Source organism: Helianthus annuus, chromosome 8, assembly GCF_002127325.2.
Source record: "Helianthus annuus cultivar XRQ/B chromosome 8, HanXRQr2.0-SUNRISE, whole genome shotgun sequence".
In the NCBI taxonomy this organism is placed as follows: Eukaryota; Viridiplantae; Streptophyta; class Magnoliopsida; order Asterales; family Asteraceae; genus Helianthus; species Helianthus annuus.
In genome coordinates, this window is record NC_035440.2 from 61924492 (window position 1) to 61996580 (window position 72089).

A 72089-nucleotide genomic window follows, 5' to 3' on the forward strand; every position below is an offset into this window, starting at 1 on the left:
GAACTTAGAGAACTCGGCCTTACAAAGGTTTTTTTGATTTTTTTACAGGTGGTGTGAATGAGCGGTTAGAGACTCAGGGCGTTAAACTTTTTTATTTTGGATTCAAGTGGTTAAAACCACTAAAACATAGAGACTCAAAAAGTAATTTACTATTAATTAATTTGAAATTATACGTTTGATCTCTAACTATATTATTAAATAATATTATACTTATTATATTATTTGATACATTTATATTTGTTATAGATAATTATTAATTAAATTTGAATTTATACGTTTATCTCTAACTATATTAATTAATATTATATTATATTTTGTGTATAAAAATTAATATGTAATACTATTATTAAAAGGGAGGAGGCATCAGAGAGTGACACGTGTAAAAAAAAAATTTTGTTTATTAGTATAGAAAGATTTGTTTAATTTGATTGTTGTTTGTTGAAGTGTTTTTTTTTTTTTTTTTTTTTTTTTTTTGATTTTAAAGTAAACAAATTTTAAGGACATATATATGTATTTTGATTAAATTATATGGATAGGGATCAAGAATCATGAATGCACTTATATTCCTGTTTTTTTTTAAATAAAACCGTATGTTAAACCAAAGAAATTCTTTGTATAAACGATTTGCCCTATATTTGACTTTTATTTTCTTGTTGATTCAAAAAAGTGAAGATCCTTATATTTCTACTTTTGAATATAAGAGTGTAAGGCTATTGGGTGTGGTCATGACCCTTATGATCATCATGACCCTCCACATCAGCGTCATGTCATCTACTTCTAATCCATCATTCAAAACCACTACACTAAGAGTGTGGTCATGACTTAAACCACTATTATCTTACTTTAATTTATTTTTGTGAAAAGAAAAGAAAAGAAAATATTAAATATGGAAAGTAGGCTCATGGTTGCCATGGTTTAATCCATGAGAATCATGGTGGATGAGACAAGGGGGTGGTGTAGCAATCCATTAATGGTCCTACGTGTCGACTAATGACCCAACCATGCCCCTCACACCCTATAGCCTAAGGAGTGGTTAAACACTTGAGAGCGGCAAACTAAAAAATAAACCAATGAGAGTGTGCCATGTTAAAGTGGTAAACTATGCTCAAAAGTATTGGTATTGGTTTAGACACTTGGTGAAGTGGTAAACTATTTTTTTTAAAGGAAAAATGTGTGATTGAAATTGAGATTGGAATGGACCCAACCCCACACTACCCTCTCTCTCTCGTACACTCCCTCTCTCTCCTACAATCATCTTCCCCGCGTCGGCAATGTCTCCCCGCTCCATTCATGATACCGCGTCGGCAAAAGATTGGCGATGGTGTTTGCCGCACGGCAACACCCTTTACCACACCCTTTGCGGACACCACACCAAACACCCTAAAACCCCAATGACCAACCAAATAAAATTCTCTGTGTACCTTGACTTTTTTATATTAATTCAAAATTTAAGATTATTATATTTCCATTTATGACATGAAACCTTACTTTTAAACCAATATATTTAAAGGATTTGCCATATATTTGAATTTTTATCTTTTTTTTATTAGGTCAAATTTATGTGCTATTCCTGTTATCTAAATAAAACGTCTGGGCTAAATATAGAAAAGAAAACTCGATAAATGTACAATTTTCCTTTTATTTTCTTGAGTAAATTACAATTTTACCCTCTGGAGTTTAGGTCAATTGTCACTTTGACCCCCCTAACGAAATAATTACAATTTTACCCCCCAACGTTGGTGTTATGTCGCGATTTTACCCCCCGGCGTCAATTTGCTTAACAGATCTGTTAACTATAACTTGAAATGACTATATTACCCTTCAATTTTACCCCCCAACATTCCTGTTATGTCACACAATTACCCCCACTGGTAAATTACTAATTTGTCCTTTGTTATTACCCCCTGTACTTTGTGTTAAGAAACAACATTACCCCCTGCAACTTCCAAAACCCTTCCCGCCAAAATCAGAAACCTGTTCTATGTTTCTATACTCAAAAATCAGAACCTGTTCTATGTTTCTATACTCAAAAATCAGAAACCTATAAGTATACTCAAAAATCAAACCTGTTCAAACCTGACCATGTATCAAACCTTCAATGTTTGGCTGTTCAATGTGTTCTATACTCAAAAAATCAAACATGTTCAAAAATCAAGCATACCTGCTAAGTTTACTATCAGTCCAAAAAGGCACATACCTGCTGCACTATCACCACTATCAGTTTACCAAAAAGGCTGATCAGCCAAACATGTTTATAGGTTTCATGTGCTTAAACTTCAAGCAGGTATGGTTGATCACCACTATCAGTTTAAGCATAAAATAACACATTAGCACAAAAGAACACATTAGCTGTAAACACACTAGCTAAACAAGTTCCAGGTATAACCACCTATAACAACTTCCAGGTATTCAAACCTGTTCAACACTTGTATGATCATGTAACTGTCATCAACTACACATTTTGATCCTAACCTGTATGATCATCAACTGTATGATCATGTAACTGTATGATCATCAACTGCACATCTAACCTGTATGATCATCAACTGTATGATCATGTAACTGACATCAAACAAGTGTGGACTGCACATATTCAACAACTAACATGCTGCTATTGTAACTGTTGCACATCTCAATATAACCTGTTGCACATTTCAACATAACCTGCTGCAAATTTCAATAAAAACATAACACCCACCCTATAACCCGCTGCACATTTCAACATTTCAACAACTAACCTGCTCCACATTTGAACAACCTATAACAACATTTTCATCAAAACATCAAACATTAAACTTGTGGGATTAAACAGCATTTTCATCAACATACAAAATGATGGATTAAACATCATTTTCATCAACATACAAAATGATGATTGTCTAACTTGGTAAGCTGCTGCAAATGTTATCCTACTTCAAAGTTAAGTTAACCTACAAAATACACATTACTATTCCTACATAATTACTAACTTATCATCCGCTCAACTCTCCGGTGGATAATGAATGTTGAGGACAGGCCTCCCAAACACGGAGACCACCAGGTGGACCACCAATGATGAGCTTGATAAGCTCATCGTCAGGTCAATTGTAAAAAAACCAACAAACATCACAAAATTAACATGGAAATCAGATTCAATCAAACTAATTGCTAATACCCTGTTTAACATGAGACTCAATCACACAAATCTGACCCTAACCTTGTTTATAACATGATAATAACTAACAGTGAACCAAATCTGACCCTAATTAACTAACATTGGGCGATTATACCTGCGGTGCGGCGGATGACATAGCGGATCAGCCAACAAACAACTGACATTTTGTAAGGTCTGTAGAGGTGTCAACGGAGGAGGTGGTGTCGCCGGAGGACCTGATGTCGCCGGAGAAGCCTGATCGCATGAGAAGGTGTCGTCGGAGAAGCCTGATGTCGCCGGAGAAGCCTGATCGCAGGATCGAAGGAGGATGGTGGGAAGGTGGGGGGGGGTAATTATGCTTTCATATGTTACTTATAGGGGTGTTGTAATGAAGAAGCTTCACAATAATTGCAAAATGACCTATTTACCCTTTGACTCTCACCTTGTTATGTTGACTGTTAAGCAAATTTGACGTCGGGGGGTAAAATCGCGACATAACACCAACGTTGGGGGGTAAAATTACAATTATTTCATTAAAGGGGGTCAGAGTGCCAATTAACTTAAACCCTAGAAGGTAAAATTGCAGTTTACTCTCTATTCCTTTTATTGGGAAATATACCTTCCACGTTTACCAAAGAAACTTTTATGTACAATTTTTCTAATACTTGACTTTATTTTTCTTATCATTATTTTAATATATCTATTCCTTTTATTGGGAAATATACCTTCCACGTTTACCAAAGAAACTTTTATGTACAATTTTTCTAATACTTGACTTTATTTTTCTTATCATTATTTTAAATTATAATTAAATACCGACCAAAGAAACTTTTATGTATATTTTTCTCAATAGTTAACCATTTTTTCTTATCATTATTTTAAATTATAATTAAACACCGAGTAAATTGTCAAAATCGTTCCTGAGGTTTGGTCATATTTGCCAGTTTCATCCAAAATAACTTTTTATACCCTATTACCGTTCACTTTTGAGATTTTTTGCCATTATCATCAAAACGTCTAACTTTTTTGTCAAATTCGTCCAGGTAAAACTGTAAATTGATTTTTTTAGTGATGCGCTTTGTTAAGTATTTTATTACAATCCCCATTTGACATGTTGGTTGTGTTGTGATGTGTAGGTGACTCTAATATCATCAAGTCTATCCATGTTTTTTAGAGAGCTACTAAATGAGGATACACTTGTTCAACTACTGAGATTTTGGTATTTTATATATATATTTTTTTTGGTGTATTACAGAGATTCCGATCCTTTTGTATGTATGTTCATTGTGTTGGTGGTGCTTATTTATAAGGGGTTTGAAATTTTGGTGATTCACATTTGTTAACCAAGTTGAAATGTTTGAGATTTTGGTGATTACATTTGTTAAAAATAGAAATGACCTAGTGACCTATGAAAGGTGGTATATGCAAATTTTTTTAATTGAGAAATGACTAATTTATGTGTGTAAAAGAAAGTATGTTAGTTTTTTTCAGTACAACTGCCTAAGTCACTTAGATGAATCATCCATCATGTATCATCGACCTATGTCAAAAGAGCATGGGGCATGCACTGTGATGATCATCTACCATGTATCACCTACAATATATGAACCGAGACCCAACCGGTTAATCAACCTTGGGGTTCGTACCAGTTCGATCACATTATTTTTTTGAAAGACAAATTTCTCAACTAAATTACATCGCAAATCTTCCGTGCCTAGAATTGAACCTAGAACTTATCCCTTTAAGAGACTTTTGTCTCTACCACTGGGCTACAACCCAAGTGGCACCAGTTCGATCACATATATTTTTAGCTTTGAATATAGCTAAAAAAAGAGTTAAATGCCATTTTAGTCCCTGTGGTTTGGATCATTTTGCAAGTTTGGTGCAAATGTTTCATTTTTCGTATGTGGGTCCAAAAAGGTTTCACCGTTGCCATTTTAGTCCACTGGGTTAACTTCATCCATTTTTTCTGTTAACGAGAAGGGGAATTCGGTCATTTTATATGTAATTTTGTTAACTAGAAGGATCATTCGGACATATAAAATGACCGAATTATCCTTCTCGTTAACAGAAAAAATGGATGAAGTTAACCCAATGGACTAAAATGGCAACAGTGAAAACCTTTTCGGACCTACAAGCAAAAAATGAAACATCTAGACTAAACTGACAAAATGATCCAAAACAAATCACTAAAATAACATTTAACTCTAAAAAAATTTAAAAGTATTTTTTCTCTTTCAGTTTGTTTTAAGAGGTATTGCTTTAGAGCATTCACATCCAATCCATCAAATTATACATACATTCCACTAAAAAACAACTCCTATATCAACATATTTCCACTAAAAACAAATAATTTTTCTCTCTTCTTTTCAATTAAATAATATTATCATTACATTTTTCTCTCTTCTTCACTCACAATCACTTTCAATATATATTAAAAAAAAATATAGTGGGTGAACAGTGTCCCCTCAAATATCCAGATGAACAGTAACATTTTCTCTCACCTCCACTCACAACCACTTTTTATACCCTTTATAATATAAAAACTCCCCCTCGCATATTTTGATGGATAAAATGTGAATGCTCTTAGTACCTTGTAGTGTAGAGCCATCCACTAAAGTCACATTTCATCTCAAACAAATAAAATTAAAAAAATAAAATACACAAAACAGATTTGAGCGTGTGGCAGCAAGTGTAAGTTATCCAGTTATGATGCTGACCAATCACGTCCACACACACACTCCTTACACTTTCCCTTATCAACCACCAATCTGTCTTGTGCCACCCACATCAACATGTCCACCACCACCGCAGGTGCAGCTCCGGCCACCGCCTTCTCAACCCGAAACTCATACCCATTATCATCACCCCCTCCTCAGGTTACCTTATATCTAACAAACTTTTTATTTTTTATTTTTTGAAGTTTAACTGTTGTACTTAAACATATATTACTTAGATTTCCATAGCATAAAAAAAGTGTAGGTAAACGGGTAACAAGCTACGCCGCAACCCCTGAAACTAAACATAAAACCATAACAACTTTACTTTGTATTTATTGTGCAGAAAACCATATTTCAAGGTGTGTCAATTCAAGATGCCAAAAGAAGTCTCTCTGTTTCGTTCAATAAAACCACTGACAAAACGTCAGCGATTTCGAAACGAAACAGAGGACTCGAAATCAATGCAAGAAAAACCGCAGGGGCTTCGAAGCAGATCGAAGTGGAAGTTGACAAGCCTTTGGGTCTCACTTTGGGTCCAAAGCCCGGTTCGGGTGGTGGTGTTGTTATAACGGTTGGTTTTTGTTTAAATTCTTAAATTTTGCTTGTTTTGGCGCCTTTTTTGTTATATATTGTGTGAATTGGATGTGATGTTTGTGAATTTAGGGAGTTGATGGTGGTGGGAACGCTGCGAAAGCCGGGTTGAAAGTTGGAGATCAAGTGATATATACTAGTAGCTTTTTTGGTGATGAGCTTTGGCCTGCTGACAGGCTTGGGTTCACCAAAACTGCGATTCAGGCTGTGCCCGATTCGGTTTACTTTGTGGTTAGCAGGTTGTGGCCCGTTTAAGATTAACGATTACCGTTTGATATTGCGTGTAAAATGATTTTGAAATCTTGCTTTGTAAAAAAGGGTTGGCTAAATGTACACCAGTATGCTACACGCATCTCTCTACACTCCCATTGAGTAAAAGTAGAGAGATGAAATGACTGATTTAATAGGAGGGTGTAGATTAAGTAAGAATAATGGGATGTGGTACGTTTAGCAAAATTTTATAAAAAAATTGAATGTAAAAAGTTGATGGTTTGATGCAGGGGTGTTGATGTAGATGTTAAACGACTGCCAAAACGACCTGCTCCCCCTCGTTTTGGACGCAAATTAACCGATGCTCAAAAGGTATGTCATCTTTGCACTTTGTTTGGCCTCATTTGAACACAACTTCATTGATAGTATTCTGTTTAACCCGTTTAATTTTATATTTTGCTGTGTTCCAGGAGCGAGCAACTCATATTTGTTTGGATTGTGGATACATATACACGCTATCAAAGCCTTTCGATGATCAGGCAAGCTTTCGACACCTGTTTTTGTAATCTTTAAATGGATAGATTTAATTAAGAAAACAATGGTGATTTTGGTTTGGAAATTTGCAGCCGGATGGCTACTTGTGTCCCCAATGTAGAGCACCAAAGAAGAGGTTCACTAGGTATGATCCGGCCACCGGAAAACCGATCGGCGGGACACTGCCACCCATTGGTGTGATTATTGGACTTGTAGCTGGTCTTGCTGGAGTTGGAGCATTGCTTGTTTATGGTCTTCAGTGAACAACATTCATTTTCAATAATATGTTTCCTTTCTCTTGTATTTGGTGACCAACATGAGTAGTGTATCAAAAAACCCTATATTTATAAATTATATTTACGTATACACATAATGAACGCGTAGGCACAGATCTACATGTGTCACGTGACCTCGGTAACTTTTTTTTATGTGTTATGTATTAGTATCACATTCGAATAACATTGTAAATTTTCAAATACCATATGTGTTTTTGTTTTTAATGGATTTTATGTAGCTAATCCTTTCAACAAATTTCAAATGGAAATTACATTGGAGATAGAAGGTAAACTGAACATGCTTATAACAAATAATGACACAAACTTACAAATTTCAACAGATTATATTGTTCTAAAAATAAAATGTCCCTCTAACAATAAACTATTATGCACGTGTAATTCTGTGACTCCAGCTTATAACAAATAATGACACAAACTTAGAAAGTAATCTCATATTTATCTGATAAATTATGCAAACATAAAAAAAAAAAAAAAAAAAAAGGAACCTGTTAGAATATAAAACGACAACAAGACAAATTGGTAGACTACCCTTATGTCCCATTAGAATTAGGGGCTGTTTGGCAACTTCTAAATGAGTAAGTGCTAAATCAATAAGAGGTCTGAACCATTAGTTGCTGAACCAGTAAGATCATAGGCGGATTTATAGCCAATAAGGGGATTCCTAGGAACCCGTTCGGTTCGTAATTTATAGTGTAAAATCATATATAAAATATTGAAGGAACCCTTTAATATTTTGTTGGGGAACCCAAAACAAATGTGTGTATTGGTCTACTGGTAAACCGTGTGGCTGTTAAGATTAAGGTTCCGAGTTCAATTAATATGGTTGTTGTTGTAATAGAATATTGACCAATATTAAATCAGTGGCATCATGGTAAATAATCCTCCAACAAAAATCTCATTATTTAAACATTGCCATCCAATATCCAGTCAGTCTCTATAGAACATTATGAAATTTGGTGAAAAGGAGTAGCGGAGAGGGAAGGAGGGCCGGCCCTTCCACTCGCCGGCGACGATGACGGACGGCAGTGGTTGGTTCGAGCTTCGGGTTGTTTCGATTCGAGTTTCAATTCTGTTCTAATTCAGTTCTGTCAGTTCAGGTATGCTGGTTCGGGGTGCTCGGTTGGGTGGGTCTCGGCCGACAGGAACGACAGTCAACGGGTTAGCCTCGGGTTCGGGTCAACACCAGTCAAACCGGTCAGTTTCTATCTCGTTTCAGTCTCGGGTCAGTTCTAGTTCGGGTGTTTGTTTTGTATAAATTTCGATTCGAGTCCCGTTGATTTTGTCGTTTCAGGTGGCTCGAGACTTAGCTAGTGTTTCGGCTTACTTCAGTTTGGTATTCGACTCGGTCAACATTAGTCAATTAGTCAAACTCAGTCAACACACGACTCAGTATAATGGCGTGTATATTAATTAGATTGTTTCACGTTTATGTATTGTTTTAATCGCGGAACCGAGCTTTACATAATTTGTAAACATGTTAGAAATATATATATATATATATATATATATATATATATATATATATATAGAGAGAGAGAGAGAGGGTAATGCTAGATAAAAAACCCTAAAAATTTTAGGAAACTCTGGAAACTCAAAGCTCCCGACTTTTTTTTTTGAAAAAAATAACACATGTAATATACATGTTTTTAAGAGTTTTGGGCCAAAAAAAAAAACAAAAAAGCATCGAGTATTTTTTTTTTTAAAAATAAACAAGTTCCAAAAACTTCGTTGACTAACATGTGTTAGACAAAAAATGCTGAAAGTTGCTGAAATTTGTTTTTTTTTTAAAACCCTTCGGCGCTTTTTTGATTTTTTTGGCCCAAAACTCTTAAAAACATGTATATTACATGTGTTATTTTTCAAGAAAAAAAAAGTCGGGAGCTTTGAGTTTCCTGGTTTTCCTAAATATTTAGGGTTTTCTATATAGCCCAACCCTATATATATATATATATATATATATATAGGGGACCGCTAAAATGAAAACCACCTCCAGTTGTAAGAACCATGAGAACTTTTTGATCCGAGGCGAGTTGGACCAAAATTTTTTTTCATAAACGTAGATGCGTGTATTATAAACACATTTGTAAAAAAAAATTCAAAAAAAAATGTCGTGTGTGTAGTTTTGAGCACCACAAGTTTGTGTTTACGGGTTATGGTACCCGTAAACACAAACTTGTGGTGCTCAAAACTACACACACGACATTTTTTTTTACAAATGTGTTTATAATACATGCATCTACGTTTATGAAAAAAAATTGTGGTCCAACTCGCCCCGTACGGTGTAGTTCTCGTGGTTCTTACAACTGGAAGTGGTTTTCATTTTAGCGGTCCCCTATATATATATATATATATATATATATATATATAGGTTAAGGTTATTGTAAAAAAGGTTAAAAGTGTGAGAAATGTGAGAAATATTGTGGAGATGACATGTGTCCTAAATCTAAATTAATTCAAAAGGGTAAACAAGCAATTTTATCATTAATTCAATTAATTAAAAACTTCCCATAACTGCCACCTTAATTATAGGAACTGGATTTTTTTTAAAAGATCTCTATAAACATCATTCAGCAAGTATAACATCATTCAGCAAGTATATAACACCATTCATGGACTAAACATCTGATCGAAACATATTTTTTCGCTATATAAGTATAGCAATATGGTACTCATATTAAAGATAAAAAAAACGCTCGTTATTATGGTGTAATCTTTTTTTTAAAAAAAAAAGTTACGTATAAAAAGTTATTGACGTTTAAAAAAGACGGGGGGAAGTTACATGTGCATTAATGTTAGTTTCTTAATTTAAAAAATGTTAAATTTACCTATATACCCTTAATCTATAAAATTAATCTATACTATCTATTAAGGAAGCTTAGATGATGACATAGAAATGCCTACGTGTCAAGCTCTCAGGTATGCCACGTAGTCCAAGCTGATGTCATAATTACGAATTATTTATTATATATACAAATATTAAAATCTGAGCTTATTAATATATAGAAAGTAAATTTTTTAGGAGGCAAATTTGAATTGCATGGGGAGTTGTATGGCCATTTAATGCACATCAGAACTAATCAAATCAACTCTCTCTTTCTTCTCAATTCAAATTCACAGCCCCATTTCTCTCTTTCTTCTCTCTTCAAAGTTACTTCTCCTCTCTTCTAAGTTTAGGCGATTTCTAGGGTTTGTGTTTCTTCTCGATTCAAAAAGCTTCAAGACGAATAATGTCATCGGCAAAGAAATCCGATGGTGAATCAGCATCTTTGTCACTCAGTTTCATAGAGTATTTGAATCCCTCTCACTGAATCTTTCAGATATGGATCTGCTCTAACCTACCGATTATCATAAGTTCAGATCTGAATCTCCTCTTTTCATTTGCAGATCGAAGTTTGAAAAAGAAAGAAAAAAAGATTACAGGTTCGTTAGGGTTTACCGGTTCATTCTCAACTCTTTTGATTCGTTTTTTTTTTGTGTGAACGTAGATGATATGTTGTTTACAGGTTTGTTAGGGTTTATGAATTTGTGTATATGATTCGATGTTAGATTTGTATTGATTTACGCGGTTTTTGTTAGTCGTGACTTTATTGAAGATGTACGTTTCACAAAGTTGAAATAGTTCTGAGTTTGACTTGAATTTTGAAAGAGTTGAGAAACTCGAAGCTAGCTTAAACTGATAGGAAGCTCATATACATGATATAACGATGTTGTGTTTTGTAATCATGTTGGATTTGAATATCGATTAACTTATTCCTTTTTTTCTTAGGGTTTTAAAAGCTGATATCATGTTGTTTATATGATTTTGATTTTCACCTTCGGATGATGAATAGAAAAGGGTATGGCCTACAGCTGAGATGATACGGACACGATTACTGTGGTTTGATTACCCTTGTGTCCTTCCTTCTTTGTTTCTTCTGTTCCCCCCTTTTGCTATATTAGAGTTTTCGATAAGGCAATGATGAGTTCGAAGTTCTGATTAAATATTGTTGAATATGGCACCTTGGCTTGGCAGGGTTAAAGGATGGTAGATCTTCATCTGCAACCTCCCTTGTAGCCATGGTGCTTTCGTTTTTGTGTAAACTCTGAGCCTGATTGTAGCATCTTTCCGACGAGCGAAGGGAATTCCGATAGCCTTAGGTAACTCTACACACTTAGAAATTTTCTCTTGCACAATTACTTAGTTATGAGGTACCCATTGTCTTGCAGAGTCTTGTGGATCTTGCTGGTAGTGAGCGTGCATCTCAAACGTATGCTGCAGGTGCCCAATTGAAGGAAGGCAACCATATAAACATAAGCCTACTCACATTGGTGTTTCAACTTTTGATTTGGTTAAGTCTTTTGTTAAAGGCAGTGTTTGTTGCTAAATTAAGTTGATATGTTAATGTAATTAGTGAACTTTTAGTGTTTCTAGGGTTAGTAAGGTTTAATATCTAGAAATTAGTGTTTTAGTTTTTGATTTGTTAATTAGTGCTTTTGTTTAAGGGAGAGTTTGTTGATTAATTGTTGTTTCTGTGCTTTTTATTTTTGTTGTACCTGTACAAGGGCCTTTTAGCAGCTTGCTAAAGGCTTTTTCTTTGTTTGGTTTAGTTTAATGAAGTCTCCTTTGGCCAGTAAAAAAAACGTATTAATCCCAGCCAATTAGTGAAATAAGGTTATCTTACCAACAAATTAACAGCATATGCCATGTTTCAATGTTTATGATTGAATTTGTCTTTTCAATGTTTCTACTTCTATATCTTAATTAAATGCCAAAGTTATACAGTAACTCTACATTTTCAGCAATTTCATATTCTTTTTTTAAATAAAGCACAATTACATGGCAGTTTCTTAATGTGTACAGTTTCTTTAATTTTGTTGTATAAATAACATATTGACTTGACCTTCGTAGTAGGTTAGAAGTCAGTTTGGATTTTAGTAGGTGAAATGTTCAGGTACACAGTGTTTTTAAGAGTTATTAAGTTGGTGTATGTTGCAAGGTAGATGTTTGAAAGAATTATCTTTCTAGATTTGTTTTGTTTATTCATGTTGCAAGCTATATTATTTTGGCAAGGATATCTGAAGGAAACTATTATGGAACTGTTAGGTTTATAAAGTAAATAAAACAACCAACGTACTATTGATGTAAATAAAAATTATACGGATTTGACTATTCGGACCAATGTTAACAAACGATCTCTCTTTTTTTAGGTTGTGGCTGCTCTTGGAACAGAGTATTTTGAGAACCTTCTTCCTGACATTATACGTAATTGCTCTCATCTAAAGGCACCTGTGCGTGATGGTAAGTATCTTTTTCTGTTGACATTTTGAGATAAAACACATCATAATGGACTCATTTATAAGTGGGTCAAACTTTCTAATTATAATCCTTTTTTTGTTGTAACCTTGGTTTTAAATTGCGTGATGCGCTCCGATGCGTTTCGTCTAAAAATCTGATGCGTGATGCGCTCTTTATAAAAAAATATCAAAAAATTATTTTTGATTGGATTATTTTAAATTATTTTTTAGTATATACATCAAAGTTGGTATAGCAATATAAAGTATAAACAGTTAAAATTGGTACAAAGAGTTCATCGACAATGACAGATCTTGGATTTCAAAATAAGAATGTGTTATTTTTATTTTATTTTATTTTTATACAAATCATGGTTTATGATGCGTGTCAGTGTATATATATTTTAGATGTATATTTTAAGCCCTTTTTACACTTTTTAGCCAAGTTTTAAATTTATAAACATGACATTTACTAACACTAAACACACATATGGGCAAGTGCACCCATCGTGGACGTAGTATAGTGTTGGTAAGATACCGAGGTCGTCCAAGGATACAAGAGCTTTTAGTACCGGTTTATCCTCAACGTCTAATCAAATCAAAATGTTAGAAAAAGATTTTTTAAACTAGAAAAATAAAACTAACTAAAATGCTGAAAAAGAAAATAAAAGTAAAAACAGATAGACAAGATGAATCACTTGGATCCGACTCGTGTGTAGTATAACCTTTGATTATTTTCGCACTTTTGCACTTGTTTCAGAGATTATCTTAGTTATTGTAGTAGGCCCCTCTTTTGAAGGTGACGTTACCCTCAACCCAGTAGTTTGAGTCAGCAAGGATACAATCCTAAAGGGCCGGATTATTGAAAGATAATTAATTAAGTTATTAATGCATAATGTGGTAGGCCCCTCTTTTGAAGGCGATGTTACCCTCGGCTAAGTAGTCTGAGTCAGCAGGGATACAGTCCTAAATAGTCGGGTTAAAGTTTTAATAGTAGTTTAACTTATGAGGGGATCAAAGAGTTTGGACCCCCGCCATCCAATACCGTTGGGTATTGAAGGAGGTCCTACTAAATTTGACCCAGGTCCTTTGCAGGATCTATACACTGAACAATGGAAAGACTCTTACCAAACCGTTGCCTTAACCCCCGACCAGGTAGCCAACATACCTCCATATAGACCGTGGAGATATGAATGGTGAAAATCTTTTATTTTATATAGACAGTAAAATAATGCCAAGACACCATGGATAAACGATAAGGAAGAATCACCTTCAACACAAGAAACTAGTAATTAAATTCATTAATACAAAACCAATTAAAAAGTGCAAAAGATTAAAAATAAAAAGTATTATACTAAACACTTGTCTTCACCAAGTGATGTAAGAGACTTAGGCAAACATGGCCTTTGATTGTCAAGAACTCTTACGATCAATCTTGGATCCCGAGACGACTCACACACTCTATGATGGACAATGGATGATGGTGTTGTGATGGTGGTGGGTGAAGTGTGAGAGAGGTGGTGTGCCAAGGGATGAGTTGTAAGAGCTCCAAGCACTCCTATTTATAGGCTGAACAGAAGCCTGGGCACGGCCCCGTCTCCATTCGACTCTCTCTCTCTCTTCATTAATTGCAATTCGCAATATCATTAAATGCGTTTGCAACAGTTGACCACGCCCCCGTGTCCGCTGAGCACGGCCCCGTGGTGGGCAGTAGAAGCTTCTATCACTTTGTCTTTTCTGCTGACACTTGGGCATGCCCCCGTGCTCACTGGGCACGGGGCGTGTTCAGTCTTCTGTTTTCTTGTTTTGCTTTGGGAAGATGCTGTCGGAAGGTCGGGCATGCCACGTTTGTTCCTTTTCTTGTATTTATGTTAGATTTTGCTGTATTTTTGCTTCTTTTGTTCATTTGAGCTCATTTAATCCTGAAAATACAAAAGGAAGACAAAAGCACACTTTTTCCAACATTAGTACTAAAAAAGGGTTAGTTTTATGCCACAATTGATGTAATTTATATGTTGTATTTTGTACACATCAAATACCCCCACACTTGAATCTTTGCTTGTCCTCAAGCAAAACTCTTTATAATGTGGCTTTTTCACTCCCAAATGGAATGGGTAGAAGAGAAGGTTTTTGGACTTGTCATAGAGTGTCGGGATTTCCAAGATTCTTTATTTAAGTTTTATTTTTATTTATTTACAATCCTATTCGTCATGATTTATTAAAAACGTTTCATAAGATAAATTACTTATTAGGGCATAACATGCCTTTTTTTAAAATTCCATTTATATACAAGTTCACATACCTCACGGGGGATCACTCAACACTCGGTCGAAGGTGTATTTTTAGTGAATCACTCGAGAGCGGCATGGAACTTACTCCTACCATAAGCTTGCCAAGCAATCAATCCTCCTCCTTTTTAACTATATACCTTTGTAAATATCAAGAGGACTTTTTGGGTGAAGGGTTAGGCTTGGGCTAAAGATGGGTGGTTGGGTTAGTGGTTAGTAAAAGGGCGAAAAGCGTAAAAGGCATCGGTTTTTTAAAGACTTTTTATTTTTCACAATTTTATTTTTATTTTGATGAACCATTTCTTTCAAACAAGGTTAATTTTGAACGTGTTTGTTTATTTGGTTTCATCAACTATATATATATATATATATATATATATATATATATATATATATATATATATATTTGAAAAGTCATAAGAAAAACCGAGCTTTGTTACTAAAAGAAATGGTTAAAATAAAAAAGTTTAGGTGGGTAAAAAGGGTGATTGTTTTGGGTTAAGAAATGAAAAGGTTTAGGCTCAAAGGGGTTAACTAGGGGGATTTTGGGTAGGTGGTAAAAAAAATTGAAAAATAATGGTGTAGAAAGAAAAAAGGGTTAGTCCTAATGCCTCCATCATTTACTTACTCGGGTTTAAGTTGGTAAGAATCGGGAATGCATTGTCTTGGCAAGTTCTAGAGTCGTACGAACCAAGCGGCTATTCACACAAGAAACAAAAAATGAGCATTTAGTGTAAAGATATGTATTTGTATGCTCAATAAAGGCTCAAAACTCATTTTTGTGGGAATGGGTTTTTATGTGATCAAGTATATATATTCAAATTTTAACTAAGCTTGTCATGCCGTTTCATAATTTTCTTATGTTGGTTCTTTTTATCACGACGCTATCGGTTGTAAACTTGTAAAAATATAACCTTGTTAGAACTTGAAATTCCCAACTTAAACTTAGACAAGTAAAAAAAATGAATTTTTTTTTTTGAAAAAATATTGGGTGATTAGCAGTTCCAATAGAGTTTTGTGTAAGGCTTGTTAATTAGGACTTGCAAGATTCAAAGTTTTAGCATCCCCCCACACTTAAATTACACATTGTCCTCAATGTGTCCCAAAAATAAGTTTTTAGGTTGATTGAATGGTAAAAGGGTGTTAAAAGCAAAATTTTATGTTACTGGCACTCTGGACACGACCCCGTGGTGACCGGGCACGGCCCCGTGTTCAGGTGCCAGTGACAAAATTTAATAAAGAGGAACAGAAGCCTGGACACGGGGGCGTGTTCAGTGAACACGGCCCGTGTCCAGTTACCTGAACTGGGCGATTTCTGTAGATTGTGCAGCACGGGGCCGTGTTGGGCGGACACGGCCCGTGCTGAACTTGCTGTAATGAAGAAAATTGTGTCGGATGGCCCTGTTTTCGTGCATGGGGTGATGTTTCTCATTTCCCTTGTTATCCTTGACTATCCCGGGTGTGTTTTATTCATTACAACACCATTCAAACATTAAAACCATCATTTCATTGAAGTCATAGAGAGAAATACATAATCCTAGGAAGTTAATAATTTAGATAAGCAAGCACAAGAAGCTTAAACCAAGGAGTTCTAGCCTAAAAGTTATTCTAGTTAGCAAAATTTCCGAAGAGATAATTCTCTCAGTTAGATGTGGCTTCAAAGAACTCCTTCCTCCGGGCATAGGTTCCTCATACGTCGGTGAGCCATTCCTCTATCTCCCTTGGGAGGAGGAAGGAGGGCTCGTTGGCGTCGGTTTGAGGAGGTACAACTTCCACCGGGACTTCTTGTAGATCTTCAAGGGGAGGCTCCGCTGGAATGTCATCCCATCCGGTAAGGTTGTTGACTCCAAGTGCTAGGTTCCAACCCTCTTGAGGGAGGATTGGTTCCATTGGAGGTGTTACAAGAATATTCAACCTCTGGTGCAAGAGGTTAATTTCTTGAAAACTATTTTCCAGCCCCACCGTAAGATAATTTATACGGTCTATTAGGACCTCCTCCACCGAAGTCATTTCATCGAGAGCTTCCCGTAGTGCCATGACGTAGTGTACAAGGGTAACTTTAATGGAAGGTCGTCTCCCTCTTCGACTGTTTCTTGAATGTACAGAAGATGTTCCACTGTTTTCACTTGACATTCTACGAAAACAAACCAGAAATAGCTTATTTTAATGAAACAATACTTTGGACACGGCCCCGTGCTCAACGAGCACGGCCCCGTGTTCACCTTTCTGCAGAATTTTGGATCAAGGAACCTTGAAGTTTTAAGTTATTTTTCCCATTTGTGAAGCCTTTTTGAGTAATAATAACTTAAAACAATGTTATGCAACTTATTTTTAACAAGATTCCTTGAACAAAACTTCAACAATCCTTACAATAAAGCTTGAAATCTCAAGCTTTAATGGAGGTTTTGGAGAAAGATGAAGAAGAAGGAAATGGATAAAAGAGGAAAGGACAAGATGGTTGTTGGAACCTTATTTTAGAACATACCTAGGATGGTAGGAGAGAAGATCCCTTCAAATCTCTGTCCCTAGATGGTCCAAATGTGCAGGATTCTTGGCTGCATTTATAGAAAACGACAACATGCTGGACACGGCCCCGTGTGCAGGCAAGATCCTGACACATTTTGTCCGTATTCTGACGTAAAGTCAGAAGGGAATCTTTTGGTGGACACGGGGGCGTGTTGGCCCGGCACGGCCTCGTGTCGAAAGGCTGATTATGAAGATTGTCTATTTTCAAGGAACTTATCCGGATCGGACGGTTCCTTACTGGATGGGACAACCCCAAAGTGCCTAAGATACCTTAATTGCTCTAGATTAAGACGAGAACGCAAGAGGTTGTCGGTGAGGGTGATTCCTATGCTAAATGTAAGTGGACAAGTCAAACCCTTTTTCGGGCTCTTGTTAAAGAAGGTGTATGCCGAATCGCTCAGGTCTATGTATGCATCGAACGAAGTCGATGGGGAGTCCTTCACGGCACAATCGGCACAGGGACGACTATCGTCCAAGTCCTCGCTAGAGTGGAAGGTATTGTTGGAAGCAACGAGGTTGTTTTTATTTGAATGCGAACCCAACAATTCTTGTTGGTCATCGTCTTGAGATGAATTAAGGAAATCCATCTTAAGTTCTTTTAACCAATTAAGAACTAGATCCTCTAGTTGAAATAGTTCGTCGAGGAGCACTTCTCCTAGAATATCTGGTTGAGCGCATTCGAGGGAGAGATAAGGATTATTTTTACTTTCGCCCCTCTTAAGGCTACAGGAAAACGATGGGTCTATATAGTGGGGCTTATAGTTTAGAAAATAACATTCTAATTCTTTATGACCGCCACCACATAATTGACACCACGTACAATAAGAGTGCCGAAAGTAAAAAATATCATTATCACTCATGTTTGTGTCAGAAATTACCAACCGTGGGGATCTTACGGTTCTGTTTTCAGAAATTGAATCTTGGGCATGGGGGCGTGTTTAGTGGGCACGGCCCCGTGTTCAGCTTACTGTCTGACTTAAAACAAGATTGCTAGTTCCAATGATTGGGCACGGGGCATGTTCAGCGGGCACGGCCCGTGCTGAGTTCTGCAGAAGCTGAAAAATTAAGAAAATCCTAAAAAAATAAAAATAAAATAGAAAAAATGATTAGGCCGCCGATTCTTAACTTTCTTAAAATCCTTGTGTCCCCAGCAACGGCGCCAAAAACTTGATGCGTGTCAGTGTATATATATTTTAGATGTATATTTTAAGCCCTTTTCACTTTTTAGCCAAGTTTTAAATTTATAAACACGATATTTACTAACACTAAACACACATATGGGCAAGTGCACCCATCGTGGACGTAGTATAGTGTTGGTAAGATACCGAGGTCGTCCAAGGACACAAGAGCTTTTAGTACCGGTTTATCCTCAACGTCTAATCAAATCAAAATTTTAGAAAAAGATTTTTTAAACTAGAAAAATAAAACTAACTAAAATGCTGAAAAAGAAAATAAAAGTAAAAACAGATAGACAAGATGAATCACTTGGATCCGACTCGTGTGTAGTATAACCTTTGATTATTTTCGCACTTTTGCACATGTTTAAGAGATTATCTTAGTTATTGTAGTAGGCCCCTCTTTTGAAGGTGACGTTACCCTCAACCCAGTAGTTTGAGTCAGCAAGGATACAATCCTAAAGGGTCGGATTATTGAAAGATAATTAATTAAGTTATTAATGCATAATGTGGTAGGCCCCTCTTTTGAAGGCGACGTTACCCTCGGCTAAGTAGTTTGAGTCAGCAGGGATACAGTCCTAAATAATCGGGTTAAAGTTTTAATAGTATTTTAACTTATGAGGGGATCAAAGAGTTTGGACCCCCGCCATCCAATACCGTTGGGTATTGAAGGAGGTCCTACTAAATTTGACCCAGGTCCTTTGCAGGATCTATACACTGAACAATGGCAAGACTCTTACCAAACCGTTCCCTTAACCCAAGACCAGGTAGCCAACATACCTTCATATAGACCGTGGAGATATGAATGGTGAAAATCTTTTATTTTATATAGACAGTAAAACAATGCCAAGACACCACGGACAAACGATAAGGAAGAATCACCTTCAACATAAGAAACTAGTAATTAAAGTCATTAATACAAAACCAATTAAAAAGTGCAAAAGATTAAAAATAAAAAGTATTATACTAAACACTTGTCTTTACCAAGTGATGTAAGAGACTTAGGTAAACGTGGCTTTTGATTGTCAAGAACTCTTACGATCAATCTTGGATCCCGAGACGACTCACACACTCTATGATGGACAATGGATGATGGTGGTGGATGATGGTGTTGTGATGGTGGTGGTGGTGGGTGAAGTGTGAGAGAGGTGGTATGCCAAGGGATGAGTTGCAAGAGCTCCAAGCACTCCTATTTATAGGCTGAACAGAAGCCTGGGCACGGCCCCGTGTCCATTCGACTCTCTCTTTTCATTAATTGCAATTTGCAATTTCATTAAATGCGTCTGCAACAGTTGACCACGCCCCCGTGTCCGCTAAGCACGGCCTCGTGGTGGGGAGTAGAAGCTTCTATCACTTTGTCTTTTCCGCTGACACTTGGGCACGCCCCCGTGCTCACTGAGCACGGGGCGTGTTCAGTCTTCTGTTTTCTTGTTTTGCTTTGGGAAGATGCTGTCAGGAGGTCGGGCATGCCACGTTTGTTCCTTTTCTTGTATTTATGTTAGATTTAGCTGTATTTTTGCTTTTTTGTTCATTTGAGCTCATTTAATCCTGAAAATAGAAAAGGAAGACAAAAGCACACTTTTTCCAACATTAGTACTAAAAAGGGGTTAGTTTTATGCCACAATTGATGTAATTTATATGTTGCATTTTGTGCACATCAGTTTAAAAGTGCTTTTCTCTTGCTTTTCTCTTTGTATGCCATTGTATCACATGTATGCTTATATAAATAACTTTATTTTTGTGAGTACAAGCAAATAACATACTTATGTGGCTACTAGCTGCTTGGATTTATTTTGCTTGGAATGGAGCACATCGTTCCACAGGTTTGTCTCATTATTTTGAAATTCCAGTTATCAATTTTTCCTATTCTGTTTTGTTTTTTTTTTTGTAATTAGATTTCTTAATATTTGCATCACTTATGTTGGTTGCGTAGATATTCGTTTAATAGGATAGTGATGATGAAGGTAAATTTGGCGATGATGAAAATATCACACGTAACTGGAGTGTATCAAATGTTGTTGTTGCAAATTGGACTGTGGCTATGCGCTCTTGATCCTGAGATGTTGGAATGGCCAATTGCATCTTTTTTGCACCCGATCCAGCTAACATAAGTCTTCTGTCACTTTCCGTTTATATTAACATTTGAATTGGGCATTTTAATAAGGGGTTGTTTCGATTGACCCTTTCAACAAGGGGTTGTTTCGATTGACCCTTTCAAAAAGTCTTTACGATGTTCGATTAAGCTATTCCTGTCCAATATGGTTGACTTTTACTATACAAAAAAATGCGCATTTCAACCCCAGCCCGTTTTCACTGTATAATGGTCGCTTTTAACATCAGTTGGAAGTTTAAATCATTTAGTAAATAATGCATCAGTTTTGGTTTTGCTTTATCTCAAATCAATTAAATTGATCAAATTAATTTTATCAAAATTTATTATGTAACGGTTTGAATTCAGGATTCTATTAAGGGAGATTAGAGGATGACCTCGATTTGCCTACGTGTCACGTTCTTAGCTATTAAGGGAGATTAGAGAATGTCTTCTGTTGAAGAAGCAACCAGTGAGAGTGTGTTGGCTTTCAACTTGGAGGGGTCAGTGACGTTGTCGAGGGTTGTCAGGAAATGCTAAGTGATAGCACTTCCTGACAACCCTCGACAATGTCACTGCCCCTCCTAAAAATTCCATCAAAACACTCTCACTGGTTGCTTCTACAACAGAGGGTTTCTTTTTATTACCTGAACCTGTATCATCTCAACTGTGTTGACTGACCCTGTATGTGTTGTTACATTAAGATTCAATTATTATTTTTTTGATTTTGAAAATTGATCGGTTCAGTTTTGATCACCTTAGATGCTTTTATATCTGAGGCTATGATGGCGAGATCTAGCGTGTTGTTGCAACATGCCCTAATCGTTGCTGGCTGCCGTTCGTGGCTATTCTAGGTAGCGTTGGGTGTAATCGATGTTTGGTTGATGATAATTAGATCGATGTCACCTAAGGGATATTCAGTCAATGATGTTGATGAGATGCTTCTCACCTGAGACTAAAACTATGATGAAGCAAACGTCTGCCCGAATATAAGCGAGGTCTGACATTTTCAAATCATATGTATTACTTTAGCAAATCATTTAGTGTTGAATGTGATGATGAATAAAAATGAATTCAAAGTGCATTTTTCTTGTGCTTTCAACATGAGGCTATGATGATTTTGCAAACTGTGTAAAAATTGAATGAAGATAGCATTATAGTATGGCAAGGTTGTAGGATGGCAGTTGTTCATGCAACCTCTCTTGCAGCCATGGTGTTGTCATCTTTATGCACAATCTGAGCCTGACAGTCTGACAATATAAATGTTTTGCAACTTCACCATGAATAGAGAAGAAAGAGAGAGTTGGAAGGAGATATGATTACTTCTGAGTGCATTAAATGGCCAAAACAACTTCCTATGCATTTCAAATTTTGCCTCCTAAAAAACAGATTATTACCTGAACCTGTATCATCTGAATTCTGAACTGTGTTGACTGAACCTGTATGTGTTGTTACATTAAGATTCAGTTAGGATTTTTTTTTATTTTGAAAATTGATCGGTTCAGTTTTGATCACCTTAGATGCTTTTTTCATTTGAGGCTATGATGGCGAGATCTGGCGTGTTGTTGCAACATGCCCTAATAGTTGCCGGCTGCCGTTCGTCGCTGTTCTAGGTAGCGTTGGGTGTAATTGATGTTTGGTTGATGATAATTAGATCAATGTCACCTAAGGGATATTCAGTCAATGATGTTGATGAGATGCTTCTCACCTGAGTCTAAAACTATGATGAAGGAAACGTCTGCCCGAATATACGCGAGGTTTGACATTTTCAAATCATTTTTATTACTTTAGCAAATCATTTAGTGTTGACTGTGATGATGAATAAAAATGAATGCAAATTGTATTTTTCTTGTCCTTTCAACATGAGGCTATGATGATTTTGTAGATCTGAGTAAAGATTGAACGAAGATAGCATTATGGTATGGCAAGGTCGTAGGATGGCAGTTGTTCATGCAACCTCTCTTGCAGCCATGGTGTTGTCATCTTTATGCACAATCTGAGCCTGGCATTCTGACAATATAAATGTTTTGCAACTTCGAACACATAAGACAACGTTTTTTAGATTGCAAGTGATATTCAGTCAATGATGTTGATGAGATGGTTCTCACCTGAGACTAAAACTATGGTGTTTTCCAAGAATTCTATGGTTGGCGGTGCTCCCAGAGTGGTGATATATATTAGCTATTTCACATTGAAGGAGCTTAGAAGTGACTGGTAATTTTCCCTGCGTGTCATTATATTAGCTATGCCACATTGACTCCGCTGATGTCATAATTCCGAATTTTGAATAATATTATGTATATATAATCTGTTTTTTATTTGTTATTAAATTGAAAAAGTTTTCTTTTTTTGAGCAGGCAAATTTTGAAAATGTATGGGGAGTTGTTTGGCCATTTAATGCACATCAGAAGTAATCATATCAACTCTCTCTTTCTTGAAAAGGGATCGTGTATAATTGTTGTTACATCTATACAAGAAAATGTAGTTTGGTTGGTCTGATATGCCTATCTATATTTAATCTATTAAGGGAGCTTATATGATAATAGCAATTTGCTGATTTCGATGACGGTTCGTTTGATAAGCAACAAACCGGTGTACACATGTGGAGGCTACGGTGCAACACTTCAAGGTTGGTAGCATATAACTAACTATTTGTGTTTTGTTTTTTTTGGGAACATTTTGTTTGCTTTTATGTTTTAAGATTTTAATGTGTTAATACAGCGAAGAAGTGGAATAACAGTACAATTGATTATTTCCGACATTAAACAGACTGGACAACAATTCTTCAGGAAAAACCGGTAAGTGCATTTAGAAGTTAATAATCTGAATTATGGATTGTTATTAAGATGGTTGTAAATTGGTTCTTTGTTGTTAGCTGATGTTGAGATTCTTGAATCAGTGAGAATCCGGTGCCATATAATTAAGTACAGGTTATACTTCAAGCTTTTTCGATCTCTTTGCAGGCGGATAGGTGGCTTTGGGAGGTATGAAAAACAGAATTGATAAATTTAGGGAAAATGTGATTGAAAGATGATAACACAATAGTGCAGGATCTAATTCTATAGCTTCGATAAATTCAGGTGTGTTTTCAAATATTGCTTCCTAGATATTTGAAGATCGACAAATGTCCAACGAAGCAGTACTGTGGACATTTTTCGTTCTTTGTCGGTTTTCAAACATCTATGAACCATTATTTGAGAACACCCCTGCATTTATCGGAGCTGTAGAATTAGATCCTCTACTGTTGGGTTATCATCTTTCAAACCCATTTTCCTTAAATTTATCGATTTTGTTTTTCATGCAGGGATATAATCTGTTTTTTAGTATTTGATTTGGCCGATGACCCATGTTCAAGGATGCTTTATTTTTCAGACTATACCAAGATTGCCTCTTGGTTATCATAAGGTTAAATTTTAAATTAATATGGTCTCATTTGTTAATAAGCTTATAATTATACTTAAGCCATCACATTCTTTTTGTTAGGTCTCATTGCATCTAATCACAGCAACCAACATTGAGCCATCACATTCTTTCCGTTTACATCTCAGGTAACGGTTTTCCTTAATACATCTCGAAACTTAGGTAGTTATATATGATTTTTCAATGTGGTTTTGAAACTTACTAGATAGTAATTGTCAATTTCAGGTAGGTTGGGTATTGAAATCAAGATATTCAGCGCCACTTGCAGATATGGTTTCAAGGTCAATATTTGCCTTGAAACAGAGACAGAGGACTTTTGTTTCTGAATGTTTGTAGCTTCACTTATGACTTATAGCTGATGTTGTTGTCAATTCATAACTATAATGCAAATGTGATGTTCTTGCAATTATTTACTCACATCATATTTTACATATAAATGTAGGAAAAAACTTCGCACATTATAAACTACTTAGTTTATTTCTATGTCAAACATGTACACTAACACATACTGTCTTTAACATTGTTTTATAAATATATGTAACTAAACACAAAGAATTGAAATAATATATTATAATATGTTTTTTAGTATTTGATTTCGATCGTTATTAAACAACCCCGTGTATTCACACGGGTGTACAACTAGTATGTTTAATAGTAAACATTATTTACAATTTTGCCATTATGATCTCAACCATTAGATCAAAGATCTAATGGTGTAGATTCTTTCTTACCTTTCTCACAAAATACATTTTTTACAGGAACCTCTACCTATATATATATATATATATGTATATTTATTTTGTCTCGTTTATTGTTGATTGAATTTTGAAAATTTTAACGACAACTTGCATTGTCGGGATCGTCCAAAAACAAAGGGAACTCTGCCCGTTTTTCGTTAAACTATATATATACACACACACACACACACACTTTATAGTCAAACCACAAATGAAATCGTATCGGATTCCAATAATTTTTATAACAATAAATATAAACATATATTTATCTTTTGACAAAACTCCTGTAATATTTTTGATGGACTTAATTTAGAATTATTGTATAAACTATATAAATATATATATATATATACACATAAGACATCAACAAGTTACACTCTAGATTTCACTTCAAATCCTCCGTCATAATTTCCGCTTACTTTTACGCCACCGTTTGCCCATATAGGGTGACCACGGTGTTTCGTCCTCCTAAACTCGTACACTCGTCAACACACGGATAATCGGAAGACTTAGCAAATATGTGAGTATACTCGAATCCCTTCTTTACTTTTACCACTTTTTGGGGTGTAACATGTTCACTTACAAAACTTACACATGAACTTTATACTTAAAATGCACAAACATTCCTATAGCATGCTTGTATACGTGATTGCTTGATACATTGAACTTGGGTTTATTTCATCTTGTGTTAAACTTATCATTAGCTTTCGAGCCTATCCTTGACATATATAGCGCTATAGGATTAACCCGCCTGTAGACTTTGGGTTATGTCATGAGCTTATTGCATTTCATCATTGGTTTGATTAGTTAAACATATGCCGATTTTATTGTTTATCTTGTATCAATAGCTTGCCATGTGGAATTGTTTAAACTCATTTTTATGCTATGTGTGTATCAAACTTGTATACTCGCCTTTGCTTTTGCATTGAACTTTATTTTAAACATGTTACAGGTTGAGGATGATGACGCTTTGAAATTGAAGTAGTGATGATGCTTAGATACACACTTAGACGTCTTAAGTTTTATTATGTTGTATCAATTCATACTTGTTTGTTGTATTCTTGTATTGAACATATTGTATATCACATTGTTGTATTTGATTTTAATCTTTGTAATTGACTTTTAGAAATGAAATGAAATCCATTATTTAATTATTGCCACAAATAGTGTTATGAAGTCTCTTGCAATCTCGTTTTCGTCTCACTCCGATGTTTCCGCCATCGGTTGGGGTGTGACATAAGTAAGGTATTAAAAAAGGTTCAAAACGCCAAAAAGGTTCAAGAAGAAGAGGCTGATGACAGTGAAGATTTGGATGAGAAATTAGATTAGAATTTTTAATTTTTTTCATTTTCTATTGTTTGTTTTCTAATTCTCTGTTGTTTATTATCTAATTCTCTACTAATAAAAAATTGAGTATAAAACGCCAAAAACTACAAACACCAAAACGCTTGATAGTATGAAAACTGTGAGAACGAATGCTAGCAAAGCACGTTGTTGCTATATAAAACACCAAAAATGCCAAAAAATGTATTACTGGAAAACAACACTAATTGACAAATGAAACTGAACGAAACAGTAACTGCAAAAGAGTAAAATGAAAAGACGGTAACATTATTGCTAAACATTTATTATATTAAAAGGCACTATATGGGAAATTGAATTTATTTATCTTTTCAAAACGCCATAATTGTCTGTCACATTATAGGCTTGCATCCTACATGGCACAACAATTGATAAAAAAAAATAAACATTAAGAAAATTACTGATGTTTTTTACCGGCAAAAACAAATATCTACCTGGCCCAAAAAAAAGCTAATTATATAAGTACAACAGCTAAACAAAAGCTTCACAATCCACACATTCACTAAAAACGTCACATCTTGTCTAAAACGCCATTTAATTTAAAAGAAATGGTACATGTTATTGCATGGAGGTTTGAGAGGTCAGAGGACGTTTCGTCATTAAGTTCTCTGACAGGAGAAGGGTGAAAGTCAAAACAATCAAAGCCATACTTAGTTAAAACGCCAAAATATTTACTATGCTCCTGATCTAAAAAAAACAATAAAAACGCCACGTATTTGTTAAACGCCAAAAAATGGAGAAGTGATTTGAGACGCGTTAAAAAAAGTAATATAAAAGGACAAAAAGCCCATCCACCCTTCACTATGTCGAGTGGCACGTGTTACGCCAGTATCCGATCTCAACGTTCTCACACTTTTGGGCGTTTTCTCCTGATCTCGTATATATATATAGAAAGAGAAAGAGAGAGAGAGAGAGAGAGAGAGAGAGAGAGAAAGTGTAAAATACAATTAGGCTTAACGTACGCTGGTACGCTGTGAAATTATAACATGCGAATTTTGGGTATACAACATGCGGTTTTCTGGATGGGAGGTAAATTCGCATGTACATGAAAAAGAACAAAATTACGCATGTTAAAAAATAAACGCATGTTGGAATTTGTCTGAGTTTATGAACCGCATGTTGGAAGTGTCCGGGTTTATGAAATCTGCATGTTGGAATCGTCCGGGTTTGTGAAGCCGCATGATGAATCGTCCGGGTTTGTGAGTGTTCCGAGTTTATGACCTCAATTTCGCATGTTATATTTTCACAGCATACGCATCGTACGTTAAAGCCAATTGTACGTTAACTAACTCCTATATATATATAGAGTAGGGTTCCTACGGAAAGTGTGTTTTTCCTAGAAAGTCTAGGAAGCGATCTTGTCCATCCGATTGGTGTGTTTAAGGGTTGAGATTAAATCAATGGCAATCTTGTAATACTTAACTATATTTAATAGATTGTTTTAAATGAGTAGGGGCAATTCCGTCCTTATGTGTGTTTTAAACCAATCAAAAATAACCGTCAGAGATATCACATCTCCTTAATACACGCCAATTTCCCCCTCTCTCTCTCTCTCTTTCTCTCTCTAAACCCAAATTCGGAAACCCCCAAAATCATACCAAAAATACCTAAAATCATGGATGAAGATAAGAGATTTTCCTTGTTCCATATACGTAAGATCAAGCTTTCGTTGTACTGCGTGTTTTACAAAACGATTACGGGTGATTCTTGTTTGTAATTGACGGTATTTTGCTGGTTGCAGGGAAGAGATTCAAAAAGCAGGAAACTTTGGAAAGATAGATAGCAGCGGAACAGTTACCGGAAGCCGATCGAAAGCTGGGGCGAAATCTGCTAATGTAAAACACATTTGTATGAATCTGCTTGCTGTTAAAACATAGTTGTATGAATCTGAATTGTTGTTAAAACACAGCTGTATGAATCTGAATGATAAAACACATTTGTATGAATCTGCTTGCTGTTAAAACACAGCTGTATGAATCTGAATGATAAAACACATTTGTATGAATCTGCTTGCTGTTAAAACACAGTTTTATGAATCTGAATGCTAAAACACAACTGTATGAATATGCTTGCTGTTAAAACACATTTGTATGAATCTGCTTGCTGTTAAAACACACCTGTATGAATCTGAATGCTAAAACACAACTGTATGAATCTGCTTGCTGTTAAAACACAACTGTATGAATCTGAATGCTAAAGCACAACTGTATGCATCTGCTTGCTGTTAAAACACAACTGTTTTAATCTGAATGCTAAAACACAACTGTATGAATCTGCTTGCTGTTAAAACACAGCTGTATGAATCTGAATGCTAAAACACAACTGTATGAATCTGCTTGCTGTTAAAACACAACTGTTTTAATCTAAATGCTAAAACACAACTGTATGAATCTGCTTGCTGTTAAAACACAGCTGTATGAATCTGAATGCTAAAACACAACTGTATGAATCTGCTTGCTGTTAAAACACAACTGTGTGAATCTGAATAATAAAACACAGCTGTATGAATCTGCTTGCTGTTAAAACACATCACCAAGAGCAAACTGTTAAAACACAGTACCAAGAACATGCTAATAGATTCCAGCAAGAAAACGAAGGAATGATTGATATTACGTGAGATCAGAAATCGAAAACAAAAAATTCCGAAATTTATGTATAGTTAGTTATTGAAGATAATTTCCTAAAATAAAAATAGATTGTGAAAGTACATAAATGCCCTTTTAGATAAAATCCTTCAATGCCACATGTCGCGTTCTTATTGCTTCCTAGACTTTCTAGGAAAAACACACTTTCCACCCAACTCCTATATATATATATATATATATATATATATATATATATATATATATATATATAGGTAAAGGATCCTGTAAAAAAGACTAAAACTGTGAGAAGAGTAAGAAAGAATCTACACCATTAGATCTTTGATCTAATGGTTGAGATTAATAGGGACCAAATTGTAAAATTTGGTTTATTTTTTAGACTGAATTGTAAATTCTAGGGGCAATAAAGTCTTTATACACATTCAAAAATAGAAACTGTCAATCAAAAATCCCTACAATATCTCTCTCTCTCTCTCCACAAATTCCACTTTTCACAGTTTTCATCGGAGATTGCCACCACCGATCCGGCCACCACAACTCCACTGCCACCGAATCCAGCCAACGTATAACATCACCACCACCTCTGCCTCCATCTTTTTGCTCGGTTTGTTTCGGAACCCGACATCACCCGTCGCTGCTTACCGACATCACCATCGGAGATTGCCACCACCGGATCCGGCCACCACAACGCCACTGCCACCAAATCCAGCCAACGTATAACATCACCACCACCTCTGCCGCTGTGCAAGGAATCTCGTTTTTGCTCGGTTTGTTTCGGATCAGAAGATATAGGTGAGTTGTTAATGCGTTTTATGTCCCGGCGATTTAACGTGGGATGTGGTTGTCTTTCGATTCCACGGCGACACGATGTATGGGTTCCATTTACAACATATGTTTACCCGTGTGTATGTGAATGGTGTTATTTTTTGTATCGAATTGTGTTATTTTGTACTGAATGGTGTTATATTCTTTGTACTGAATGGTGTTATTCTTGTACTGAATGGTGTTATTTTTTACTAAATGGTGTTATTTTTGTACTGAATGGTGTTATTTTTGTACTGAATGGTGTTTTTTTTATTTTACTGCTGAATGGTGTTATATTCTTTGTACTGAATGGTGTTTTTTTATTTACTGCTGAATGGTGTTATTTTTGTGCTGAATGGTGTTATATTTTCTGAATGGTGTTATATTTAAAACACCACGTATGAGCATACTCTGAATGGTGTTATATTTATGGACGGTTATAAGTCCTTAAATATAGGATTTTCTCTCTCCAAATCCTTAAATCAAGGATTACCATATTTAAATTTGTTAATGCATTTACAATCCTACCCTTTTCAATTAATTTTAATCTAATGGTTGAGATTCTTTCTTACCTTTCTCACACTTAAAGTCTTTTTTACAATAACTCCACCCTATATATATATATATATATATATATATATATAATTTGAGACTTTTCTATAAAAACATGATTTGTACCCTTTAATTGTAGCCGGAGAGAGAAGTGTCATAAGGTAACCGCTGATAAAAAAAATGGTTTTGTCATTAGTTAAGGTGAGACTAAAAACATAATACATGAGTCCAACCCAAGATTAACAACAAAGATACAAGGTCAGTGGCACTATAACAGATTAATGGCAGAGTACCGTAAAAATCATGCTATTTTCGCACTTTTACGATGGTTGAGATACGATTCTTTTCAACAAGACTTGGACCAGGGATTGAGAGTAATTTTATTTTAGAGTTAAATGCGATTTTAGGCCCTGTGGTTTGGGGTATTTTGCCAGTTTAGTTCAAAGGTTTCATTTTTCTCATGTGGGTCAAAAAAGGTTTCACGGTTGCCATTTTAGTCCACTGGGTTAACTTCATCCATTTTTTCTTTTGACCAGAAGGGCAGTTCGATCATTTTATATGTAATTCGGTTAACTAGAAAGACAATTCGGCCATATAAAATGACCGAATCGCTCTTCTCATTAACAGAAATAATAGATGAAGTTAACCCAGTGGACTAAAATGTCAATAGTTTTTGGACCCACAGGCAAAAAATGAAACCTTTGGACTAAACTCGCAAAATGACCCAAACCACAGGGACTAAAATGATATTTAACTCTTTATTTTATTATTAAATAATATCTAAACATTCTATTCTAATTTCATTTATAATTTTTTGAGAAAAAAATGCTCGGATAGTCCCTGTGGTTTGCTCATTTTTCACCTTTAGTCCTTAACTTTCTAAAATTACACCTATAGTCCTCAAGTTTTTTGAATTTCGTTCCCGGATAGTCCTTGGTGTGGATGAGGGTTAGTTTTTTGTGTTAGGTGCGTGTGAAATGACAAAAATACCCTTACTGTCAAATTAATAACTAAAAAGTTAAAAAAATATAATTAATATTTTACAATTAATGTGGGACCCACAACCCACCCTGCCCACTTCATCTTCCCCACTCCACGCTACCACCACCATCTCCACCTTCAACCACCACCGCTGCCATCATCATCGTTGCCTCAAGGAGCAGGGTAGCATTGCTCATGCCCTGGAGAAGACCAAGTACCCTGATTTCGACATCTACCGGAAGAACTTTGAGGATAAGTACCACTTCTCTTCTTAGTTTGCAGCTGTTCTTATCACCATGAATCATACCGACTTTATCATCACTAGTACTTTCCAAGAGATTGCTGGAAAGTACTTTTTCAAATTATATATTACATTTTTGCACAATTGATTCCTCAACCTGTGTTGTGTTATCAGCAAGGACAGAGTTGGACAGTATGAGAGTCATACTGCCTTCACAATGCCTGGACTCTACAGGGTGGTACATGGGATAGATGTTTTTGACCCCAAGTTTAATATTGTCTCTCCTGGTGCTGATATGGGGATCTATTATTCTTACACAGAAAAGAGGCTCACAGCACTCCACCCTGAAATTGAGGAACTTCTTTTCAGTTCTGTTGAGAACGAATAACACCTGTAATCTCCCGTCTCTGTTACATATTACATTATTATATGTCAAAAACAAACATATTAAAATAATCTGAGTCAATGTTGCAGATGTGTGGTGGGGATGGTTGTGGCAGTGGTGGTTACGGTGGGGGGTAGATGGTGGTGGTGGTTGAAGGTGGAGATCGTGGTGGTGGTGTGGAGTTTTTGGTTATTAATTTGACAGTAAGTTTACTTTTGTTATTTCACACGCACCTAACATCAAAAACTAACCCCATCCACGTCAGGGAATATCCGGGAATAAAATTCAAAAACTTGAGGACTATAGGCGTAATTTTAGAAAGTTAGAGACTAAAGGCGAAAAATAGGCAAACCAGCATTTTTTCTGTAAATTTTTCGTGAATCTTTTTTGTTATTCGTTGATTGAGTAGCATTTTAGGAATATAGTTACCCATAAAACAACCCAAATCACAAAAGCAAGTTGCCTCCATTTCGAGAACAAGCTTTTTCTTTCTTTCTTTCTTTGGGGCTTCTTTCTTTCCTGAAAGGCAGGCTGGCTTCCACCATCATCATCATCAGCCAACTGTGTTTTAATCTTCATCGCAATCAATCCAAATTCTTCTATCTGAGGTTAGGTTTTCTTCAACAACTATGCTTGCTTGCTTGCTGCATCTGGCAACAAAAACCCAACCATGACATTTTAGGCCACTTTTTTAAAGGAATTAAGTCAGAATGGCTAGGTAATTAGTCAAGATGAGTTAGAATGGGTTTTAAAATACCCATCTAAGTTTTAAGTTTAACATGGGGTCAGGATGGGTTTTACCTATCTAACCCTAAAAATTTTGGATTAATGTCTCTGCAAATTATTCTTCAATCTATCTATTTGATTCCAACAGTTTCTCTCCCCATTTCGCCTCTGAATTCTTCACCAATGTAACCGTTTTTCACTTCGTGTCAACAGGTAATCAATCATTCAATCACAAATTCGAACTACTGTTGATCTGTTCATGAAATCTGAATCAATTTAAGCTTCATTTTGATGTTATTTGACTGATTTCACTTGTTTCGTACATTTGTGTGTGATTTCCATGCTTAATTTCAAATTATTGTTGATTTGCGTATGAAATTTTAATCAATTTGAGCTTCTTCGTTTTGATGTTAATCGACTGATTTCACTTGTTTCGTACTTTCGTGTGTGATTTCGAGTGTTAGTCATGCTTAAATTCATATTGCTGTTCATTTGCGTATGAAATATGAATCAATTTAAACTTCGTGTTGACTGATTTCACTTGTTTCATACTTTCGTGTGTGATTTCGAGTGTTCGTCATGCTTATCAGTTTAAGCTTCGTTTTGATGTTATTTGACTGATTCACTTGTTTCGTACTTTCGTGTGTGATTTCGAGTGTTCGTCATGCTTATCAGTTTAACCTTCGTTTTGATGTTATTTGACTGATTCACTTGTTTCGTACTTTCGTGTGTAATTTTTGAGTGTTCGTTGTGCCACAACTCATCTGTTCGATAAAATGTCTCTGTTGAACGAACAACGTCACTGATAATGACAGTAAATTGTCATTTTGAGTTGGGTTCTCTGGTTCTGAAGTCACTGATAATAGAGATCCACATGTAACTCACTATTAAACGTATATAATTTCTGTAGGTCATAATTTAATGCACAGATAGTTGATGATTGAAGCTGTAAGCAACATATGCAGTATAATAGTTGATGATTGAAGCTGTAAGCCACATATGCAGTATACATTTTTGGTATAATCTTGAATATCTATAAACTACTGATAATTTATTTGGAAACTCTAAAGGGTCAACTTCTTGGCACTTGTTGCTTCCAAGTGCCTTAGAGAGTTTAGGGCATATCTTATTGGCTGATTGTATTTTTATATAAAAAAGGTATAGTTAATTCTTTTGTCAAATAAAGACTTTTTGTTTGACTGCATGCATGAAAGAGTTGATAATATTAGAATTCTTGGTTTTATGGTTCTTGACTTATGATTTTTTTTTGGTTTATTGATCCTTACTTCATGCTTCTTGGTTCTTGAATCTTGACAAGAATGTCTCTCTAAACCTGAGACATGTTCATAAGTAGACATAGCTGGTTTGGGAGGTTTTGACAGTTTATGGTCTGATGTATGGAGTTCATAACTAGTAGGATTGTAGCTTTATTTTGACTTCTTAGGTCTTGTGTTGGTGCTTCTGATTGTTTATCCCGTGTCTACATGAGTACCCAGATTTGAATTCATGACTACAAGTATGGATTGGTATATAGACTTACACTAACTTGTTCATGTAAGAATTTGATATATTCAGTAGTTTCGGACAATACAGATGCCGTATCTGTCTGAAAAATATGAAACATGCAGACAATATCAAAATATAGTTTTTGATCCGACAAAGTTGGGTCATATGTATTTATAAAAAATAAAAGTGCCATAAGTAACAATAAAAACCGATCGCACTTTTCTGATGATGGCCCTGCAATCCCGAAGTTTTTTTTTATTTTTTTTTTAATTTTTTTGATTTTTTTTTTATTTTTAATTTTTTTGGTTTTTTTTATTTTTATTTTTTTGATTTTTTTTATTTATTTATATTTTTTAGCCTATCATGCCCAACCCACCCATTTTGCCACCCCTAGTTTTTTTTAAACCAACGCCTTGCTTACATGATGCGCACACTTTGCGCATCGTCTTTTGGGGTGAAAATGCATTGGAGCGCCACACGCTTTTCAAATCCAAGATTCTCACTAGGAATGAATGATTACACATCTTGGATTTGTGTGGATATGATTTCTTGTAACTAAAGTGCACCTTTTGCTTTCAAACAGGACCGAATGGTGAACATGATTGCTGTAACGAAGATCAAGTAAAACAAGGGATAAGTCTTTATTAAGTCGTTAGAAGCTCGTCGACGACGATGAATTGGATAAAAAAATTGCAGGGTCTCACTCGGTTGTCTAAGGTCAACACATCTATAACCACAGGCAGTTTGCCGAATAACTCTCTACTGAACAAACAACAAAATGACCTTCTTCTTGCCGAAAGTCTAGTTTCTGAACGTAAATTATTGCATTGGAGATCATATGGACAACTCTACGGTTCTGGACCAAACTTGTCTAGGAAATTTGAGCGTGCGATACACACTGGTCCGGACTTGAGTAGAGATTTTCTAGCGCAACTGTGGGTTGCAGATGGTAAAATTAAAAAGACCCGTGAGAAAAGAAGACAAAAATCTGTTGGACATGCAATCAAACATGAACAAGTTTTGGACATGAAAGGTTTACATGGCAGTTCTGTAACTAGTAATGGAGATTATGATTACCGACACGTTGCCCGAGATTCTCGAGAGTACACATCCCCAGAAGAGGTAATTTGAGGAAATTTATGTCTTGGTTTAAAAAGGGGCTCCTAGGCGTTTAGGTCCCGAAACCCGAGGAGTGAGGCTATTGCTTCACGTACGCGGGGTGTTGTTCTATTACAACCAAAATAGTTTTCTTTAGAGTAAAGTACACGAATGGTCCCTGTGGTTTGCACTTTGTAACGCATTTAGTCCCCGGCCGGGCCAACAAATCTAAAGGTTTTAGCAGGTCCAAGTTAGGGATTAAATGTGTTACAAAGTGCAAACCACATGGACCATCCATGTGACTTTTGGAAAAGTTGGGGACTAAATGCGTCCATCCATGTACTTTTGGAAAGCTAGGGACCAAATCCAAAATTTTGGTAAACCACAGGGACCATCCGTGTACTTTTACAACCAGAAGCTGCTTCCCTCATATGTTTACATATCAAGCTTTTTATCAAGTAAACCATTCATAACTTTTTTTGCATAAATTTAAGATGAATGATCTTCGTATATTTGTTCTTCCAGGCTTGGATTGCGCCTCTTCTTTCAAGGTCTAATTTACTTATTACGAGGGACATAGAATGGGCCAACCTCACACTTGGTTTTGAACAAGTAAAACATTTAATTACCCGTATTTGAAGCGCATCATTTTTGTTTATCATTTCGCACTTTATATATTAAACTAATTCGGTCTGTTATATTACAGGAGAACAGATATGCAATAGTTGATGTCAGCAACCCGCAAGTGGTATTTTCCATATCCGTATTCTTTTACTATGTACGTAAATATGAAACACATGTTTGTGTATAATATTGTTATTTCAGCCTGCAGGTTTTATCCGTGAGCAGAGCAATGTCATTGCCAGACAAGTATGTTAACATGTGTTGTCCAAGTTTAATGTTATATCTGCATATATGTTGCTAACTATGATCATTTGATGAATCTCTTGTTGTATTGTCAGTTGCTTCGAACGAGGCGACCGTTTGTTGCTACGATAACCGATGCCTACGGTAACGAGCTGTTTAGGGTAAGACTTCTGGATATATATCCATCTATCTATCATATAAACTATTGGCTTTATATGTATTATTTAGATTGCTTTGATTACTAATGTATTGTCGTAGCCACTAGCCACAATGAAAGCAAATATAGTGGATGACCCAGTTTTGATCCTTTTTCTAAAACGACTTGTTTCAACCCGAGCCCATTTTTGGCAAAAACCCGTTTGACCCGACCCACCCGTTTTGCCAAGCTTAACTCAACTGTTTGTATCTAGGTACGGAGGCCCTTTTGGTGGATAACCAGCTCAATTTATGCAGAAGTAGGTGGAAAGGTATGCCAATATTATATTCCAATTTAAATTTAAAAAAAAAACTAGTGGGTTATCACCCGCGCTTCGTAGCGGGTTTGAAACATAGATAAAAATAAGCAAATAGCGAGAGTTAAAGCTGTTTGATTTGTAGTCAAGTGACTAAACATGTCATTATTAAAGTTGAGGGGCTAAAGTTGTTTTAGTTAAGGGGCTAAACATGTCATTACCAAAGTTGAGGGGCTAAACATGTCATTATTAAAGTTGAGGAGCTAAAGTTGGTTAATGCCAAAGTTAGTTGTATGTGACAAAATAGCGTATTTATAGTATATATAATTACTTATTGTTAAATTTTATCTCTAGGAAATTGGTGTGGTTCATAGAAGATGGCATCTCTGGAGGAGGATTTATGATTTGTACTTGGGGTAATTTATTTTCTTTATTTTTTCATTTTATTTCATCTGCTTTGAAAATAATTTATTCTTTTTGGGTTTTGTTTTGTTTTGTTTTTTTTTTTTTTTTTTTTTTTTGCAGTAATGAGCAGTTTGCAGTGGTTGAGAATCCTGGGTTTTGGTATTGGACATTTACCTTGAAGGACATCAATGGTGAGGTGCTGGCCGAGATTGATCGCGACTGGCGCGGTTTTGGTTTTGAGGTCATGTTCCTACCTTTGTTTGACTATGATGTTTTCAAATATGTTAGAAACAGTATATGAAACAACAACTTTGTGAACGGTTCAGGTGTTCACCGATGCGGGTCAGTATGTAATCCGATTCGGGAGCGCTGCTGCTGCTACTAAAGGCATATCAGAACTTTCTAAAAAGGTAAACCCGATACTTTGACATTCGGTCAGTTTTGCTTGTGTTTGAATTTATGATATTGCAGGTTCAAGAATTTGAAGTGGCGCGTCCGCTGACATTGTCGGAGAGAGCTGTAACCGTTGCACTTGCGATATCGTTGGATAATGATTATTTTTCCAGACATGGAGGCTGGTAAAAGTTTTATATTTTTTATTTTTAATTTTTAATTTTTATTAGTGTGTGGGGGAAATGCTCAACAAGTTGTAAATTTTTATGACTGACATTATTGCATTTCTGTTGCCAGGGGAATTCCTTTCATTGCAGTTGCGGAATGATGACGTTTGCTTCAAATTTTTAGTCTGCTGAAGATCTATGGACATTCGTAGTTTGTGTTACGGTTTTGTTGACAGAAGTTATATCTATATGTAGTAGTTACTTTGGAACAAATTTCTACAATGTGTCGAATCATCACCTTGGCGGAAAATTTAATATACTCGAGAACACTTCATATCTCTTCAATTCGTGTTGCTTTCGTGTGGGGATGTAAACAAGCAGACTTGATCCAGAGTCGTTAGCTTGTTTATTGATTTTAAAATTAATTATCCTGTTTAAATATGTATGTGTTTATTTTTATAAACATAATAATTATTATTGTTTTATACAACACATATTTTGATATTTAGTTATTTGTATTAGAATTATATGGTCAAAGTATACAACCCTTGAGGATAAGATGATATTGTTAATAGGAGGATAAGTTGATATTCTTAGACCGGAATGTAAAAGATAATTTTACAAAAGAATAGCTAAGTTATAAATATGGTTTGGGGGACTAAAAGAAAGTTTATTTACAATTGTTTTATTACACAAATGTTGTACGACGTAAACCCGAAAATGAGGTCGTAGTTTACATTGACACCATAAAAATGAATATTGTTGTTACAAAAGTTGTACGACGTATAAAGTTGTTTTTTTACATCAATCAAAGTGAATGCCGATAGCGATTCCGATAAAACCTATACTGGTTTCGACAACACCGATATCGATAACAACTTTATATGCTCAAACTGAAAAAGAAAACCCTTGGTGGCCAAATAAGAAAACCAAAACATCATATAAAACCTTAAGATACCAAATTAAGAAACGGAAAACTAAAAAAGTTGGTTGCCAAATTTAGAAAAAACAAACTCTCAAGAGTTATTAAAGGTTATATAGTTAACACGGGAAGGGTTCTATGATACTAAAAAAAAGTGAGAAATGCATTTTAACATGTTAAAAATCATTTTTTTTTTAATTTTTTTTCGAACCTTTTGCATATAACTACATTTAGAACCCTTTTAAATTAAAAAAAAAAAAACTTAATATTTTTTTAAAAAGAATCTTATAAACGGTAAAAAAGAACAAAAAATTACAAAAATTATTTTTTTTTCTATTGGAATAGCTTCTACACATCTTTATATGCAAAAACTTAGAAAAAAAAAAGTAAATTTTTTTAACGTTCTAAATTGAATTTCTAAGATATATTTAACATATTAACGTAAAGTCCTTTTTGAGTCTCTGTGGTTTGACAATTTTAATTACTTGAGTCCAAAACTCAAACTTGTCTTGATTTGAGTCCTAGTGGTTTCTAATCTTAACTTCTTGAGTCCAAAAGATAAACTCTATTAGATTTTCTCAGTTAGTTTTTTTTTAAATTATCAAAATACACTTACCACTAAAAATAAATACAAAATATATACATATACGTTTATACCGTTACCACCTACATATAAACCCACCACATATATATAAAGAGAGAGAGATAAGTGTGTGAGTAGAGTATGTGTGAGAGAAGGTGAGTAGATGAGTGTAGGAGTGTCAAAGAGTTAATGTTAAGGGTATTTTGGTAATTTCATAAAACTTAACTGAGAAAATCTAACAGGGTTTGTCTTTTGGACTCAAGATGTTAAGATTAAAAAACCATTGGGACTCAAATCAAGACAAGTTTGAATTTTGGACTCAAATAGTTAAAACAACCAAACCACAAGGACTCAAATCATAACAAGTTTGAGTTTTGAACTTCTACAGTTAAAACGACCAAAACACAGGGACTCAAAAAAGACTTCACTTTTAAATATACTATTCTCCGGTTCCCCACTCTTTTAATATTCCCATTGAACCTCACATTAGTTATTATAATAAATATCAATAACTTTCTTATTTTATTAAACTTAAGTTTTTTTAGTAACTGAGCTTTAACTTTAATGTAGGTTTGAATTAGCTTACCTCAGACTTTTAGCGAGTTAATCTTAAATAATGCACATCCAACAGATCATTGAGCTTTCAAACGATTGCATTTTTCAAAAAATAAAGTGCCGCAAAACTTGATATAATTACACCTATTTGAAATCCCATAAGAAAAGAAGAGAAGAGTTGCCAACAAACTCTGTCATCAACAATTTACAAAGTCAAAAGATGAACCACACAAACAGTCACTACCTTCCTACATTAAAATCTATGATTACTCTACACCCACCCACCCACACACACACTTAAAAGATATCCTCCAATGCCAGTTTGTTTTGTATCCCAAAAAACAACTTTAGCTTCAAAATCGCCAAGCCGATTATCATCCTCATCTTTACGAGTCAACCATCTCATCTTGTATTTCATTGGGTGCAATTAGTCCAGGAATGCTAAGCATCCGTTGTCGCTCTTTTTCTTTCTGAGCAGCTGCTTCTTCTGCATACAAATCCTTGTTATCCTGCACAACATACATACATACATATTTTATTATTTAATTTTTCATAACCTTCAAAAAAATCACATATATTCATTCCTTCCTCAGATAGTAAGTTACTTACTTGTGTTGCAAATTCTTTAGACTGCACAAGGAAATCCCTTATGTGGTTCTTGAAAGTAGAAAGATCAGCTCTCGACTCAAACAGTCCATTAACAAACCTCGTTACCTAAAAGTACCCAACGAAATAATGAATGGCGGTCAAAAATATATAAGAGGACAATTTTATATTTACCCAACCAAAAATATTACATCAAGTATAATACCCATTCAAAGCACTTAAAATTTCATATTGTTTCACTATTATATACAATTTACAATTTACAATATAACAACAACCTTCTTCCCCTTATACTAGAAACTCTCATTTAACCTAAATCCTTACATAAGATAAGGTGACTTTGACAAATATGATATTATTCAAGTTTTGAACGGGGTACGTGAAACTATCCCAAAAATTAAAAAATAAATTATAATTCTGTTTATTACCTCCGATGCTGGAATATTGGGGAAAGAACCACACAGAAGCTTGATTGTATACTCTCGAACAAAAGCCCCATTATTAGGGTAAGAATATGAAACAGTGGAGGCATCCCATAAAGGTTCGGTCAATGCACCAGATTCCACCTGAAATTCTCATTGTTAAGTATTTCAAATTACCGAATTTTCAGCAATATAAAAAAAAATGAAAGTTTTGGTCAATAAATTACGAGGCAGAATAAGTGCTGTAGCACTAAAACATGCAGCTTGAAACCAGGTTTATGGAAAGTGTCAGTTAAGACAGCAAATATTTCTTGCACAATCAGCACGAAGTAAGATCGGTAGAACTGATTACGGAATTCAGAAGTCTGCCACATCAGAAAGTAAGGATTTTAGGATAAAAATACTTAAATAAAACATGTAGCATTATTCATGAGTCTCGGAAATCAACCAACCTGAAAATTTTTAAGCATCTCTAATAATAAATTAAGCCCGGTTTCAGCAATGTTTCTCTCGGTGTGTCGGAAAGCCCACATGACAGAATCCATAACAAGCTTTAGTTGCTGATACATAAAAACGAGTTATAAATATAAGATGGTAACTAAAACAAACGAAGACAAATCTAGGTAAAGGTGCGAGAACATTTCTAATTCCATATAGAAATGAATATTACTTTATTTCTATCAAGTATCAAATGGGTTGAACGAGATCATCAAATGCATCCAAGGATCAAATTACGAGTAAAATAGAATAGCAAAACAGAATTTAATTTGTATAACAAATTTCTGAAAACAAACCTCGGGTGACAAAAGTATTAAAGCTCCGAAACAATGAGTAGCAATGGCCTGAAGCAATGAGAAAAACTTGAGCCGGTGTTCCGGGTAGTCTTCAAAATTCTTCGTAATCATCTATATACCACAAATACAACTAACGTCAAACATGGGAAAAAGATAATAACACCATGTAACACGTGAAATAAGATCAATGAACCAAAAAATTCTAACCTCCAAGGTGCACTGGAAAACAGCTTCAAATATACGAGGAACATCATCTATCATCGCAGCCTTATACCTAAATTTGAAACAGAAAATAAAGCAGTTAAGAACAATATTTTTGGATGATTCCAACCAGTATGGCCCATTTGACAATGAAAAGAAATATAACGAATACTTGTTAATGATTGTGGCAAAGAGAGACAAAACTTCAGACTCTCGCGCATCAGGCACGTTCCTAGCATAATCACCAAGCACTGGATCCATCATCGGGGGCACAAATTGCTTTCCTATTTGTGGTTGATCTTCAGCCTTGTCTAGAAACGTCTCAATCAGCTTCAGCGTTTCCTTCTTTACAGATCTGTTTCAAGACAAGCGATACATAATCCAAGACTCCTACATGTTATTAATAATTTCATATAATGATATAAACATTGTACCTCAGAAGTTTTACATAAGAAGTCCTAGATGCATAGGGCCCACCTTCGGCAATGGTTGATGATATAAGCTCACTGTACATTCTGATTAAAACATGATAAATTCAGGAGGTGAGTGTTAACAAATGAAAAACATTGGATCATGTTAAAAAAAAGGTGATCAGATTTTGAAACATACTTGTAAACATTAAGCATGTCCAAAAAGATGAGGGTTATTTGCGACAAAAAATGTGTCCCGAGTGCACTAGCAGCACTTGTATTTGTCTGCAAAAAAACAGAACCGAACTAAATACCAAACAGTAAACAAAAAAATTATATAACATCACAAATAATCGCAACAAACCTGCAATATATTAAGCACGGCTCTAACCACATCCTGATCCTTTAAGTAATCCACACTACTGCGTGCTTGTCCAATAATCTCAGTCCATCTCTGCATGAAAATATAAGTCAACATATAACATAATATTCTGTTTTTACTAAAAAAAAAAACCTTCTAGAAGAATCGTACCAGATTAGGAAGATTCATCAACCTCTGCAGATATTCCTCCCGTTTTGCTGCCTCGGTTTCCGCCTGAATCATACAACCAACCTACCAAAACGATATATTGCAACAAAATGGTGTAAATAACTAAATATAGGATAAATTTTGCATATTTATGACGTGAAATGATATCGAGTAAACAGAACATTTCAACTTACAGATTCGTAGAATGTATGTATCTGATGTGGCTCAAGGTCTATAATGGTTGTTGGGAGAGTGGTAAGCAGTTCTGAGACAAAAGGCTCACTCTCCCCAACCTAAAACGACAACAACAAAAAATGCACATCATTATTAAGTTATTTACATCATATCTTATGTCTACGCAGGTATAATAAATAGTATGGAACAACTGTGAAAACAAGAAATAGATTACATCATAAGTTACAATTACCTGCAATATGACGAACTTGCGCTTGCATTTCTGAACAATTTTCAAAAATGTGTCGCATGCCATATCCTGAACCCCAGGGTGTGTTTCGTGCATGAACTCAAACAATTTGTTGACAACAGTTTTCAAGAACTTCCAATGGGCTCTTAGAAATCTTGGATATTGTCCAACAACATACCTGGCAGTGCACCAAAAGTAGAACATTAACGTTAACGGTTAACCAATTACGAACTACTGTATAATAGACACTTGCCCTGTTATTATGCATAGTCATACATCAAACAGACAAACACAACATACATGATATTACTTGCAATAACAGCTTTGTTGTCCTTTCCTTTTGTAATTTCACAGAGATTTAATAGATCACGAATAACCATAACGAGAAATCTATTCTCCTGCCAAAATAAAAACATTTATGATAACATAAATATAAAGTGAAACATGAACTTGTATGTTGTCCATAGGGCCCCACATATATGGTTACCTGTTCTTCCATCATGGACCCAGATATCGATCCTATTGCCCAACATAACGTGTTCAAGTTGTTCCACGTCCAATCCTCGCCATTTAGTTGTTTGCTTAGTTTCTTAAGCATCTGTTTACAGTCAGATTGAAACAAATATAAAAAAAATTACAATATTGCATTTAGAAAATAAGAACACACTGAAAGCAGATTATGTTCATCTTAGAAAAAACAGCAAATACGTGGGGTACAGTAAAAGTAGAGATGCTAAACGGGTAATGTCCGCAGATCCAACCCGACCCAAACCCGATAATCGTGTCATACCTATGAACCCGAAATCGAACCGAATATTTGCGGATTGACCCGAACACAACCCGTTCAGCCGAGTTTATTTTTTTAGCAAATTAATATATTAAATTAAATTTTACTACAAAAAACACAAATGTATATAATACAATTACATTTTAATTATAAAATCTTGTATCAATTTCTCTTTTTAAGTTATAACTATGGCAAAAAATACCTACCCAATTTAATTTATGACATAAAACATATTGTAAAATATACTATAAATGGGTTAAACGGGTCAACCCACCAACCCGACCGACAGACCGGATTGACACGAACCTGACCTGTTTAGCTAAACGGGTTCGTGGGTTCAACCTGAAACTGACCCGAGCCCGTGACTAAACCCAAACCCGCGAATTTCGTGTTAGGTTCGTGTCGTGTTCTTGGGGTAGTGTCAGAAATTCACACCCCCAAGTAAAAGTTCTCAGAAACCATACCTGCTTTTCAGTGTCATTATGATCAAGATGGCACAAGTAAATAAGTGTTTCTCTCATTATCTGCAGCAATAAACTTAATTTAGCCAAAGAAAAATCACTGGTTTTTTTTAAGTATATATCTACATTTTCCCGTATATATAACTTTGAATATTACCTTATATTGAACAAGAACATCATTGTCTTTCAACGTTTCACGGACGATATTCCCATTTTCGTCTTCAACAATTAGAACTTCTTCAGGTTTCGCCATGCGAGATATCATAAGCAGTCTTAATTTTGACATTGGTGCAGAATAGAGCTGGCGTCTTTGCATCAATTGTGTACCATGACCATCAACGATACCAGGAATCATCTGAGTCTATTGTTGTTTAACGGAATCAAAATTCATGAGTAAGGAAACAATTGTACAAAAAAATGCAATAAGGAACATAATTAACCTGCAGTCCCATCATGTTTGCAGTTGCTGCAGGATTATCAAGATTGTGGTTTGCCTCAAAAAGCTCTAACACCAATAAATTCCAATAATCCAAACAAACCTATTCACATAGATTGAAAAAAAAAATGATATATAATGACCGCCAAACAGCACCATGACAGAAGATTAGTATCCCATTGGAAAGATAAAGATACGAAATTAATACAACATACCTTAAACACTTCTGTATCATCCACATAAGATATGTTCAAGAGATACTCAAGACCCATCAAAAGTGCAGCAATGTTCTCTTGTGAGGATTCGAGAATGCGAATATGAAACTGCATCCAGAGCGGTCATATCAAATTAAACATTTTTATCTGATATTTGTTATATAACATTTTTATCTGATATTTGTTATATATGAAACTTGCCTTGTAAAATGAAGTGAAAAACAAAGCCAGATTCTGAATAAACGCCTGATAGCAAATAAAAGAAGAAAAAAAATTAAGAGTCAGTTTATTTATTTATACAACCACATTGCCTAAACATAACATTCACTTCCTGTTAAAATCTACAATCACCTGCTCCTCACTAGAGCCATTTCCATATGCATCTGGTATATTTGTGCTAACTGGAAGAACCGTCTAAAAAACAAACACAAAATAGAATAAAACAATGAGACAGATGTATAAATAAGAGTTTAATATATCCCTTCAATATTGAAATTCTAACATACCTGCAACTGAACCATAAAGATGGTATACATTTTAGCATATTGCAGGTTGTAAAAATCCCCAAAATTCAAGGCTGCAACCTGTGACAATGAATGCATGACAGATACGCGTTAGTCGCAAACTTGCGATAGTATCAAAACAGCCATGTGTACTGCTTTTTAAGAACTGGAATAAGTGTTACCTCTGTCAAGCACTGAAGGGTCAGATTACGGTATGATGGCACAGGAAAAAATTTAAGTAGTGTCTCCAGCTGTAACACAAAACAACAGTGGTTGCAATTTCATGAAATTTGCACGTAAAAATGTTTGTTATATTTAGTTTCCATGAGGAAGAATATACACACCAGTGGAGATTCAAATATATAGCCCAAAGGAATCCATGAAAGAAAAGCATGTAATGTGGCCAGTGTAGCCCTGATTAGCTCTGTTCTTTGAGATGCCGATAGAACATATAAGCATAACTCATGTATGAGTTGAAACTCACTGTTTCCAACAACATAACTCACTTTAGTTGGAATTTGACTTAAACATCAATCATGGTATCAAAATTCTGAGAATATAAGGTCACTATTACCTGTTCAGAGATTGCTTAAGCTCCTTGATCTTCTGTTGGGTCATTTCACCCCTGGAGAAATCGAATACCTCTTCACTTAGAAGCTGCAAAGAAGCAAATCGACATTTAAATGCAAGCACAAAGCAACCAGACACAAAGAGTAAAAGAAATTGGACGTACTTTCAGTATCACCATACAGTTCTCACATAATGTTTCACTAGTTTTTGCTGCAGTAACCAGGTCAGGGATAAAGCTTCGCCACCTGGCAGGCCACTCGTGTTTCAAAATCTGCATATCCAATTATCCATTTGCTTGTCACTTCATTATAATATCCAGATCAAAACTGAACTGGCAGCAACAAGGGAAACAGGTAAAATAGCTCACCTGAACTAGTATTATGTTAAGTTTGTTAACATACAACCTTTCTTGCCGAAAAGAAACCTCGTTACTTGAAAGCTATATACAAGAAAATTTAATTATATTTCAAACGTGTATAAAAAATTTATAATAATGTAAGAAAGGAGGATATGAAAAAACAAGAACCACGGCAATCCATACCTTCACAATAACATCAGATATGTAGTTTTTCATTCCGTCCCGTTGTTCAACAGGCAATACATTCCATCTATATTTGATAACACCCTCAAGAACCTGTAAGACAGAAAACTAGTAAATTCTATCTGCCATGCAGCTACAAAATTGCCAAATAAAAATGATGTATTAAACCACTATAGTTGGTATTATAACACTAAGTAGTTACAGAGATAATTTAATTTGGGAAGCCACGAATTCTCTAATGTTTGTTAACATTTGTAATTTAAAAATATGTTTGTGACTAACAGATCACAGAAGATAAAAATCAGTTACCTGTAAAGCAAAAAACTTGGTGTTTAAGCTCTGTGTATTGGACAGAATGTGAACCACTTGTAGCCACATATCGGGATTGTTTTGTAACTCCCGCAATATATGATCAGCAGCAGTCCTCTGTATTATTAGCATTATGCATTAAAACATAATAAGAAAAACATGAACAGACCAACATGACCAAGTAAAAGAATGAGAGTATGATGCATCATAACAGATAAACATTACATAGACCAACGATCAAGTTCGACCCATTTTTAAGACAAGTAATTTCTTATCTACCGCAGTTACATAATGCTTTTGGTATCCAGATGAATTGCCCTTTTACCAACACTACAATTAACAGATTTTATCTCTTTTATTGGATATTACTATAAGCTTTCTTAGAAGTTTTTGGTATGCTATTGCTTGCTCATTCCAAAGTTACAAATATGTAATTCTTGAAAGTTTATAACAAGTTTTGTACCTTCATCAAGACTGGCACATACTTACCAGCCAAATTAGTTAATTAAGTGACTCTTATGCTGTGTGTTATAACTTATACCCATCCCCCACTGCCACCTCAGCGCCACATCACCATCTCCTCCATCCTCCATCCTTCACCTCCACCACTCAACCTATGTTATATACATCCCCCTCCCCTCACTTTTTATATTTTAAATAAAGTTATTCTTAGAGAGAGAGAGATAAAAATAGAGAAATTGGTTGGCATGCTGCACGGGACCCAGATGCCGTGCTCACCGAGTCACCGTGGCCTCCCCTTCCTCCTTCCAGCAACCATAACACATAGCCTTTAACCATTTAAAACACATCTAATCCACCACATATTTTTTTCTATGCCCGACTTCCTATATCAAAGCACTAAAGTCCACATTCAAGTGATCTACTCTGAACAAACCTAAACACTAGCAACACAAACAATCAAAACCTTACGCAATCAACAATCAGCCAGCATTTTAAATCAATAATTCCAGTTGCTACTAATTTAGAAAGTGCAAATCTGAACATACCAACAAAGTAAACAACACAATAACTTTCAAAAAGGATTCAAGTCAATCAGCAATTTCAATTATAACATCTGCAACCATAACAACAACAATCAACCCTAGGTTCGTTCTAAACCACTTCCTACAATCTATCCTACATGCAAAACGTGATACAACTGCACTTATACGCAATCAAACGGAACGAATAATGTACGAGCATCATCAGATAAACGTATATCCGTCAAACAACAAGCAATTAACCTCCGATAACAACTATAAAACTGTTCAATCGCATCACATTACTCTTAATTCGTATAAAATCAAGCAAAATAGATAACAACTGTGAACAAACCTCATCTTTAGATCCGGTGCCATAGAAGGCAGCAACGGTGGCATCAAGCAGAGCAACATCAATCGGTTGACTTAAATCCCTAAGCTTCTCCGCCGCCATCGGAGAGAAATTGAGGAGTGCGAGTAAAACCCTAGAGTGGGGAAGAGCACCGGTGAAGGAAACAAGTGTACGGATGAAACCCTAAAGTAGGGAAAAGGGAGGGGACGGTATATACAGATTCTAGAAGAGAGAGAGAGAAAGAGAGATAAGTTTGTGTGTATTTATAATAAAAAAGACAGCTTCAAAATGAAGCAGAAGAAATGGTAAGAGAGAGAAAGACTTTGAAAGGAGGCCTTCCCTCCTCTTTTATTATTTTTATTTTTTTTTATGTTTTATATTTGGTGTGTTATTTTTTTATAATTCTTTTCCTTTACTTCTCTTTTTTCCATGTTTGTCATGGTTCTTGATTGTCCAAATAGAGATTTTAAATTTCTTTTTAGGGTGAACGGGGTCGATGCGCGGGGAGGAGTTTTGCCGCGAGTGGAGAGTGTCGCATCAAAATTTTGCCGCGCGGGAGGAGTTTTGCGGTGAACTGTTGCCGCATGCGATGAAGGTGTGGGAGAAGGGATAAAGGTGGGGTCCACTAGTATTCAACCAATCATGTCTTTATTTATTTATTTATTTATTTAAATGGTTTGTGTGAAACCACCTCTTGTGTTTTTGGGCAAGAGTGGTGTATGAGAGGAGAATTAACATAGCAAATCATGATTGGGTGGGTGAAAATTTTCCCCCATCTCATGAAGGGTGCACCCACTTCACTCTTATGAATAATTTGGTAAATTGGGATTACACAAGTTTCGTAGTGTGTTGGTTGGAATTGTAAATTTATAATCATGTTAAGACAAATTTAACACAAGACATTAATTTAACTACCAATTTGATGGATTGAAATTTAATTAATTTGAGCTAGTAATTAATTAATATTGTTTATACTCTATAAAATACAAGTTTTTGGGATAAAAAAGATAGTTCTCATGCAATAATACAATATTAATACGCGAGAATGGCGAGATATTAAGACGACATGATAGATATAATATATTGGATTATAGTGTGAAAGCTTGAAATTGAATACATGATATATTAAGACGATACGATAAAACGAAAGTTTGAAATTTAATTCTTCATCATTCTATCCTAAATATCGATTACTTCATTCCCTTCAATACATATTCACCTTATTTCTTTTTTTATTTTTATTTTTTTTTTGAACCGTAATTAAAATTTATTGTAGTAGTAAAATTAACTACTCAACCACATCGCACAGGTTCCCTCTCTACTAGTATATAATTTCTCTATAATGTAAATTGTATAAACCGATGATATTATGGTTCATGGTTGTTACTAGGTGGTTGTAATAAATGTAACAAATAGCTTAATGATAATAATTGAGGGGTCCATTGTGTAACAATAAATGACTAGTTAGTAATTGATGTCTCGCTTATAAAAAAGTTAGTTAATCGTTAATCATTTTACTTAAGAATCAACATATTGAATGACAAAACAATGAGAATTGATCATACTTTTCTTTATTTGTATTCTTCTTTCTTTCCTTTGCTCATAACATGTATATCGGAGTCGAAGTTCCCTAGACTCCATTGTTACGATACTAGAATACCCTGATTGAAAGTTGAGAGGAGGAATGACAACGAGGAACCATGAGATAAAAAGACTCTTAAGGCAATTAATAACTCACTTATAAATTAGGTAGTGAATCAATAATCAATATACTTAAGAAACAACATAACGAATTACAAGACGATGATATATGATAATACTTTTTATTTGTAGAGAAAGGTTAACATACAAAAAGCCTTATCATACATCACGTAGGAGACAATGGTAACCGTTGGATCAGGGGTATAATCACGCATGGGACCACATAATCACGTATGGGACTATAATCACGCACGTTCTATGATAATAACGCACGTTATATTTTTTGTCATGTATGTTAATGTAGGTTAAGCCCTGAAGTACATTATACTTTCTCTTTATTTGTATTCTTCTTTCTAATTTTGCTCTTAACATGTATATTTAAGTTGAAGGTCATTGGACTCCATTGTTACCGGAATATAATACCATGATTGAAAGTTGTCACGTGGAACGATAATGAGGAATCATGAGATAAAGAAGACTCTTAAGGCTATTAATGACTCGCTTATATTACTTATTTAATCGTTAATCAATATCTCCAAGGATCAACATAATTAATCACAAGACGATGAGAACTCATCATACTTTTTATTTGCATTCTTCTTTCTACTTTTGCTCATAACATGTATATTGGAGTCGAAGGTCACCGAACTCCATTGTCACCATAATAGAATACCCTGATTAAAAGTTGTGATAAGGAATGACAATGAGGAATCATGAGATAAAAAAGACTCTTAAGGCAATCAGTGACTCGCTTATAAATTAGTTAGTGAATCGATGATCAATATACTTAAGAAACAACATAACGAATTGCAAAACTATGATAATTGATCATACTTTTATTTGCATTCTTTTTTCTACTTTTGCTCATAACATGTATATTAGAGTCGAAGGTCGCTGGACTCCATTGTTATGAATAGAATACCCTGATTGAAAGTTGTCATGAGGAACGACAATGAGGATTCTATATATCTAATAAAGCAAACCATTGGGGGACACATGTCACCCAATGGTGCAAGCCAAATAAGCAGCCATGTCATCATCCATGTGGCACATCTCATAGTTGAGGAATGAAGCAAGCATCTCATTTACGCTAATCACCCTCTCTGTAACACCTCGAAAATTCATGTCCAATAAGGTATTGACACGTGTCATAAGCTCTGAACGTGAGAAAGAATACTTTAAAGGGACTAAAGTTGACAAACGGGGAAACTATGTGAATATAAGGGTCCAAAGTGTCAACAATGGATAAATATATTCAACAATAGCCCTACATAATGTTTATACCTTCAAACGAATAAATCATGGATCATACGAAGCTAAATACGAAAGAAAGTGAGGAATTACAAACCACAGGGGCTAAAAGTGTCAACATGTGCAAAGTATACCTCTGAGTGACCTTTTGGCGGACCTGAAGCTTTGTAACGATAAAATATACTCACTAGAATATGTGGTTAAAATTTCATAAAGTTTCGTTATCGTATGAGAAAGTTATGATCAAATTCGTGTACAAGGGGGTTAAAAGCGTCAACGTTGAATTTTAAGGCCTTATGAGTAGTTACAAAGTTAGTCAAGGACTTAACTAAGTTAGTAAGAGTCCCAAGACCCTTAAAAATAAGGTTAGAGGGCTGAAACTGCAATTTAGGGACTTAAAACCACGTAATAAAGGACCAGGGACCAAAGCAGTAAATTTGGAAAGTTGATTTTCGTTCACAAGGGTGTCGCGCTACGCGAAGCCTCCTTAGGGGGCCTTCGCGTGACGCGAGGGGTCATCTGATGCGAAAAAAAAAAGACAGCTGTCTGTTAAAGCTGTTAAACCGACTTAAAACGTTTGTTTTACATACCAGGGGTATGCATAGGGGGCACATGGAATGATTTGGTATCAGTTGTAGACCATGGTGGCACCATCTTGTGAGATCAAATTTAGTATATAAGGAGCATAAGTTGTGAACAATTTGTTCATTCATTTGCATAAGTTCACAACTCAACTTCTGGAGCTCTCTGATCAGCAAGCCAACTTCCTAGTGGTCCCTAATCCTAATTAAGACTCTTGTAAGTGTCCTTAACCTTTTTAAATTCGTTTTAGCTTAGTTAATTAGCTAAAAGTCAAACCGTCGTAATTAAGGTTTGACTTCGAGATTAGTCAATAATTACTCACTAATATCTCGAATTAAAAATACCTATAAGTAGGTAATTATGTGGGTAACAAACCCCTAAAAGGGTATTTCCAGATTCCCACTCTAACTATGTTAATTGTCGAGTCAAAGATGATTATAAAAAGTCAACATAATGGTTATTTGCAAATTAATGCATAATTAGCAATGTAGGATACATGCAACCTGTTTGATCATTAAAATAACTTGGTAATTAATGTAAGAACATGTCCCAACATGTTCAACTCGACAATTTCCAGTTTAGGCTCGGTTTGGAACCGAAAGTCGCATAGTTTGACTTCTGCTTTGACTTTCAGTTCTGACCCGTTTAAGCCAAGTTTAGGATTGCCTTAGAGCTTCTTTTGGACCTATTTGCATGTTAGTATAACTCCCTGAGATTATACAACCTGGTTCATTAGATATCCTATTCACATGCATGTTTCCGTTAATCGCTTATATGTTGACCGTTATGCCCAAATGACCTTAAAATGTGATTTTTGGAAAAGTAAAAGGGTAGACACCTTAGCTACTGATTTATAAACTTGCACCTAAAAATTGAGATCAGTTTGAGGTGTAGATTAAGAGTTATGCTCAATAGCGTAATTAAAAGCTTCTTTAGTAATTAAAAGGCGTAAATTACATATAGCCTATCTAAACCCAAATTTTTATACAAAACTTTTTACCTACTGATATAAAATAATATTTTGGGATTTTTGGAGATTTTTATTTAATTTTAGGCTGAGCATAACTTAGTGTTATAAGATTATTTCGGTTAATGCCGGTTTTGCCCTTTTGGGCTATAAAATGAATTTTACAAATCCTTTTGACCCCAGACCTTTTTCTACTGATTCAATATATTAAATAAATTATTTTGAGCCTTCTGGAATATTAAAAATATCAGCTTTTTACAGAAAACCCGGAAATGGCTCCAAATCGCCTTTTTAAGCGTTTTTAACGCATAAGTATGTACTAGAACCTTTCTAAGCATAAGGGGTTGATACGTACTGATATATTCAGTAAGTTTTTGTATTTTAAACAGTGGGCAAATATTTTGAACTCAGATTTCCAGTTTTGACATTTTAGACCTAAGTGAAATTACCAAAATGCCCCTACGAAGCATAGAACAGTTATAAGAAATAAATTTCACATATATTTGATACCCTACTGTTATGACTTAGTAAATTAAGCATATTTACTAATTTAATCAGACCTGTAACTCAAGCTATTATTTTAACTCTTTCACACCTTATAAAATGACCAAAATGCCCTTATGAGGCATAGTTTTGGTTTATAACCATTTGGGGCATAATGGAAGGTATCATTCTGATATCACAACATATTTTAGGCATATTAACTTCAGAAACTTGTATTTGACTCTTATGGTTACTCGTTACGCACTTTACGCGTTCGGATCGGCTTATGTAACTAGTTTACCCATTTTAGCCGAAACGGGTCAAACCATATCATTTCGGTCCCAAAATCCAGAATGTGACTAAGTTACCTATATTAAACAAGCATGCAAGCTTGTCGGGTCAAACCACATTTTAAAACGGTCTTCGCCTTATCGTGCGTTTAAAACCGTAATCTTCATTTATAACTAACCGGTCTAAGCTTAAGACCCGTTAGAATACTAATAGGTTACTAAAACTTCAATTCCAGATATAGGAGCCCAGTAAAAGCTACGTGCACTTGCTATATTTGATTTATACTTTGCTCAGGTAAATACGTTTAACTTATTTTCCCTTATACGGGCTTGGGGTACGGTATAAAATACCGCTTGGTCGGGAAATTGACCTTAACCGGTTGGTGGATATGTGTTGTCAAATTAACTCGTTTAAAAATGCTGTTTTGTTTGTTTAACGCCTTTGGGGGTTTAATGACCATGTCCCGGATATCCTTGGCATCATTCAAAGAATGGCCACGACCTTAGCACACGGGTGTAGGCGTACACCCGTTGTGTGTGCAAATCAATAAAGTATAATCGTCGGTCGAGAGAAGTCTCGCGGCGGAATTATATTAAGTGGTGTGTCTATTAATCTTTAACCCGGCACAGAATCCGCTGTGCAATAAATCTTTCTTTTGAAATAAATCTTTCTTTTGAAATAAATCTTTCTTTTGCTTCCGCTGTGCATTTATATATTGTATGTCTGACTATGACGATATCAACTATGTCCAGAATCCCCCACCGGGCCCACCGGTGACACGTGGAAATTTGGGGTGTGACACTCTCTCTCCTCTCAAAACCCTAAATCGATTTGTCTTTCTTTTCCTCTTTGGCGAACACGGCGAACACGACGACTAACATCGATCCAATAATTTTGATCAAGATTCAAAGGATTTGAAGACAAATCCGCTACGGTACTATCTAATTAGAGTATTTCATGATCGATTATAGGTTTTAATACGGCTAATTTTGCAGGAAATCAAATCTGCCCGAATCAAATCGGCGATTTACTGAACAGGTATAACCAATCTTCATTAGATAATACTCTTCATCGACGGTATTCATGCTTGATTCCAATAACCCCATCTTTTACATAGGATTTCGTTTTCTTTGTTCCCATTTTCAAATTTAATGGTTTTGTTAGATTGTTTGTTTGTTAGATTAGCGGAGGCGGTTGATGTTGGACGTTTTTTTTGTGTGTTTTAGGGTTTAAAATTCTTTGTTCATGTATTGTGATTTGTTGATATTACTGTTGTTCATAGCCAATTAGGGTTTTAATTCCTTTGTGCAGTTTATTTTTTAGGGTATTTAATAGTCGATTTTGATGTTGGACGGTTTGGGTTTTTTTTTTTTTTGTGTGTGTGTTTTTTGGGTTTTAATTTCTTTGTTCATGTATTCTGATTTGTTGATGTTACTGTTGTTCATGTATTTTGGCAGATCTTATGTTATAATCAGCCGTTCTTATTTTATTTAATATCTATGTTTGTTTGTTACTTGATTTAAATATGTAATAAGTAAATACTTTTTTGATATGGTTTGATATCTTATTTGATGTAGTTTTGTTACATTGTAAAGATTGTTACCTATATTCGGTTGTAATAATTTTCTAAAATAAAAATAGATTGTGAAAGTACATAATTGCACTTCTACTTAAAATCCTTTAATGCCACTTGTTGCATTCTGATTGCTTCCTAGACTTTCTAGGAAAAATCCATTTTCTACTCAACTCCTCCTCTAGATCTATAAATGTTTGCAAGTTTTAAAACAAATATAAACATATTTGATTTGTTTAAATAAAATGTTTTTATAAAACTTGTTGCACGTCAACTATGGGTTTTTATGTTATATCTCCCACCACCGGGACCCCAAACCACCCCATCGAGATCTCAGATGGGTCTTCGTTTCACGGATCGCCTTATCGCTGTCCAGACAGCTATGAGGAGAGGTTCAGGTAGATTGACTGGTATTTCACCCCGTCCGAGCACTCGTCCCCTTTTCAGCAGCAGCAGCAGCAACAACAACAGGATCCTTCCCAGGATTCTCGTTTCGTGGTAGTCACTCTGCCACCACCACCACCACCAGTGGAACAGCAACCGCCTCCGGAGCCACCGAGGCGGAGAAGGTCAAACGCACGGATGTCCGTGCGAGGGGGTGTCCGCATCAGCACACCCCAACCATCGAGTGGCAGTCACTACCCGCCACTCCAAGAAGAAGAAGAGCCACAGATAGGGGGTTCATCGAACCCCGTTCCGGAGATCAACTCTGCGCCTATGGCGCCACCAGTGGGTTTTGACAACCCAATACCTGCTTACGCCGGCTCAGCGGCGTACAACCCTTTTGAGCAGCCGGCTCATAACCAATTCGACTATGCCAACGTAGACCCATACCAGGAAGCGTGGGACTACAACGCACGTCACCCAGAGGGACCTTATGGTGGTCTTTGGACCACTGGTTACCCAACTTATGGGTACCAGCGTCCCCCACCTCCTCAACCTCTGTATCAGCCGCCGCAGCCGCAGCTAATACCACCGGAGCATAATATCGACCACACAACATTAGTAATGGTATCGTATTCGTTTTTATAGAATTCTCGACGTGGCGGTATACAATTCATTGAACACAAAGTAATATTCGCAATAAAGCATTTTTCGGTATCGTAAGCAATATTGAGTGTTTGTACGATACCGGTATTATAACGGATCGATACCGACCAAACAACACCGGTACGGGTATTCGTTTTTATGGGTTTTTAATCGATGTAAAACACGTGTCGATTGGCAATTATTGGTATGCCGAGTGTCGCTATTGTACTAGTACCGTAATGAATCAGACCGATAATAACCAAATGCCCGCATCAAGGCGCGCGAAAATCCCACTGGTACACATTTAAATTTACAAGAGATTGTTTGAGCGGTTCACTAAGTTTTACATTTTTACCTACCTCATATGTAACCTTCTCTCTTTGCCGATCTTTCCATAGAAGAATGGTATTTAATTTTCTATTTTCTACCTACTTAATATACACATTTTATCTTTTATTTTTTATATTTTTTTCTATATATAGGTCTTTCTTGTCCCATGTGAGCCAAAAATATTTGAGTTAACTATTAGAAAAAAAATGACATTGCAGCATAAGAATTCTATTGCATTTTAACAGTTTGTTTTCCTAGCCAAGCTGCCTTATTCCACATATTTAAAAGACCACATTAATCCCTTTCATATATCGATCTTATGCATATGTAAAGACTCAAAACATCACACAATTTAGAAATGTGGCCCCTAATTGCAACACTGTATCATACTTTTTGAGTATCTCAAGCGGCTTTAACATAACATTACATTTCTCGCTACAGTTATACTTGATGATTATGCAAACACCATAGAAAGATTTAAGGGCTTAGTGACATGGATATTATTGACGACAATTTAATTTTCTCAACTTTGGCAGTTTCTTGAAGCTGAAACACCACCTCTGTGCTCGATCTTACTGTTTCTTCGTTCCACTCTGAACCCGAAAACCCTTCACTCCTGTAATCTCTTGGTGCGTATAGAACTTGAAGCTTTGAATGAGCTGCATTTAGTCACCGGAATTGTTTAAAAAGTTCGAAGTGTTTATGGATGGAATACTTGTTTTGACACGTTACCCAATGCGTTCATTTAGCCATCTTTTTTAGAAGCGTCTCATATGTTTAATATATTTCCAAGACTATAAACTTAAATTAAGATGGATAAATTAAACATGTGGTATTGGAAGGTACCTAAACCAAACATGCTTGTTTTTTGGATCATCACGCGGCTAACTTTTGATCTCTTTATGTTTCTTAAGGATGTGATATCATCATTCTTCCCTTTGAATTCTACAAATTCTCCTAATAAACGCTTGTTGTTGTTTAGCTCCAACCTTCATGAAAAATATGATATATACAAGACGAGAGAAACTTCATTCGACGATAAGTACCACAAAAAGTAACCAAATAAAACATTACTAGAGATGGTAATTTGACCCATATATACTTACAAATGGGTCAACTTGGGTTATGTTTCATCAGGCAGACAAAACAAAAAAATGGCTTAACAAAAAAAGATGTCGAATGGATTAGAACAATAGACAAAAAGTGTATTCAGTGCATAAACCTCCCAAAATATTATTTTATAGAGGATTAAATCTATATTCAAATAATATATTATTGGTGATCATATTTGGAAGAATCGTTACTTACAAAACAAATAATTTCTGACAAAAAGTGTTTTGGATCAACCTAACCCACCCGTTTCATTGCGTCCCAAAACATACACCAATTTGACCCATGACCCAAAAAGCCCAAACCCGCACATTGCGTTACCTATACATATTACAAATCACATCTAGGGCTGTAACTGAGCCGAGCTAGGTTGAGCTCAAGCTCGAACTTAAACGAGCCAGCTCGGCTCGTGTATTTTATTGAACTGAAAGGTCGAGCTCAAGCTCGCCTCATAAAATGTTAGGAAAAGCTCAAGCCAAATCGAGTCGGCTTGTTAATTGAATTTTTTTTATTTTTTTACAAATATTGATACCATAAAAAACAAAACACATATATCTATATGTACTATTATTTTTCTAATATTTTAAAGACCGAAAGGCATACTAAAAATATTATATGTATAATTTTTGTTTGATTTCCCATATTTATATATGTTTTTGATTAATTAAACATAAAATGTTAACACTTCAACCCCCTCCAACATATTTTTTTTGTTTTAATACATTTAAAATTAAATTAATCTATATAAAAAAAATAACTCGAGCCGGTCACGAGCCGAGCCAGGCCTAGCTCGGGCTCGGCTCGTTTACAAATCGAGCCGAGTCGAGTCGCCTTGTTTATAACTGAGCTTTTTTTTAGCCGACCTATTTTCTGAGCGAGCTGCGAGCTTTTTGAACACTCCAAATAACATCACAACTTTTTAGGAAAAAACAAGACTCAACGTACCTATCCCACATTGGAGCAGTGTTGAGGATGAAACCAAGTTTTTGTTGTATGGATTCCTGCATATCATTCTTATCACTACCACGTAAAGGTAAAGCACCTTTAATCCAGCCCGATATGCTCTTTTTCTCCGGTTTTAGTAGTGCCCATTGCTCATAAGTTACGACTTCAGGTGGAAAGTAATCTGGATGAATGGTGCTGAAATTAATTCACAAAAAGATCAACCTAACAAGTACAGAAAGAATCCGCAAACCACTAAATATACTAAAGGCTAAAATATCCACTTTGCAATGTTAATAGTTCATACCGGAAGTTAGGATTTGGGCATACGATCTTGCACGACAAATATCCATCTGGGAGTGTAACCCCCCTCTGTTCAAGATACGATTCGAGAACCGCGACTTGTCTTTTGACCTCAACCATCTATCGCGGATAAATAATCGTAATACTTAAGAGACCTTCAAGATATTTATACTTTTAATAGCACAACTGTATATCAAGTGTAAAAAATTAACAGAAGAATTTTCACCGGATCCTGTAGACGCTCGGTTTTGTGCTTAGAACCATCCTTGCAAACCCAAGTTCCATCCCCCTCAATTGATACTGTGCCCGATGCATTTACAACAGAAACAACCACCGCTCCGCTGAAAGAAGATCACATGGCTATTATGATTATCATCATCATTATTGTTATTGCGGCTGACATTCTTTCACGAGACAAAAAAAATTCCAATAAAATTCAATGACGATGTTACCCTTTAGTGACGTGGACTATATCAATACTCTGTCGAGATGCAGTGTCAGGATCAGGAATTCGAAGCCCAACATAAGTTTTCCCACCATACAGAGTTTGAAGCCTGCAAGTGCAGTTTGTATACACAATAAACACTGATGATTACTTGTATGCATAGTTATTAAAGGCACTAGGCGCAGTCAAGGCGCATAGGCCTCGCCTGGGGCCTAGGCGCAAAGCGCAAAAAAAGCGAGGGCCTGAGAAAAATAAAGCGCATAATGAAAAATTTTTAAAAATATATTATGTATTAGAAAAGGAATACTATTCTTCAAATAAAATAAACAAAGTCTATTATGTAACACTTTATATCATCTAATTAGTAACAAAATATTAGTGTATTGGTGTAGAAAATTAGTTTTCCTTGATTAAAAGTAGAAATTTGGCTAGAATCTTGTCGGAATTTAGCCGGAAACTCTCCGGAATCTAGGAAACAGCCGGACGGATCATCGCACAATCGTAGCACGCAAACGCAGTTTGTGAGTTTAATTGTCCTCTAAATCTGATTTTTGATATCTGTGTATTTGATTTTTTGAACGTTCGATATCTGAATGTTCAATATATGTCTATTTGATTTTTGATAGTTTGATTTCTTGACTTCTTGTATGAATGTATTATGTATTGTATAATGATGTTATAGAATTCTAGTTTAGAAGTTTAGTAGTAACTAGTAAGTAGTTTGTAATTTTGTATATTTGTTATTTGCTAGGTTTCAAGAGTTTATTTTTGTTGTTAAACTAGGGAGTAGGGAAGATGAAACCACAATCTAAAAAACAATCTCTTATTGGGAACTTTTTCAAAAGAAAATTTGAGGAACTTGATGAAAATCGGGTTGATACAAGTCCAAATGATACAAATCCGAATGAAACAACTCCGAATGTTGATAATGATAATATTGATGCAAGTCCTATCTAAAAATTAAAAATAAACCTAGCCCAATCTAAAACCTAAAAACTTATTGCCAATATTAATTCATAAAGGCTAGCCCAAATGTGAAATGCTCAATATTGATTCGTTAACCTAAATGCTAATAACATGAAAAAAACTAGTTTATAAAATTTAATTCGGTAAGGTCTAAGAGTCTTTTTTTTTGGCTCGCCCAGGGCACTTGAATTTTCAGGATCGGCCCTGCCCCGTAATGTAGGTAAAAAAATTCTGTTCTATAAACGTACAATAAAAAAAAATTGGGATACCCCTGGATATTTCTTCTAGTTCCGCCATTGCTTGCCGGACTGTGCGCCTGAACCATCACCTAGAGAGTTAAAGCGCAATTTCCTCGACTTAAAGCGCAACTGCCTCGCCTCGCCTGAAAAATGGGCCTAGTCGCAAGAGGCGATGGCTTTTAACAACTATGCTTGTATGTTTGGCTCAAGCAACGAATCATGATTTATTTATAGAGATAATTCATTCTTAGCGAGTTTTCTTCTGACTAGATTAGCTAATAGAGACCCGGAAAAACACCACAATTTGAAATTGCTAGCCGTTGGTACAATTGGGTCAGAGACTATGTTGTCAAAAGCGCGCCGGGCGCGCGCCTAGACGCTCAGGCGCAGCGAGGCGAGGCTATAGCGCCTGGTGGTAGCTTAGGCGCGAATCTGAGCTTTTTTTTGTAAAAACGGTGCTCAGGTGAGCGCCCGGAACCAGGAGCAGCGAGAGAAAAACGTGGGCTTAATTCTGTCAAGCGCTCCTTTCTTTTTTTATGCTATTTTTTAAAGCTTTTTACAGCTTTTTCACAGCTGTAAACCATTGTTTCAACTGACTTGAAAAGTCAACCTTTTAACCATTGGATAAAGAGGTGTCTCCTTGTCCTTTTTAATCTAATCAGCCACCACCAAACCATACTCATCTTTTTTAAAAATTAAAACACCAAAATTAAATGGCTTTTATAATAGTTTCTTTATTTTATGTGGAATTGTGTTAGTTTTCAAAGCATAATATATCTTTTAATTTTTTTCCTCTATAGCGCCTTTCTTAAAAATGCCCTCGCTTTTTTTGCGCCTTGCGCCTAGGCTACAGGCGAGGCCTATGCGCCTCGCATGCGCCTTGCGTCTTTGACAACATAGGTCAGAGATAGTCATATGGGTCGGGTTATCTCGAGTCTCGACTTGAATTTAGACTTGCCCAACGATTCGTTCGAGTGGTGAATTCTGTATCTCGACCGACTGTTGCGTATCCGTTTTCTATTTGATTTCTACTCCATCCTTTCATTTTCCTCCTCTATCTTTGATGCCACATTCTCTTGAAATATTTCAATCTCACTAATTAAATTATTACGAATTATCAAATGAAATAATGCATATTCATTCATACTCTCTTACATGCCAGAAACATACAGACCTCCAGGCACCAAAAATCAATGTCTATTTAAAAATAAATCTCACTAATTACATATCTCCTATTATGATGCTAATAAGACTAAACAGTTAAAGATATGCGCAATTTCAACGTCATCGTGTCATGGTAAATTCCCGAGTCTCATTTAATAGGGGGAGGGGAAGGAAAATGAATTAAGAGAGAAAATGAAGGAAAAGATGTGATTTTTTTCGTGTCCCTGAGTTTAATAAAAAGTAAAGGAAAAGAGAAGAAATCAAGCATTTTATGTGTTCCCGAGTTAGGAGGAAAAGAAAAGAAAGAAACAATTTTACCATTATACTCTTTATACATAAAACATTTTAATTAGATATGAGGGTAATTTGGTAATTAATAAGATTTTCTCTCCTAATCTCTCCGATTTGGGAGGACAAATATAGGTACAAATTTTCTTCCCTCTCCCTCCTTCCCCCTCCCCTTCAATCCTTAAAAAATCTCGGAAACATAGTTTTTTTCATATTTTCATCTCCTTTCTTTCCCCTCCCCTGTTAAATGAGACTCGGGAACAGAGCCTAAAATAACATTATCAGCTCTAATAAAGCTTACAGGAGATAGTTTAAACAGTTTAAACTGTACTTCAACAGCATGGAGTAAGAACTTTCATAGGGTTTTTAATAGTTAAAAACAGAATTAAGCTCAAATTGCCAAATAAAGTAGTATAACTTAGGGTTTAATCCTAACCATTGGTGTATTTGCACTTTCAATTTCATTATTTCACATTCTCTATCACAAGATCATGTGCAATTTCAAAGTGATTATGTCCAGGTAATAAATCATTGAAATACTGCTTAAAGTAACAACTTTCATAGGGTTTATTACGGTTAAAAACAGAATTGAGCTCAAATTGTCGAATAAAGTAGTATGAATTAGGGTTTAACCGTAGCCATGGTTATGTTGTACCTTCAATTTCACTATTTAATGAAATTGAAGCCGAATGATTGAAAAAGGGGAACAAATTGTTAGTAATTAAGGATGATACATACCTATCGGCAACGGCGAAGAGAGCATTGGAGCCTTTAAAACTAAAATCAACAGGTTTATCGTTGTCATCGTAGAAGAAACGGCGTACCAATCGATAGATTACCAGACCGAAGATGATTTCCATCCACATCTCTGATCAACTGTTGGAAATTGTCCCACAAAGTGGGCAAAGGAGAGATTACTTGGGGGAGAAGAAACGATGAACAGAATGGTTCAGTAGTCGAACGCCTCGCAAGGGGGAATGAATTCTTGGGTCACTCGGTGCAATTTTGGGGACTTGAGGAAGGAGTGAGTTGGAAAAAAAAAAACAATAAAAACAATTAAAAAAAAACAAAATAACGAATTGGGTAAGGGACCAACGGTAAACACAAAACCTTTAACATGATTTCATAGGTTTGGAGGTTTTGAGTTAAAGTCCCACGTAACAACATTATCAAAGGGGTTAGAGCGTTCGGTTGGTGATGTCGGGTTGCGAAAACTGGAGATGGTTACCGATTTGGGTTCTCTATTTGGGGTATGACTTTTTACAGGTTTTAGATGATAAAAATGGGGTTTTGAATCAGGTTGCACCCTTGGTTTTGCTTGGGTTAATCAGGTAGGTAATATGGCATGGGTTTTTGCTTGGGTTATTAGGTTACATCCTTTCCCATGTTAAAGAAATCCGTCATTAAAAAAATCATGATTTTTAAGCGAGTAATCTTGTAATTATAAGTTCTAGATAGGAATCGTATGGCTGCTCACAAACATGTTATGGAAGATTATTTCGACGAAGTTTGTCCTTATGGTCCCGACATTTTCAAGGATGGGTTTCGAATGCGTAGAGAGTTATTTTTTGTTGCGGTGCGTGAACGACATGGAAAGAGAATATTTATTTTATGGGGTATGTTCAGATGCTAGAGGTAGGCAGTCTTTCACCTTATTGCAAAAGTGTACATCGGCAATAAGTCAGCTGGCTTAAAGGACAATTCTTGATGCGTGTCATGAGTACTTGAAGATATCTGAAAGAGTTTTACGGGAATCTCTTGAACTCTTTAGCACGATATTATTCAAATTTACAAACGTGAATATTTGCATAAATTGATAGGGAGCGACAAACAAATTATATATGTGACACATGATAAAGGCATGGATTTCCGGGGATGCTCGCAAGTATTGATTGTACACATTGGGCTTGGGGAAATTGTCCAACGAGACGATGGGGTCAATTCTTGAGAGGTGATCACTCACACCCTATGATTATGCTCGAGGCAGTAGGCTCGCAAGATTTATGGTTTCGGCATGCATTTTTTTGGCATCGTAGGTTCCGACAATGACATCAACATTTATAACAATCGCCTTTAAACAACAATGTTCTCAGTGGAACTGCACCTGATTGTTCATTTCTAGTAAATGGATCACTATACAAAGATGGAAATTATTTTGCTGATGAGATATACTCGAACAAGGCGTGTTTTGTGAAAACCTTTACGTTTCACTAGTAAACAAAAAGATTCAAGAAATCACAATGCTTGGAAGGACGTGGAACGTGTTTTGGGTGTGGTCAAAAGTCGTTAGGTTATACATCATGACCCGACACAACCACCACATCACACAAAATTCAGAAAATCATGCACACGCTTAAATCATATAACATAATATGATCTTACAAGACAATGGCCACGCTTTGTAACAACCCAGCGTAACTGCACCATGATATTGTCCGCTTTGGCAGCCAGCACGCCCTCAGCGCCCGCCCTCACGGTTTTAAAACGCGTCATAGTGAAGGTATCAAGCCCCTTATAAGGAAGCCTTTGTTCCCCTTCACAACCAATTTGGGATGTCACAATCCACCCCCTTATGGGGCCCAACGTTCTCGCTGGCACACCAGACCGATCCCTGGCTCTGATACCATCTGTAACAGCCTATCGTAACCGCACCATGATATTGTCCGCTTTAGCAGCCAACACGCCCTCAGCGCCCGCCCTTCACGGTTTTAAAACGCGTCATAGTGATGAAGGTATCAAGCCCCTTATAAAAAAGTCTTCGTTACCCTTCACAACCAATGTGAGATGTCACACGCTTTATATTCATTCTTGAAGACGATCCCCCGCATGACCGCTTAATAGTCTACAAGAAAATGTCATGACCGCTAACGTGTTCCCTGGAAACCTTCCACAACATCTCAAGGGATCTTGTTGAGCCTATTTAAATAGTCCACATGCTGACACTAACAATGACGAATAGTTTGTATTTTTTTTTAAGTTAATACTTTATTATCATGTGTTTTTTTTAATTTTTGCAATTATATATATATATATATACACACACTAGGTTATAACTCCATGTATTACACGGGTTAAGTAAATAAAATATCAAATAGTTAATAACGAAGATTTAACAATTATAAACGATATTTTAAGACACTATTCTAATATCCGAACAAAATTTTGTTTTATATATGATCAAAACTTGTGATGTTTGTCAAGTTGATAAATATGAAAGCATTTGAACAATCGATTAGAAGACAAATTATATCATCGACTTTCTCACGACGTGAACCCAAGTTTTATTTAAATAACAATAGTCTTAATTTATTAGTTATAAAAATATTGTTGAAATGTTTAGATTATGCATATAGCAATTATCCAATTAGATAAATTTATAGCTACAAAATAATATTTAAATTAATTAGATAAGTATAAATTATCGGTAATTATTAAGTTATATAACTTTAAAATTTAAATATATGGACTTGAGTTGCATCTTAAAAGGATGGTTGTTTTTTGATAAATTTATAGTATGATAAATGTAGTTATTATTCTTCTTGTATTTTAAATATATTAAGTAAATAAATTATTTGTTATTTTAAATATATTAAATAAATAAATTATTTGTTAAGTAAGAAAATCGTTCCCTCCACCATCGTTATGGAAATGCTCGATATTTGTTTCAATTATTAAGATATAATTTCTAACCTAGTAATTAATATAAACAAATAATAAGATAATTTATGGAACTTTATCCGTAATTTCTTAAATGTTTAAAAAATATTAAATTTAATAATTTAAATTAAATAATAATTATCTACAATTAAATAAGAGTAGATGGTCTAGAATAATAACCTAGTAATTAATATAAATAAATAATCAGATAATTTATGGAACTTTATCCGTAATTTCTTAAGTGTTTGAAACATATATTAAATTTAATAATTTAAATTAAATAATAATTATCTATAATGAAATAGCAAATGGTCTAGAATAATGACAAGTGTCCTATTATTGGTTTCTTTTATTATATAGTATACTAGCGGTAAGACCCGTGTGCAAACACGGGTCGTTTCTTTGTCATGATATGCACAACTTTTTTTAACTTCAGCAATTGAGTAGACTTGTGAAACTCTAACGAAAGTTCATCAGGACTGTTATAACTAACCACTGCTCCTTATAAAATATTATTTAGCTAGGTTATTACCCGAGATTGCTTCCCGGGCTCGGGAAACTTATTATATTAATTAGTATTTGTTATTAATACGACCACATTACATCAAGCATCTCATTCGATTCAACAACAATGTCTTCAAATCACCAGATTAGTTCATGAACTCATATTAGAGGTCAAACAAAAGCACAACAGGACCACATGAATAACCAGTGGCGGAACTAGAAAAAAAATTCAGGGGTATCCTATTTTTTTACCGTATATTCATAAGACGTAAAAAAATTAACGCACACTCATCGACAATTTCATCTTTAGAGAATTCAATTTCCTATCAAGTTATTATTGTTATTTTCATTGGACTTTAACGTATTTGATAAAATCTCTATACTTAGTTTGTGATTAAATACTTTTCTAAAAAACATCCTACAAATACAGCACAAACTTTTTTGTAAAATTATCTATATACATAATCAGATATCTTATATCTATAATATGTAATTATTTATAATATAAATTCAAATAAGTAAACATTCTTACCCACATCTAACTAATTCGTAATTGTTTATCAAAGTAACAATTAAAAATTACAAAAAGAAAAAAAAAGTTATCTACTTACCTCATGATAAAAAAAATTACATGGTAAAAGCGGATGATGTGTGGCTCCCATGCAATAATAATCATTAATAGAAAACTTTTCTAGAAAAAAAAACACAACAATTGTTTTTACTTTTAAAACTTTACAGTTGGGCTGGAGTAGTTGAAGGCCCATAATAACCTTTTCACAGCAATAAATTAGGTTTTGTCTGCACAACCAAATACATCGTCTTCTTCACAACAGCTAGCACAGTATGCCTGAAATCTTTAAAATCTTTCTAATTTTCTTTCTTCTTTTAAGTTTAGTGACACCTAGGGGTATCATAATATTTGCTTAGGGGTATCCCATACATAAATCGGAAAAAGAAAGAGAAAAATGTACACTTCGCCAACAAAGTTGAGGGGTATCCCGGGCAGCCCCTAACTACCATATAGATCTGCCCCTGTGAATAACATCATTTCCACTTTTACTTCAATACACTTAAATGATAGGGTGATTTGGGATTTTGTAAAAATGTTTGTTTTTGTACTACTTTACAAAATTACATAGAATTCAAGAAAACGAAACAACGAGTTAAACAAATATTGAGTTATTCGATGTTCTGTTGAATACTAAATGAGATGTTGACCAAAATTCAAACAGATGTTGACCAAAAGTCAATCAGATGTTGACCAATAGTCAAAAAGATGTTGACCTTAAACAGATGTTTAGTTTAAGGCCCCGCATCTGTTTATGGCCAAACATCTGTTTAAGGTAAAACATATGTTTAAGTCCAAATATCTGATATAGAAGGCCAAACATCTGTTTAAGGCAAAACATCTATTTAAGGCAAAACATTTGTTTAAGGTGAAACATCTGTTTATGGCCAAACCTTTGTTTAAAGTCAAACAACTGTTTAAGTCCAAACCGCTGATATAAAAAGCCAAACATCTGTTTAAGTCTGAACAGATGTTTAACTTAATCAGATCTACTGTCTTCTCATACTGTTTTCCTCTTCAAAACACTGTTGAACCTAACATGGGTTTCCATTAACTATTGACCAAAAGGCAAACAGATGTTCAAACCACTGTTTGTTATTATACTTCTTTACAAAATTACATAAAATTCAAGAAAATGAAACAATGACTTAAAGAACTATAATTTAACACATAATCTAATCGAGCAAAGCAATCTATTATCTGACAATTCCCTGGTTTTTACAACATGAAACACAACATCATCATGCCAAATACAGTCATATATATCCATCCATTATTCTGAATTCATAAACCCATAAAGGCAGAAGAATGTCACATTTGCGATTAATAAACCAAGTTTCTACTAAGTTACTATTAGCAAAAAGAAGCATGATATCATCTATATATAAAACATAAAGTGCTAATAACAGTGTTTTATCATGTTAGCTATGCATAGCAACAAAACATCAAGTTAATAATTTAAAAAAAAAATATACAACATCACCATCAAAAAATTCATAGTTATAATATCTGATATCAGAACATACTTAAATGTCGTTGTTAAACTGAGGTAACTTGATTTAATATGATCTTCTTTTGCGAAGACACGTATGTGAAGTGCAACATATCACCAAACCTCAAGTTATTCTCAGTCATAAACTTTCGCCAACCGTCCAACGCATAACGTGGCTTCAATTCATTTAACTCTGACTTAACATCATAAACCTCCACAACTCCAACCATGTTTTGAACTTTCAAAGGATGAAGATCAACAGAAAGACCTGCTCATCTGGCAACTTCAACAAGAAGACGCTACATGTATTGTGTAGAAAAAAATAATAGTCAGACAAATAAACATAAATCATTAGCTTGTTATAAAAAATGGTATACCAGCCTATAGTCTCCTTTGTGATCAAAATGAAAGAACTCAGGGTCGAGAAGATGTCGAATGTTTTTTTGCAGTCTTTGTAATCTTATTTCTACAGATAAGCTTTTTCTGAACGTTGGCGGCTCTCTTCCCCTTGATGAAAAAGTAAACATATACATGTGAATTAAAGGAATGTTGAATATATGCACAAAAAAAACAGTTTATATAAGATATACTAATTAAGTGGCGAGTATAGATACCTTAACTTTGTGAGCAGATGAAGAACATCCAATATGATCACTTGTGTCGACATGTAAGGCAACATTTCCCTTAGTCATATTCTTGACCGTCTCCTTTCTCTCAGAAGTAACTTTACCTTTCTTCTTAACCTGTTGTCATAGAGTAACTTTAATAACCATAGTAATATAACAATCTTGTGTTTTATTCAATCGTGAAGACATGCGTCTCTTCGACGTGCATTCGGCATTGGTTGGTAACTTCTTCTAAATAATACATTATTGGATAAATGTAACATCAGTAAACAGCATTACTAATAGTTGTAAAAACATTAAATTCTTATATGTGTTGTTGGACCGTGTGCGACCCTAACTAGTCAGTTTAAGGCAGTTCATCTTCGTGTACAAAGGCGGAATCAGTGTATACAAAGTCACAACAGCTTTTCCTTTCAATTTCCTTCTCTATTAATGCTTTCTGAGTAAATTTTGACAGAGTTTCGACACCTAACACATGACCTGATTTCGCTCCAACTATACAAAAGAAGATCACACATGAGGTTTATATAGTTGTGCTGATTTCGCTCCAAACAGTCAGGAGCGAAACCCCATGTGATAATCTCGAGCGAAACCTCCTAGTTACACCTAGGAGCGAAATCAACTAACAAGCACACAGGAGCGAAATTAACTAACTAACTGATTTCGCTTCAAATGACACAAGTGTCATTTGGAGCGAAATTAACAAGCTAAAACCCTAATTTCGATTTATGTGCTCCAATCTAGCATATCTAGACCTAAGACTCGATACAGACGCAGTTAACAGACATTCAATGCACCAGCAGACTCCCCCTTGGATGTTGACGAAGTCTTCGGCGTCGAGTCTTCAGTCTTGGTCTTTTCTCCAACTCTGTTCACATTTCATCAACTCTATTCACAGGTTCAGGATCTTGATTTGGCTTCTGTCTTCAGTCTCCCCTTTGACTGTTGATCCAGAACTCTAGACTCCCCCTTTCACAGACTCCCCCTCTTGGAATGCTGGGATCTAGGATCTTAATCTGGTTCAGCTTTGACTTTATGAGACATGGGAGTGATGAAATCCACAACCTGTTACTCAACCAATAACATTACAATTCTATCTTTTCAATAATACATCACAAACTCATCATCTTTTAAAAATCCACTCAAGTATTCAGGTCCAAATTAATGACCCTGATTACCCAATTAATCTACCAAGTTCAACTTAAAGACCTTGGTTGATTTCAGACAAAACAAACTGATTTAAATCATCACTTTCAAACATTTTCTGAAAATAACATAAGTTAATGAACTTGTTTTTGACTTTTCAACAATTTAAACTTCATCATGATAAGCTCTCCTCATTCTTCAGTCCAGAACTTCTCCTGCATCTGCTTCAACTTTCGAGAATCCAACGATCAACTCTCCACTTTGGTTTGTCGGAAAATAAAACAGAAATAAAATCTTTTTGGATTTTTAATGAAGTTTCTAAACTAGGAAATGAAATACAGAAAACTTAAATTGCAAAATGTAAACAAAATAAACTATTTACAAACTTATTTTTGGTGAAAGTGTCAGGGAATCATATCAGTTTATCAGACAAGTTATCAGTACCGTTAAGCTTTAATTCATACTCAGAATTAAGCAATTCACGTAAATTGTCAATATACTGATCCACTTTAAATTCTCACACAAATTTCAATTAATTCAGGATACAATTAGATGTCTTAGGAACTTAACTCATTCATGTGTCCCACCTCTTAAATATACTCCCGTATCCAGAATCCCAATATTCAGTCTTACAGGTGAGTCTACCACAGCTGATATCTGTAAGGGGTTAAATGCGAGGGCCGTGAGAGCTCAGGTCGATACTTCCGTATACGCAGAGAGATGACGGCTTCGACTTTTCGGTGTGTCCCCTTAGAGGATCTTTTGTTTCAACAGCACTGATTATCAATTTTATTGTTTAATCAAGTAGCTGAGGGCGATGCTATGTTTCAAGCATTTTGCGGAAAGTATTATTCGGGGACTAGGTCAGAACTTCCATTCAGCAGAAGTCCCGGAATAATACCCCAGATATCACTGAGTATAAAGACCTAGTATTTCAGAAAGAGGGACCTTTCAAACGAGATTTCAGGGGTTACCTATATATCCAAGTAGTGTTCCCCACGAATTTCGCAAGTTTGAAATTTTAGGTTTATATCCCGAAAAAATATACTAAATGTGCGAAAACCTATCGACACATTATCAGTGAGACTGTTTAATTCTTTATACTTTACAAATCTTTAGCATACTGTAACCGTCAAACTGATGTACTATCATTTCCCTATATACACAAGCTCTTTTTCAGATTTTATATTGTTTTTGGATTTTGAAAATTCTATCATGTTTTTGAATTTTTGAATTTTTTACTGTTTTTGTATTTTTCTGAAAATCTATCTACATCTACTCCCCCTAAATACCAAAACAGGTAAAAAATCGACAAACCATTGCAGATTGTTTCTCATCTTCATCCGCATCAGTATTCTCATCAACGCCAACAATTCCATCCGACACCGAAAGAAGCTTCATATCATTCAGTTTTAAAAGATATTTAAAACGAGTTTTATCAAAAGCTTTGGTATGTAAATCAGCTTTCTGTTCGTCAGTGTGGATTTTCTCTATTCGAATCAACTTCTTCTCGAAGCAATCTCGGATGAAGTGATGTCGAATTTCTATGTGTTTAGTTTTAGCGTGATGTACTGGATTTTTTGTTATATTTATAGCGGCCTCGTTATCAACAAAAAGAGGTGTGTTAAGAAACTGCAAACCGTAGTCGCGCATCTGTTGCTGTATCCACAAGATCTGAGAGCAGCAACTGCTAGCAGATAGGGGTGTGCAGAATTCGTTTCGAATTCGAAAAATTCGAAATTCGTTTAAATTCGATTCGATTATCAAGAATTCGTTTCGATTATAAGAATTCGAATTCGATTCAATTCGAGTCAAGTAAATCGAATACGAATCGAATACGAATTTATAATTTCAAATTCGATTCGAAATTCGAATAAAAATCATACATTTTTTATTTATTATTTTTATATATAATACATATATAACTTTTATTAGGCTATACTATAAATTTTTTTTCAAATTTTTTTCCAAGTATTAAAATTACCCATTATCAAACCCACTACATGGTCCATAACTAAAATCAAACTAACAAATCTATCAATAGATTTCTAAGCGTAAAAATATTAACTTGTAATGTGGAGTGGTTATTCCTGACTTCTCGTTTTGAATTTTAGACTTGTGGTACTTTATTTGGAACTTTTTAATGTAATATCGTGCTTTATGGCTGCATTAAAATTTATGTTTCATTTTGAAAGTTTTTTACATGTTTTTTAAGAATCTGAATTAAATCGAATTTATTCGAATTCGAATTTTTAATCAAATACGAATTGAATACGAATTGGGTTTTTTATTCGAATACG

General features: G+C 35.2%; 4 protein-coding genes across 9 annotated transcripts; 2 read left to right on the forward strand and 2 right to left on the reverse strand.

Moving 5' to 3' along the window:
- The first annotated feature begins 5785 nt into the window (after positions 1-5785).
- Positions 5786-7688, forward strand: LOC110936276. The gene is made up of 6 exons (XM_022178619.2): positions 5786-6012; positions 6197-6424; positions 6517-6683; positions 6945-7026; positions 7125-7193; positions 7281-7688. The coding sequence occupies exons 1-6, from the start codon at positions 5929-5931 to the stop codon at positions 7449-7451; spliced, it is 801 nt and encodes a 266-aa protein (XP_022034311.1). The 5' UTR covers positions 5786-5928; the 3' UTR covers positions 7452-7688.
- A 24656-nt stretch (positions 7689-32344) lies between these two features.
- LOC110936277 (altered inheritance rate of mitochondria protein 25) lies at positions 32345-37877 on the forward strand. 6 transcript variants are annotated; one of them, XM_022178621.2, is made up of 14 exons: positions 32351-32526; positions 32793-32857; positions 33555-33661; positions 34734-35272; positions 35774-35860; positions 35955-35996; positions 36074-36118; positions 36211-36276; positions 36526-36582; positions 36922-36983; positions 37093-37213; positions 37299-37382; positions 37444-37550; positions 37663-37877. In XM_022178621.2, the coding sequence occupies exons 4-14, from the start codon at positions 34823-34825 to the stop codon at positions 37691-37693; spliced, it is 1152 nt and encodes a 383-aa protein (XP_022034313.1). In that variant the 5' UTR covers positions 32351-32526; positions 32793-32857; positions 33555-33661; positions 34734-34822; the 3' UTR covers positions 37694-37877. The 6 variants fall into 6 exon arrangements, with proteins under 6 accessions (XP_022034312.1, XP_022034313.1, XP_022034316.1 ...); XM_022178624.2 differs by having other exon boundaries at positions 33555-33632; XM_022178622.2 differs by lacking the exon at positions 33555-33661.
- Positions 37878-39753: 1876 nt separating this feature from the next.
- LOC110936279 (protein EXPORTIN 1A) lies at positions 39754-48424 on the reverse strand. The gene is made up of 31 exons (XM_022178627.2): positions 48136-48424; positions 46801-46917; positions 46492-46584; positions 46318-46389; positions 46114-46221; positions 45955-46037; positions 45725-45863; positions 45563-45631; positions 45384-45461; positions 45229-45291; positions 45079-45123; positions 44878-44985; positions 44667-44765; positions 44384-44587; positions 44230-44289; positions 43466-43576; positions 43279-43376; positions 42982-43156; positions 42749-42847; positions 42558-42638; positions 42390-42479; positions 42225-42310; positions 42050-42130; positions 41788-41970; positions 41622-41688; positions 41415-41525; positions 41073-41180; positions 40848-40985; positions 40627-40764; positions 40202-40306; positions 39754-40101 (listed from the first exon to the last, which is right to left on the reverse strand). Exons 1-31 carry the CDS (start codon positions 48232-48234, stop codon positions 39979-39981), a joined length of 3231 nt encoding a protein of 1076 aa, XP_022034319.1. The 5' UTR covers positions 48235-48424; the 3' UTR covers positions 39754-39978.
- An 8195-nt stretch (positions 48425-56619) lies between these two features.
- LOC110936280 lies at positions 56620-62814 on the reverse strand. The gene is made up of 7 exons (XM_022178628.2): positions 62535-62814; positions 59147-59248; positions 58921-59035; positions 58699-58814; positions 58395-58589; positions 57186-57328; positions 56620-56998 (listed from the first exon to the last, which is right to left on the reverse strand). The coding sequence occupies exons 1-7, from the start codon at positions 62660-62662 to the stop codon at positions 56817-56819; spliced, it is 981 nt and encodes a 326-aa protein (XP_022034320.1). The 5' UTR covers positions 62663-62814; the 3' UTR covers positions 56620-56816.
- Positions 62815-72089: the final 9275 nt, after the last annotated feature.

Excerpts from the sequence above, each read along its gene's own strand:
- LOC110936276 (XM_022178619.2), top strand. The coding sequence starts at position 5,929 with ATGTCCACCACCACCGCAGGTGCAGCTCCGGCCACCGCCTTCTCAACC. Across the intron at positions 6,684-6,944 it reads GTTTACTTTGTGGTTAGCAG|GGGTGTTGATGTAGATGTTA; the intron begins GTTGTGGCCCGT and ends GGTTTGATGCAG. Across the intron at positions 7,027-7,124 it reads AATTAACCGATGCTCAAAAG|GAGCGAGCAACTCATATTTG; the intron begins GTATGTCATCTT and ends GCTGTGTTCCAG.
- LOC110936277 (XM_022178620.2), top strand. The coding sequence starts at position 34,823 with ATGAATTGGATAAAAAAATTGCAGGGTCTCACTCGGTTGTCTAAGGTC. Across the intron at positions 36,277-36,525 it reads ACGGTAACGAGCTGTTTAGG|GTACGGAGGCCCTTTTGGTG; the intron begins GTAAGACTTCTG and ends GTTTGTATCTAG. Across the intron at positions 36,984-37,092 it reads ATTTATGATTTGTACTTGGG|TAATGAGCAGTTTGCAGTGG; the intron begins GTAATTTATTTT and ends TTTTTTTTGCAG.
- LOC110936279 (XM_022178627.2), bottom strand. The coding sequence starts at position 48,234 with ATGGCGGCGGAGAAGCTTAGGGATTTAAGTCAACCGATTGATGTTGCT. Across the intron at positions 44,290-44,383 it reads ATGTTCTTGTTCAATATAAG|ATAATGAGAGAAACACTTAT; the intron begins GTAATATTCAAA and ends TTATTGCTGCAG. Across the intron at positions 41,526-41,621 it reads TTTTCCAGTGCACCTTGGAG|ATGATTACGAAGAATTTTGA; the intron begins GTTAGAATTTTT and ends TGTGGTATATAG.
- LOC110936280 (XM_022178628.2), bottom strand. The coding sequence starts at position 62,662 with ATGTGGATGGAAATCATCTTCGGTCTGGTAATCTATCGATTGGTACGC. Across the intron at positions 58,590-58,698 it reads TGCCCAAATCCTAACTTCCG|CACCATTCATCCAGATTACT; the intron begins GTATGAACTATT and ends AATTAATTTCAG. Across the intron at positions 56,999-57,185 it reads AACAAGCATGTTTGGTTTAG|CTCATTCAAAGCTTCAAGTT; the intron begins GTACCTTCCAAT and ends GACTAAATGCAG.